General features: G+C 40.7%; 2 protein-coding genes across 5 annotated transcripts; both read right to left on the bottom strand.

Annotated features, from left to right (window-relative positions):
- Positions 1-13,168: 13,168 nt before the first annotated feature.
- On the bottom strand, positions 13,169-37,211 carry LOC131251629 (vacuolar protein sorting-associated protein 52 A-like). 4 transcript variants are annotated; one of them, XM_058252467.1, is made up of 10 exons: positions 35,910-36,188; positions 30,242-30,357; positions 30,078-30,136; positions 28,818-28,918; positions 17,704-17,754; positions 15,061-15,240; positions 14,705-14,839; positions 14,506-14,580; positions 13,818-13,875; positions 13,169-13,717 (listed from the first exon to the last, which is right to left on the bottom strand). In XM_058252467.1, exons 1-10 carry the CDS (start codon positions 36,042-36,044, stop codon positions 13,413-13,415), a joined length of 1,215 nt encoding a protein of 404 aa, XP_058108450.1. In that variant the 5' UTR covers positions 36,045-36,188; the 3' UTR covers positions 13,169-13,412. The 4 variants fall into 4 exon arrangements, 2 of the variants coding, with proteins under 2 accessions (XP_058108450.1, XP_058108451.1); XM_058252468.1 differs by lacking the exon at positions 15,061-15,240; XR_009174003.1 differs by lacking the exons at positions 13,169-13,717; positions 13,818-13,875; positions 14,506-14,580; ... (1 more) ...; positions 15,061-15,240; positions 17,704-17,754 and adding exons at positions 21,980-22,021; positions 29,599-29,664 and having other exon boundaries at positions 35,910-37,211.
- A 5,248-nt stretch (positions 37,212-42,459) lies between these two features.
- LOC131252168 (non-specific lipid transfer protein GPI-anchored 15-like) lies at positions 42,460-43,281 on the bottom strand. The gene is made up of 2 exons (XM_058253033.1): positions 42,871-43,281; positions 42,460-42,646 (listed from the first exon to the last, which is right to left on the bottom strand). Exons 1-2 carry the CDS (start codon positions 43,214-43,216, stop codon positions 42,630-42,632), a joined length of 363 nt encoding a protein of 120 aa, XP_058109016.1. The 5' UTR covers positions 43,217-43,281; the 3' UTR covers positions 42,460-42,629.
- Between the last annotated feature and the right edge of the window lie 28,808 nt (positions 43,282-72,089).

Below are 72,089 nucleotides of genomic sequence, written 5' to 3' on the forward strand. Positions count from 1 at the left end.
TAATCAAACTAAGCAATTGTTAAATCAAAGTATCCATTGTAACCAAAGTTAAAAATAGATCTAAAAATAAACAACTTAAGGCTTTAAACTAAATTCAAACTAACTTTAATTAAACAGTCACCATTCAAATACTAAGCATGAATCAAACAATCTAAAACATTATAATTAACTATAAGCTTCACCTCTTAGCCTTAGCTAAGAGATTAACTACACATAGATAACTCTAAAATAAAAGAAAAAAATAGAAAACTACTAGAATCTAAAAGAAAATTGAGGCGAAACGGCATTGTCAGCACTCCACCTGAATATTCTCTCTCTCTCTCTCTCTCTCTCTCTCTCTCTCTCTCTCTCTCTCTCAAAACCCCAGAAGATACCTATGAATGTCTAAAACAACTCCTTATATAGCTATGAGGCTTGCACTTTCGCATCAATTTTGAAAATTCGCAAAACTTACGCACCTGCAATGAAAGTCTTCGATAGGATCGAGAGCTATCAAAGATTGTTCATGAGATCGAAGGGCACTTGATGGTATCGAAGAATGCATCTAAACTGTTCAACAATTAACTTTTAAATTCTTAGAGTTTCTCGATGGGATCGAAGAAACAGTCCAACAAGCAATTTGAAAAATCTAGAATTTCTCGACATTAAACTTGATTGCATCGAGTCCTATCGATAGCCTATCGATGGAATCGAAATCCTATCGATGGGATCGAATATACTAATTTTTCTTCAATCTTCTTTTATGCATTAAATCTTCAATTTTCCCACTCCAATCCTTTGTTTACTTGAATATTTGAGTCGTTAAATCTTTATCTTTAATGCTCTAATTCTCCAATTCATTATTACGTTTGAGCTTGATCTCTTTTTTAGTTTAAAATCATCTCTTTAAGCACGGATTCAGCTTAGAGTTCAAAATCTCTCTGTAAAGATGAAAACACACTTAATTAAGCCATTTTAACATTAAGATGCAAGGAAAAAAAGGATGCAATATAGGGGATAAATATGCAATATTTAGGCGTTAATAATAGTTTATTTTAAAAGAATTTAATCAATTTTGTAAGAACGACAATATCATGAGGCATCACATAGTTAGAGATACAATAAAGCATAATGGTGTGGTGGAGCGTATAAATCAGACTCTTCTGGAAGCATGCTAAGTAATGTGTGTTAGACAAGAAGCTATGGGCTGAGGTCGTTAGCATAACTTGCTATTTAGTGAATCGTTCATCGTCTATGTCGATTGATTGTAACATTTCAAAACAAGTATGAAGTGGTCAAGAAGTTGATTACTCGAGACTGCAGATATTTGGTTATGATGTTTACTCTTATATACCATCAATTAAAATAGATAAGTTAGACTAAATGGTTAAAAAGTGTACTTTTGTTGACTATAGTGATAAAGTGAAAGGGTACAAACTATACGATCAAGATTCACAAAAAATTGTGAAATTATGTGGATTGTCTACCACGGCACACGAAAGCTTGACAAAACTTAAAATTATAGCTAAATCCTAGAGGAGATGGAGGTGAATAGGATCACTTAAAAAAATTTTAATTAAAAATTAATTACCTAATTAAATTAATTTATCAATTTAAACTAATAAGGCAATTAACATTTAGGCTTTCAAACTAAAATAAGTGTCTAATCATATAAAATATAAAAGATACAATACTAGAAGCCAATAGTTTATAGGGAGATAATGATCTTATATATAATTACAAGTTAAGTGCTTAGCATGTAATTGAATTCAATGATTTATATAATATACTCAATTAAACACATAATTAAAAATAGATTGTAAATATCATCAATAGCACATATAAAAATATATAATGATTCAATTGATTAAGCACATTTTATTGAATGTACCGAAATTTCACTATGGAATATTTGTTAGGTTTTATATCTTGGTTAATTCCTGACATTAATTTTTTCTAATATTTTAAAGTTTCAAAATTGTTCACTACTTTGTAATAAATATTTTATTTTCAATGAGATTTTGTCGGCTGTTCCTGGTCCGGATCCTAATGGCTACTCGCGCGAGTATGCTATGAGTTTTGGCCAAATGGCCCAGTGACGTCATCAATGGCGTAGAGCTGACAACGTTCGACGAGATGGACCGTGTGAACGAAGGAAGTAAGGAAGGAAGCGAGGATCGATGGAGCACGCAACGAATCCAACGGCCTCGAGTTGCGTGTAGAAAGATGGTGGTCGCGAGCCACGAGGACTCGAACGGTGGTGCTTTATTCTGCTCCACTTACACTCTGAAATGGAAAGACATGAAAGTAGAAACGAGGGAATAAAGAAAAGGAAAAGCTATTCAGACTCCGAATGGTAAACAGATGATTGTGTGGATTAGGAATAGGACGTCGTCCTTTGTCTTTTGTCCACCGTCCGATCTTCCCGACACAATCATCCCAAATCATCTCCGAAGGATCCATCCTCCCCCACTTTCTTCTTTTCAGGATTCTTTTCTACCTTTGGTGGGCCCCACACGTGCATTGTGACGTGTACCTTCTCTTTGACTCGTGGGTCCCACCACAGTATTTGGGGGACTGCGCGAGCATAGCTTGTGTGGTCACGCGGATGGCCTGGCTTGCTCTAATTTCCATGCATCAGATCCACTCCGTCCATCAGGTGTCCCGTCAGAGTTTCCATACATATTCTAAAATTCAGACAAACCCAAGACTGATATGGACCACAACATAAGGAAACGGTGTACAATTACTCTTAAAACTCTAAATTCACGTGCTGTGGCCCATATGAGTCTTGAAATATCCTGATTTTCTGCAATTCCATTCATCCTAGCGTCAATACTCGGATAAATGGATTGGATGGTATATAAACATGATGGTGGACCCCACATGTAATTTGGACGATTATAATAATCAGACTGCCGCAAGCTTGAATCGGCCTGATTTTTGGGCGTCTGTCCAAACGAAGGGTGGCAAACCTGATGGACAGGGTGGCTCTGATCGTTCTGTCCATGTCACTGAAAGTAATGCCCCTCATATGTACGAAATGTCATGCAGGTGCTTGTAATGAAATTACGTGCCCCCGCCGGGGATTTGATACTCTGGCTGAGTGTGATGGTTGATATGTAGGCACTTAGAATTTACTTCGAAATTGAATACGTGGCATTAAGTCAAATTAAGCTATTTAAAATTATGGGTCCACTTCATAAGTATGCAGGACTAAAAGTTACGATTTTATGATAGCCTGACTGTTGAATTGGTGGACATTTGTTGAACGGTTAAAATTCAAAATTATCCAACGGTCCTGTTTCAACAAATAAGTGGGCACCAATCAGAGTATAGTCTACCTGATATTTGAATCTGATTTATTTTTTGGACGCATGCTTTAAAATGATCTGGCGAAATGGATGGACGGCGTGTGATATAGAATGCATAAATCAAGGTGGGCCCCACGGTAACTGCAACCAATCTGCAACCCATTTTGGGACTGTGACTCAGCAGCGACGGTGAGTTCCATGGGTTAGTTTTTTAAATTTGTGTTAATGGATGCCACATCTGCAGTTTCTGAGTGACTGACTATCAAGGGTCGCAATCTGCGAGAGTATCAAATAACTCCCCTTACAGCGTGTGGGCGGTTTGAGTTCGTTTCGCATGTGCCGCAACTCTCCCGCACGTTTCACCCACTGGGGCCTACGTGCCGAGATGGTCTGATGATCGGAGCCATCCATGTCATGGATGCTACTCTCTTGGAGGCACGATGAGAAACTTATACTGAAAGGGTGGTTCTGATCATCCTTATGTTTAGGTGGATATAAAAAATATTGAAAAGAGCACTTTCAACGGTCCACATTCCAGCTCCACAGATCAAAGGTCATGATCATTCTCGAAGCTTGATTATTGCAACATAATTTATTAAAGCTAGCATCGAGAAGATTGGACGGTTCCAATCACTTAACTATCTCCGCATGTGAGTCCCACGTGGCGAATGGCACACTCAACTCAACCAGCTTTTCATTTCTCACAAGTAGGGGCCACTCTTTAATAATCGAAACCATTGTCCTGTTACATCCCAACGTGGATGGTCCCTGAACTAAATCTCCCACTCAGATTGGAAGATCCTAGATATCCAATCTTAGATTTTCTTTTGATGAATGTGGACTGTTGATGTATCTCAATTTCTTAGATATCCAATCTTAGATTTTCTTTTGATGAATGTGGACTGTTGATGTATCTCAATTTTTAAGCCTATGTTTGTGGGCCACAGATTGAGACACTGGAAGGCAACAAACTAATGGTCCGGATTAGAGAAACATGAGCCGAGGTTGTGAGAATTGAAAACCCACATCTACTGTTGAGAGCCATGGAATCATGTGATTCACGTTACAGTGGGGCCCACTTGTAACAAACGCTGCTAAATCGAAAAACCTCTAATGCAAAGTAACTTTTGTACTAACCAAGGTTTAAAAAGGGTTGTTATAACCTAATAAGAGACATGGCATTGCCTTTTTACAATGGTAAATAGCCTTTTTAAAAATTTAAAAGTTGCCATTTTGTGAGAGATCCGAGCTTATCACACACGTGTGAGAGATCTAAGCCATTCAATAAGTAGGGTGCATCATGAACAGGTCATGGGACGCGGATTGACTGTGATACCCTGTCACAGGAAGTTACAGCTGTCAGCAGCTTAAGTGGGGCCCACCGTGATGTTTGTAAGAAATCCAGTCCATTCATCCGTTTTTTCAGAACATGTTAAGATGTTTTCCCAAAAATGAGACGGATCCAAAACTCAAGTTGGCCACATGACAGGAAATAATGAGGATTATTGAATGTCCACCGTTGAAAGAAACATGCGGGCAGACAAAAGTTTTGGATCATGATAATATTTTTGTGTTTTCAGTTCATCCCAGTGGGAATGACCTTATGAACAGTTCGGATGGCATGTAAACATTATGGTGGACCCGGGGAGGTTTCAACGGTAGGCATTTCTCCGCCCACTTTTTCTTGTGGTACAGCCCACTCGAGTTTTGGATCTGTCTCATTTTTGGGCTCATGTCCTATCATGATCTGAAAAGATGGATGGACGGGGTGGATTTCTCACAAATATCACGGTCGGCCCACCTAATTTCTCACCGTTGTTTTTGCCACGCCCACCACTAGGGCCCACCGTAATGTTTATTTGCCATCGAACCCGTTGACAAGGTCACACGGGCCTGAATGAAGGGAAAAAAAAATAAAAAATAAAAAATAAACATCAGCTTTATCCAAAACTTTTGTGGCCCGCAAGAAGTTTTTAATGGTCAATCACCACTATTTCAAATCGAGTGGACCACATTAGATTTGATCTGCTTCATTTCTTGGCTAACGCACATAAATGATCGGTCAAAACGGATTAAACACGTAGTTATACAATACATACATCAAGGTAGGCCCTACCGCCAGAGCCAAAAAATAATGTTTGACAAGCTTCGTGAATATATATATATATATATATATATATATATATTATTGAACGAAAATCAATCATGCAGGTGGGGCTCAGATGACAAATTAATGTGCTCCCATGTTCTCTGTCATGTAACATATTCATGCCACTCTCTACTCGATGAAAATTCGGTTGATGAATGGCCCATATCTTGCATGCAGAAAGACATCTAGAAGCTATCTTGATCATCTTTCTGCCTCCATTTTTGCTGCGCTTTCTCCTGAATTTCCCACTACGTAATCCTTTTATTAAGTGAGACAGCTCTGTGTCAGAATCTATGGAGCCTATTCATCAGGGGTATATTGTGTATCTATCTTGTAATTTTGTCCGTTGATCTCTGCAATGAGCTCGCTGACGGTGCACCCCCGTATCAGAGAGCATTTTTGTAATTTTACATAAAGTTTTATATAAACCCTAGTTAGTTGTGTTAGAAAGACATTATTGTATTGACAACTTCTTCTTTTTTCATTTTTTATTTCTTTTATTTCTTTTTTTTTTTATTTCTTTTTTTTTTTTTGCCTTTGAGTACAATGAATTGGTGTGAATTCGTGTACATATTGAAAAAGAACAATGTAAATCTCTATACTGTTGTCGCATATTTATTTATCTGCTTTTTCTTGAATTCAATATTGTTGTGGTGTAATTAATAATGGATCTTTATTCTAACATTGTGTTTTTTCATTTTCTTATCAGTCACAAAGATGATTGACTAGATGAGCAGCGAGTTTGGAGTCGGGATCCTCTGTTATCAGGTCAACAGAGAATTTTTTTATTTTTTCACTGAGTGGTGACGTGGACCAATGAGAATTAGGGTATCAGGAATTCTCTGTTGACCTGATAACAGAGGATCCGGACTCACGAGTTTGTTGCGAGAGTTGCAGTTGGGTTGAAGACAAGCATAACTCAAGTCCAACCAGATTGGGTTTGACTTGGGCTTGATCTCGAGGCTTGTGAGTTGATTATGCTCTAAAATTTCAGGTTTAATAACTGATTGGCATGTGGGCCTAACTTGCTAGAGCCTGATGCATTCAAGCCATTCAACAATCCAAACAGGGCATATATGGACACCATGACAGGCTGATCGAATATTGGGCACATTTAAGGATCCAAATTAAAGATCAAGCCCATCCAAGTCTCTCTCTCTAGAGATGGGCATCAAGTCGAGTCAGACCGAGTTAGGGCTGGCCCGGTTCGTTCCGATTTTGAAGTAGGCCCGACCCTAATTCGACCCAACTCAGTACCGAGTCCAGCATGCCTGAACCGATCCGAGTCCAGGTCTGGCCTGGACTAATCTGGACCGAGTCCCACCCGGTCACAAGTGCCGAGTCGGGTCGAGTCGGTACCAAATCGGGTCAATTGCAACGGGTATCCACGGGCTGAAATCACAACTCAAAACCTAGATTCACTTGCCAGAATTGCCGCCTCTCCATTAGCTACATGGCATCTCAGATCTGAAACTTCAAATCTGAGTTATTTTAAAAAATATATATGTATGAGTCAAGTTTTAGATCAAGTCGAGTTACTGGGAGAGTCGAACTCAACTCGATTTAAGTTCGGATTGGACAAAGTCAACTTGATTCGGATCGACTCACCCACTCGGTTCAGATCGTCTCTCTCTCTCTCTCTACCGTGTATCCAAGGGCCTAAAAGGGCAAAGAGAAGGTCCAAAAGGATGTAGGTGAGTGTAATAAGAAAAGATATGGCTCCTTTGAACCTACATCAAGAGGGGCAATTTGACACCTAAACAACATTTTGAGCCAAACCCAAGTTCGGGCAATGCATTTGGACGCACTTATGCAAACCCCATCATCCACTCGGCAGAATTGACGCTAGAAAGCTAACTCGGCAAAAACCAATTGGTTTTGTTTTTTGTTAATTAGTCAACAGTTGCAAAGACCCCTTTTTTACTAAGTGCATCGAAAAGGGCCATTGATGACATGTGGTTTAAACAAGGATATAGTCTTTTGATGTAATGGAGTTACAGAACATGATTCAAGCAGCCAACCCAAATTAGTTGGGATAAGGTTTAGATGATGATGATGATATCCAACAGTCTAGTTTGAAGATCAGGCCCATCCAAGAGTCTCATTCTTCTGATAGTTTAGACTAGTAGGCTGTTGGGATTATCCCATGGTCCATTGAGCAGACTAGTTCTAAAACTCGGGAAGTTTGGAAGAAAAAATTGGCGGTTGAGTATGTTAGCGTGGATTTGGGCTTTGTGGCTAGAAAGAAATGATCGCTGTTTTAAAAACTGCAAAGCGAAAGCTTCAAAGGTGTTCGATAGGGCTAAATGTTTTGCTATAAATGGGCAGTAGCTTTGAATGTTTCTGATCTTTTCCCGTTCATGTAACATAATGAGGCCTGGTGCTGTATATTAATTGGTGTTTCTTCTCTTCTTCTTCTTCTTCTTTTTAATTATAAATTTTGGCTTTGGCCTTTTATTAATGATACTGTCAATGTTAAAAAATAAAAAGAAAAAAAATCTGAGGGCCTCCCTTCAAGTCCTTTTAGGTCCTTCAACCCTTGCTGAAGTACCCTTCCTTACTGGGGCAGTCTCCGATTTTTACTTGTATGTTTAATGGCGGACAAATCCAATGGCTTGCTCCCTGCCATCACCTAGTACACATTTTCCCTAGAATGTTGTAGGAACTGAGGTTTCATTTTCAGTGGCATTTTCATAGTAATTTGAAGATGCAAGCTACTGTTCTAGGGACATGCAGGAGCATATAACAACCAGCCACGACCATGGTTGTAATTGTAGTTTCATCGTGGCTTTGTTGTCCTTTTTTTTTATTTTTTTGGTTAATTGTACTGACAGTATAACTATACAGCATTTGGGAATTATTGACTGTTGATAATAGGGCTATTTCTTGCTTATATTCAGCCATGGTGCCTGAATACTGGCTCACCGAGGGTGGACAAAGTGCAACTGGGGCCTTGCTGGATCATATTATTGAGAACCATATCGCTTCTCCTCATCTTGCTAATCGTGCTGCTTCTCAGCGTAAGTTATTTTCTTGATCTTGATTATTTTTACGGAGCTTTACTAAGTGCTCATGCATGTGCAATAACGCTGTGTACATGCACATGTCCCATTATGGAATGATAGGTCCAAGATTGAATCCATCCATCAGAAAGAACAACCATATTGATGCCCTAACCCAGGAATCAGGTTGATCTACTGGTCAGGTATCGATTCCCTCGTTTCAACCAGTGAAAGATACTTTGTTTCAAAACTGAGGTCTTGGTATCGATTCCCTAGCGGGGGTGGCTAACAGTGAAGTGTGAACTGACAGTGGGTGTACTAACAAGCTTAAAAATAAAAATAAAAATAAAAAGGTTGATCCACTGGTCGGGTGGGCAACAGTTTCCAAAACAAATGTATGGCTCTGAAAACTTGGCTGATTCTAACCCAACCACCTGTTTCTAATATTGGATCATCCCACATGTTGAGTGGAACAGATTTATTTTTAGCAAAACATTTACAAGTCATACTAAACTGATTGATGAATGGGATCTCGTGCATATGTGCCATGCTGGCACATGTATAGTGTGTACATGAGCCTCGTTGCACACACGTGTGTGCTTAGCAGAGCTCATTGTTAGGATATGCATCTCACATCAACTTGATTACATCTTTTTCTATTTGAAAATCTGCCAGGTATTCCTTTTGTTTCTGCCTTAGCTGAAGATTTACATGTTCTTCCCGACTTCCACGGAAACAGGTACAAAGTCAGATACATGAGGAGGATGAGATGATGCATGCAATGGATTACTTTCTTACTTTCTTATGGATGATTTCTGTGGACTTGCTTCCTTTATACACAGCCTGTCTTTTTTATTATTTACCTAAGTTTAAAGGCTCTAAACTGACAAGATGAATTGACCAATTTCTCAAATTGAATCGACCAAATACTAGGAAAAAAAAAGAAGGCAAGTTGACAAGTTTCTACAAAATAGTTTTAGTTAAACCCTTTATTTTTATAAAAGCTAAAAGTCTCTATCTAGATACCTACATGCATATATGCATGTTGTGTGACTTGTCCGTGTTTGGGGAATCGTATATTGATAATAGACGGAGATTAATCGTTTTAGAAATGGTAGACAATCTTCGAAAGAGACGGATGATTTTGACTAATGTATGCTTGACGAAGAGTCAGTAGATCAATCTTTTTCTGCATTGTCCTTTTGCAAGAGAAATATGGGAAATTTTTTTCAAAGAATTCGGTATTGCTTGGGTAATATTAGGAAGTTTGAAAAAAAAATTGGGCTTGGCGTGGGGTGGCATTGGGAGGAAAGGGAAGGAAATATGGAAGATATCCTTGTTGGCAGGAATCTGGATGGAATGGGCGGAGAGAAACAATTAAGTGCTTTCAGAATAGGAGTAGGCGGGCAGCGGATGTAATCAAAAGGGCTAAAACATTTGTATTGGAATGGGTGATATTAGCTTTTAAAACAATAGGCTAGCTTTTATGGTTTTTTTAAATCTTTATTTTTATTTTTTGCCCTCTTTCTGTAAATTGTATTCTTTTGGCCTTGACCTGTTGATAGTAATGATCATCACCTTCCAAAAAAAAAAAAACCCTCTTTAGAAACGGGCAGGAGAGATGAATGTCTACTTAAAAGTAGGTTCTAAGCTAGAGGTGAGCACTTGTTTAATATGTAGAGAATGGAGCAACCACTTCACAAGAAAATTGTTTGTAGCTATTTTTAGGTTCTCTAGAACTTGTTTTGTAGCTATTTTTTAGTGGTTGGTTCATAAATCACAACTGATTCACATCCTCGTTGGGAAACACATCTCATCACCCCAAAAGAATTGATGGCCTGTTTGCCTCATGATTTTGAATATCCATATCGTATCAGCCACTATAGGCATATTGAATCTGTGGCTGTATTTTCCAATGCCCATGCCGATTCACCCACCCATATTAGTTGCATGGTTATATGCATACCAACATCCATTTTCTTGAATTTTGTTACCACTCTCTTGTTTTTCTCCCTTCTCTTCATTTTCAAGTTCTCAAGCTTAGAGGAAACTTAGAAACATATTTTTAGATCTATATGCCTATTTGGAGATCAAAAACACAAGATTTGAGGATGAATTTGTGGAATCAAAGTGAAGTGGACCGTTTTGAGGAAATCAGAAAATTTGTTAAACCAACACTTTCTTTTTCCATATTTGCTTTTTGCAGTAGTGTGCCCGGCCTAATCTACCAAATCATATTTGCTTTTTGTTCGATTAGGGCCTATTTGGTTGTTTTTTTTCTTTTTTCTGAATTTTCATGTTTTAAATCATTTTTCCTGATCTTTGACCATGAGAATTGTGCTATTGGATTCAGTTGGGATTACATACATGCATGTATGATAACTACTTATAATAGTATGGTTATTCATCCATCCATCCAAAGACCCCAAAGTGAAGTGTTACCATGACGCCAAATACCGCGTCTTCCGGCAACTCTACGAGCAGCAGCTCTCACACCGTTCGATCATGGCCCAGGCATTGCAATAGAAAGGTATAACAACATGATGCTCAAGATGCGTGCTTCTAATGTAGAGAAAATCATGGAGACTCGAATCATTTGGAAGTGGTGGCCGGTTACTGTTTAAAATGTAAATAGTGTGATTTCTTGGAATGAATCAAGGTGCAAATTCATAGATGAATAAAACTGCCATCTGCACAAAAGGTTTTGAATAAATGGGAAAAAAAAAAAACTAATGAATGGCGAAACGTTATCTAGATTCTACAGGTGTCTTTTTTCTCTCTTGTTTTTTTATTTTTTTGGCCTCACAATCATCTCACTAATCTCCTGTTAATGAATGGCAAAATGATATCAGGATTCATTTTCTTAGCTGTCTAAGATCCTGTTCCATCCATTGTGGAGGCTATTAGATCAGTGGTCCGAATCACCATACCATGGATCCTCAACATGTATGGGGTCCTGCCCATAAGTCAAACTGTTAACTTTGGGAAGGCGTAAGACTATGGTTCCGCTCAAGATTTCCATATTTACATCAGTTTTTACCCACAGATGTTGTTTTGGAGTCGTTTAAAAAATGTTTATATATATATTTGATGGGTTGATTTCATGATGAATCGTGAGATAAAAAAGATGGTTCTTATCAATTATTTGATAATCATTAGTCCTAGTCTTAGTATTTTTATTAATGTTGGTCCCAGTATCTATATTGGCCTAGGCATCAATATCGATATTCTTTCTAAGAAAAAAAATGATATTTCTCCACTCCAAATATTTTCTATCAGGATTTTCCCTGTATCAATGATAGACGCTTCCCCTGGATAATAATTAATAGCTATACCCCTGGGTACATAAAATGATTTGGGTTTAGGCCTATTGTAATTATATGGAATCTCATATTCTACTCTAACTAGGTGGCATATCAGCTGTGCTGGCTAGGGTTGGAAATTGGTTGGATAGAACTGTGGGTTAACTTGCTCGATGCCCTTCATGGGGTGGTTAGAAATGTGGTCCATTGAAATAAATGGCCCAGGCTCAGGTTGAACCCAGATAATTTTTTTTGGTTGATTCAAATTCAAGGAAATTTTGTGCATTTATTCTGGGAATATTAATGGTACATAGAAAGATATCCATGTATATTCTTTCAATGAAAGATTTCATAAAATATTGCCATTTACGTATTAATCAGGCACTTCTTTTTTATATCTGTCAAATATGTTTCTATGATTCTGATCTTTTATCATCACAACCTGCCTCGTTAAGAACCCGTATAGCTTAACAATGGGTCAGACAGATGACCCGTCCTGACCTGGCCAACCTGTAGAAGGCGACAAGTATTGATACATTCACATGATGCATGTATCTATTAATTGTGCAGGGCTGGCATATCTTTAGCCCATATTCCACTCTTAATACTTTTGTGCAGCCTTGCTTTGTTGGGTCAGGTCTGTTGAGCTCGACTCTATTACAATTAATTGGACTGGGTATGAGCTGAGGCCTGATGAATTCTTGGACTGTTAAATAGGTCTGGTTTGGGCAGACCCTGACCTGACCTGAAGCCAACCCATTGTCACCTTAGTGCCGGCCTAGCCCGGCATCGCCCAATGAATTTTTTGATGGTGGGTCCAGTTACCACCTTGAAGCAGCAAATCCTGCCAGAGTTCTTAATCCTTCTTCCTCAACGGTGGGTCCAGTTACCACCTTGTAGCAGCCTGCAGTTCTTCTTCCACTACCCATCCATAGGTGGTCATTCAGGTCCATATTCCCAATCACAGCACACATTTGCCACATGTACTACAAACTGCAGTTCATTATGAGTGATACAATACTCCAGCAGCTTATGATACTTGATATGGAGGCACTCAAAAATTGACCACATGGCATACATTAACTAAAACTGAACTGACCAAATTCTGGGGCCCATTGTCAGTGTTCCAAAATCAGATTGATTCCACAATAGTAACCTCTGATTCATAGATGCATGTGTTGAAAAAGGACCATTGGATATATTTCAATTTAACCATCCAATAAGTCTCATAATCAAATAAGCTTAACTGGGACATGAATTGAACAGTTTAATTAAGTATTTCAGGTGTCGCTATTCATGCCTCGGTGGTAGACTCACAAGAGTTTCAACACGAGGTCATGGGTTCAAGTACCCTTTGTGGTGAAATCCCATTGTGGCGTGAGTGTGTGGGTTCGTGTGGGGTGTGAGTGTGCTCTGCCAGAGTTTCAAAGTTTTTCTCATTCATTATATCTTTTCCATGGAAATAAGCTCACCTATAATTATATTATAAAAGAAATTGCAGATTCTAAATCAGGCATCACTGGCAAAACTATGACAACTATCTATTGCACAATGACCGTATATGATAAAAAAAAACATGAAACAAAAACCATGGCAGTCTTATCAAAAGCCTCGTTTTCCAGACCAGAGCTCTGGTTTGTGGGTCCCCCATCAATGACCCCAAGTACTAAAATGTCCTCGGGTACTTTCTGATCTCATACATTATCGACGATATGGAAACCAGGTCCTTGTTCAGCGCATTGCCGCCTACAATTCTCTTTATGCAATCCATCAGCCTGGTGTAATAAAGCAGCAGCTGCGTCAGTGCGGCTCTTAAAATCTCCATGCCACACAAGAAGTTGCTGAAAGAAGTAATGACATCTTTGTGCATTAGCTCTATCGCTGCTTTCCATCGGCTTGCGAAATCTTTGACCAGCGGTTCGACATCAGCAACGGTGATGTGCTTCTCTAAGCTAGAACTCGGGTCTTCGGCTGATACAAACATCATGTAAATAAGCTTCTCTCTATGGTTTTATATATATATATATTGAATGTGCAGGATTTAGCTGTAAGGTTTTGTTTCGATGCTTACAGGCACGGGTCTTTACAAATTTGATAAGATCATTGAAATGCTCCAGCAGCAATTCTTCCTGAAAGGAAAATGGATCAAAAAGTTATGGACAAAGATCTGAATTGCAGAGGGAAAAAAGTGAAAATCACTTGCATCACAGAGAACTAGCTGATGAACAACGAGCCAATTAATATGAAAACGACGACACTCAGTACAATCTTAGTCTCCTGATTAATGCAATTTTTATTTTTATTTTCTTTTTTCTGTTGCATGCGAGTGGTTGAGAATTTTGTTTCTCAACCATCAATTTGAGCGCCACCAATTGGATGGTGAGGAAAAGATGCACACCATCACAATGGTGAGGCACGCCAGATGGTTCCGATCATGCATCCGTGTGTGCCTGTTTATAGACCACCCGAGCAACAAATATTCATCTTAATTAAGACAAAATAAAGCCACAAGTCTGAAACACAAGTGGGCCCCACATGTACAGTTTATTGGGCCAAGCAAATGCTCAATCGAAAATTGTTATCCTCCTAATATATAACAGTCACGAGCCAGCTGATTCCATCTCAATCACTACCAAATCTTACTCCATCTTCCCACAGAAGAAGCATATCTTGCTTGAAAGTGATCGGGCATTTGCCAAAAGCTGGCAATCCTCAAATGACAATGCTTCTCAGCAGAAACAATATACAAAAATACATACCAAAAAAATAGCGGTGCTGGTCTTCAGCAGATCTTCGAAATACATCCGTGCCTTCCCAGCTTCTGTACCTACTTCCTAGGAAATGAAATTTCACTAAAACAATTATAGAAGTGCACAGATGCTAGCAACATACATGACCAAAATTTAAATGAATTCATGAGAGAAAACAATGAGCACTCACAAAACATCTGATTCTCACCTTTAACACAGCAATAGTCATATCATAATTGTTTATGAGGAACACTGTTTGCAGCTTTGGCTTGGTGAATGTTTTGGCAAGCTTAATAAGCAACTCATCAACGGCCATTCGAAGTCGATCCAGATTCAATTCAAGCTACAAATATCAGTCAAGCAAAACTAACTGATTTCAGATGCTGCAATACCGTTGACTTAAAGATATCAAGGGATGGAATACCAGCTATAATTGAGAAAATAAATTCAACAAGTGTTTGAAAATTAAAATTACCATCCCAAGGTATGTAAATTGTAATGACTAAGCCAATCTCAAGAGATAACAGGGACTTGGTCTGATTTGAATAATAGAATCCGGCTTACCTGACCATCTCCATATTCAACATTGAGTTGAATAAGTGAGGCTGTGAACTCGGCATAACGTCTCATAATGTAATGTGGATGAACATCGTCCTCCCATAATGTCTTTACATTGGCATTATGCAAGCTGTTGAGGTGCATCTCAAAGACCATTTTGAAATGAGGCCACAGCGCAATATTGACCTACTAACATGTATAGCTCATTAGTTCAGATGTACCTTAAGACAGATTAGTTCCACTGATTAAGGTGAAAGAGAATTAAATCCAGTCCCTAAGTACAAATGGATAACTGTGATAGGAACTAAGACAGAGAAACCAAGGGACAGGAAGAGGTAAGAAATAGCAAGTTCAGAACACCACCAAGTATTTTATGTGTTAACATACTTCATTTATCTTCTTTTTTTTTTCTTTTTTTCTTTTTTTTCTTCTTTTCCATTTTTAGCTAAAGAAATCACTTCATGCTGTCCTATATGCATTGATTTTCAAGGTGGACCAATATTCAGAAATCCTTTAAGGGGGTGTTTGGTTTTCCAATTGCAACAGTAAATGGCTAGAAATGGGTAACGATTACTTACTCCTATAATTATGTGGCGACATCACCTACATTTGACTGCAATGATGAATTTACTGCCATTGTTTGTTTCACCCAAAAATCTCAGTAAAAATGGTAGTTTATAATGTAAAAATGTAATGGTTATAATTTCCTTTACAAGTTTCCTTTACAAGTGTATTTGACTTTTGATTTACGAGCCTTAATTTTTGTTAACACAAACACCTTGAAATGAAAATGATGGCTCATTTACTTTGCATTACACAGGAAATTGGAAAACTAAACAGGCCCTAAGGGTAGAATTGCGAATTTCCGCTTTCGGTAGCAGATGGTGCGCTCCTCCCAAATCCGGTGCTTTTACAAAATATTAACGCTTCTTTCAGCCAGTGTTTAAAATTTGGACTGGACATCGGCCTGCTTTAGTGGGCAGTCTGTCCAACTGGGTCGAACTGTGACAACATGATGGTGTCAATTAGAAAAACATTAAGAAAATTTTAATAAGACAATAATCATAACATGGAGAAGTTTCTGGGTGTGGTAGATTGATCTTGATCAAGTTTTCCCTCTCAAATCTGCCTATCTACTTCTTGTCTCTATTTCATTGCCCGAAGTCTGTAATCTTTAGGATTGACAAACTTCGAAGGATTTTTTTGTGGCAAGCAGGATACACAGCTAGGAAATTCCCGCTTCTAAATTCGAGGGAGGTTTGCACTCCTTATAATGGAGGAGCAGATATTAGAAACCTCGAGGAAGTTAACAAAGCTCTCTTTAGAAAATGGATGTGGAGATATGGAACTGAAACAGAGAGCCATTGGCATCAGATAATTGCTGCAAACTATGGCTTATCTCCCCAAGGGTAGTGGATAAAGTCTCTCCTCTTTATCGAGCATCCTTTATCTGTAAAGGGATAGCCAAGGTGGCCCTGACTGTTTTTGACAGGATTTCCTTCTCTCGTGGCAATGGGCTGAGAATTCGATTTTGGTTGGATCTGTGGTGCGGCTCCCCTACCCTGGCAGAATCTTTCCCAGCCCTTTTTGCTGTCAGTTCGAACCCAAATATTCTGGTGGGTAACTGTTTCATTGAGGCTGAAGGTGGAGTGTGGCTCCCCCCTTTCATAGAAAACTGTCTGATACGGAATTCCAGGAATTTATTCTTCTTCTTTCTCACCTGCAGAAAATTGCTCCCTCCTCTGGTCTGGACGGCTCCCTTCGCTGGTTGCCAACAGGCTCAGGCTCTTTCCCGTCCGATCACTTTATAGATCCCTCTCAGCTTCCGTGGTCTCCTCCTTTTGTAGCCACATGGGTTCTCTATGGTCTTACGGAGTGCCTCCAAAGGTTGCCACTTTTGGGTGGATGGTGGGCCGGAACAGAATTTTGATGATTGATAATTTGAGAAAAAGAGGATTGCCTCTTCCAAATGTCTATCTTCTCTGTCTCAGGGCAGGGGAAACAGCGGATCATCTTTTTATTCACTGCCCTTTCTCGATATCTAGTGGAGTGTCCTTCATTTAGCTGAAGTGTCGTGGGCCATGCTGAATTTTGTGGATCGACTCTATTCTAATTGGGATGCGGATCCAGGAGGAGCTCTAGGAAAACGTAAAATGGAGGATCCTTCTTCTCGTTGTTTTGGGCGGAAGGGAACAATCGCTGCTTCAGGACCCTCAGTATATCAGCGGCTGGAGTGTTTTCTAGTGTGTTAGTTCCATTTAGGGACCGGGCTCCATAGTTTAAGTTTGTTCGGGGTTTCTTGCCAGTCTTGGGACTAGTTCTTGTATTTCTTTTTCCTTTTTCTCTTTTTTCCTTCTTCTATTTGCTCTTTTGTAGCTTTTCTTTTTTGTTTAATAAAATTCTCACATTTCAAAAAAAAAAAAAAAAAAAAAACATGGGAGTAGTTTCTAATGCAGACAATGTACCCATGCAGACAACCAAGGGGCACACATGTACCTCAATCCAAGATGCCTGCATCATAGCCCAAATTTTGATGGGGCATGGCTCCAAATCAGATAATTGGATGAAGGTACATAGTCAAGAAAGGAGAAAATAACCAGCTAATTATTGGTAAACCATGATGCTAATTTGATTTGAAAAGATGCATACCTTATCCAAGTACGAATCCAAGCATGGAATCCTCCGTCGAGACATAATTAACTGAAGAAGAAAATCATGAGTTAATTGCTTGAACTGGGAAAATCATAGTGTAAAAAGTAGTTGATTGAAAAAAAAAAAAAAAGGTCTTACTATATCAATTAACAATCCAATCTAGAAGTGATTTATTATTATTATTAATCCAATCTAGAAGTGATTCATAACACTCCTTTATGAGTCACCACTTGTGTCACACCCCAAACCTGGAAATCGGGCTTACAAAATTCCTGATTGCCGAATCCGGTGCCGACAGCTTCCGTAGTACCCCATTCTCGACTCTCAGCGTCCATACGCCAGATTCCGATCATGAGATCCTACAAGGAGGATTTTCAGTATGAATTTCTTTTTGTAATGGAGCATAACTATAAGCATAACCAAGTCACAAAAACGACATCACCACATATCCACTATATCAAAAACTTCAAGTACAATGCTAAAATAGAAATACAATATAAAGATATCAAAGAAAACTCCAAAAGCTCCACCGCACGGTCCTACTTCAGATCGGTTGCATCCTAACATCACCTGCACGTATCTATCATGCATAAGCTCATATAAAGCTTAGAGGGTGGTGAAAGTGTGTGCGCAAGATAAGTGTCAAGCACACAAATACAACGCCGTAATCATACAATAATGGAAATACTGGCAAGATCATGAATCATACGATATTAGAGTAAGCAGAAATATACTGGTAAGTCCATGAGTCAAATAATATCAGAGTACGCAATGCAGATCATAATGATCCAAATATCATATATTGCGGATGCAATGCAATATGCAGATCCTGCCAAGTCTGTCTAAGCCATATAAGTGCAGAAACGTAGCAATCCAAAATGTCATATGCCGTGGATAAAATGCAATATGCAATGCGAATGAAATGACTAAGCTGGAATGAAGTCGGAATGATAGTACGTAATATCGCAGGCTATGGGGTCCATCACAAGGGAATTCTATCCAAAGTAGTCTCATACCTAAATTTGGATAGTCAAACACAATGTGGTAAACTCCGGATCTCAAGTTAGTCGTGCGCCCCAACTGAAATCGTGACCATTACAAAGATACACATAACAAATAGTTGCGCACCACCAGCCCAAGTGGATAGTGAATGGATAAATGAATGAGTATGCAATTCCTTCTCAGTAGCCTGCCAGCACAGTAGCATGCCAACCACTGGTAGCTCGCCCAGTGTGGTAGCTCGCCCAGGCCTCAGCCCCGCCCACATCAGCGTCTGATCTGTGCAGATTGACACACTTCTTGCTTGTGGTGGACTTGCAAAAAACCCGCTGTATATTCAAGAGCAGGCTGATATTGTTGGTAACCTCCATCTCTTTCTACTTCCTATAACTCTTATCTCCATCTTTATGTATGCATGTATGGAGAACTGATCGCCTTTGAACAGTACTGCATGAAGGCATCCATGTGGTCTGCTTCAGGTGAGCCTCACCTTCATGTGTTTCTCACATTTGATCCAACCATCAGATGCGTCACCCAAATTTAGGCCTGGGGCCCAAAAAGCTGCCCAATCCATGATTCAGGAAGGCAGCACGATAGGAAACAGTTCGTAATGGGACCTCCAGCCTTTATATTTCATGGGGCCCATCGTAGTGTATGCGACATCGACTTTGACCATCAGATGCATCCCACCATTTTAGGCCTAGGGCCCAAAAATCAGCCCCATTCATGATCAGATGGGCCACACCAAGGGAAACAGCTGGAAGAACGGACGTTGCCCTGTTCACTGTTTCCCTATGGTGTGGCCCTCCTGAATTATGGATCAAGCTTATTTTTGGGCCCTAGGCCGAAATATGGGACACATCTGATGGTCAGCTCGCATGTGAGAAACACATCATGGTGGGCCCCACCACAAGTAGACCGCATGAATGTCTTTTGTGGTACTGCTTGCAGATGATCAGTTTTCTGTCTGTATGTATGTGTATGCATGCATGTATGCGCATGTTTGAGGTCTGAATTATGATTTACAGGTTGCTCTATAATCCTCCCGAGAGAAAGTGAGTCTGTTCTCTTGGGTGCTGCCATTCTTGGTGCCGTTGCTGCCAAGAAGTATTCCGGCCTCCGGGATGGTATGAAAGCACTCAACGCAGCTGGCCAGGTATACAATTGATTCACACCAGATTAACATTTACACTATCAATTCTTTAGCCGTTTATACACACCCATGGCAACGATTTTTTCCAATTGAAATGTATTGTCAATGGTTCCGGAAATCAGTGATTAATATGTATTTCGACAGGTTATTCATCCATCCAAAGACCCCAAAGTGAAGTGTTACCATGACGCCAAATACCGTGTCTTCCGGCAACTCTACGAGCAGCAGCTCTCACACCGGTCGATCATGACTGAGGCATTGCAATAGAAAGGTATAACAACATGATGAGCATGATGCTCAAGATGCGTGCTTCTAATATAGAGAAAATCATGGAGACTCGAATCATTTGGAAGTGGTGGCCGGTTACTGTTTAAAATGTAAATGGTGTGATTTCTTGGAATGAATCAAGGTGCAAATTCATAGATGAATAAAACTGCCATCTGCACAAAAGGTTTTGAATAAATGGAAAAAAAAAAAAAAAAAAAACTAATGAATGGCGAAACGTTATCTAGATTCTTTCTCTCTTGTTTTTGTTTTTTGTTTTTTTTTTTGGCCCCACAATCATCTCACTAATCTCCTGTTTATGAATGGCAAAACAATATCAGGATTCATTTTCTTAGCTGTCTATGTAAGATCCTGTTCCATCCATTGTGGAGGCCATTAGATCAGTGGTCTGAATCACCATACCATGGGTCCTCAACGTATATGGGGTCCTGCCCATAAGTCAAACTGTTAACTTTGGGAAGGCGTAAAACTATGGTTCCACTCAAGATTTCCATCTTTACATCAGTTTTTGCCCACAGATGTTGCTTTGGAGTCGTTTAATATATATATATATATATATATATATATATATATATTTGATGGGTTGATTTCATGATGAATCGTAAGATAACAAAGATTGTTCTTATCAATTATTTGATAATCATTAGTCCTAGTCTTAGTATTTTTATTAATGTTGGTCCCAGTATCTATATTGGCATAGGCATCAATATCGATATTCTTTCTAAGAAAAAAAATGATAATTCTCCATTCCAAATACTGGATAATAATTAATAGCTATACCCCTGGGTACATAAAATGATTTGGGTTTAGGCCTATTGTAATTATATGGAATCTCATATTCTACTCTAACTAGGTGGCATGTCAGCTGTGCTGGCTAGGGATGGAAATGGGTTGGATAGAACTGTGGGTTAACTTGCTCGATGCCCTTCATGGGGTGGTTAGAAATGTGTTCCATTGAAATAAATGGCCCAGGCTCAGGTTGAACCCTTACTAGATAAATTTTGTTGTTGATTTTCAAGGAAATTTTGTGCATTTATTCTGGGAATATTAATGGTACATAGAAAGATATCCATGTATATTCTTTCAATGAAAGATTTCATAAAATATTGCCATTTACGTATTAATCAGGCACTTCTTTTTTATATCTGTCAAATATGTTTCTATGATTCTGATCTTTTATCATCACAACCTGCCTCGTTAAGAACCCGTATAGCTTAACAATGGGTCAGACAGATGACCCGTCCTGACCTGGCCAACCTGTAGAAGGCGACAAGTATTGATACATTCACATGATGCATGTATCTATTAATTGTGCAGGGCTGGCATATCTTTAGCCCATATTCCACTCTTAATACTTTTGTGCAGCCTTGCTTTGTTGGGTCAGGTCTGTTGAGCTCGACTCTATTACAATTAATTGGATTGGGAATGAGCAGAAGCCTGCTGAATATTAAGTGGGCTCAGCCTGGCCACAGTGGAGAGGTCCATGGGTCCAGTTCAGTACGGAATTCTTGGACTGTTAAATAGGTCTGGTTTGGGCAGACCCTGACCTGACCTGAAGCCAACCCATTGTCACCTTAGTGCCGGCCTAGCCCGGCATCGCCCAATGAATTTTTTGATGGTGGGTCCAGTTACCACCTTGTAGCAGCAAATCCTGCCAGAGTTCTTAATCCTTCTTCCTCAATGGTGGGTCCAGTTACCACCTTGTAGCAGCCTGGAGTTCTTCCACTACCCATCCATAGGTGGCCATTCAGGTCCATATTCCCAATCACAGTACACATTTGCCACATGTACTACAAACTGCAGTTCATTATGAGTGATACAATACTCCAGCAGCTTGTACGAATCCAAGCATGGAATCCTCCGTCGAGACATAATTAACTGAAGAAGAAAATCACGAGTTAATTGCTTGAACTGGGAAAATCATAGTGTAAAAAGTAGTTGATTGAAAAAAAAAAAAAAAAGGTCTTACTATATCAATTAACAATCCAATCTAGAAGTGATTTATTATTATTATTAATCCAATCTAGAAGTGATTCATAACACTCCTTTATGAGTCACCACTTGTGTCACACCCCAAACCTGGAAATCGGGCTCACAAAATTCCTGATTGCCGAATCCGGTGCCGACAGCTTCCGTAGTACCCCATTCTCGACTCTCAGCGTCCATACGCCAGATTCCGATCATGAGATCCTACAAGGAAGATTTTCAGTATGAATTTCTTTTTGTAATGGAGCATAACTATAAGCATAACCAAGTCACAAAAACGACATCACCACATATCCACTATATCAAAAACTTCAAGTACAATGCTGAAATAGAAATACAATATAAAGATATCAAAGAAAACTCCAAAAGCTCCACCGCACGGTCCTACTTCAGATCGGTTGCATCCTAACATCACCTGCACGTATCTATCATGCATAAGCTCATATAAAGCTTAGAGGGTGGTGAAAGTGTGTGCGCAAGATAAGTGTCAAGCACACAAATACAACGCCGTAATCATACAATAATGGAAATACTGGCAAGATCATGAATCATACGATATTAGAGTAAGCAGAAATATACTGGTAAGTCCATGAGTCAAATAATATCAGAGTACGCAATGCAGATCATAATGATCCAAATATCATATACTGCGGATGCAATGCAATATGCAGATCCTGCCAAGTCTGTCTAAGCCATATAAGTGCAGAAACGTAGCAATCCAAAATGTCATATGCCGTGGATAAAATGCAATATGCAATGCGAATGAAATGACTAAGCTGGAATGAAGTCGGAATGATAGTACGTAATATCGCAGGCTATGGGGTCCATCACAAGGGAATTCTATCCAAACTAGTCTCATACCTAAATTTGGATAGTCAAACACAATGTGGTAAACTCCGGATCTCAAGTTAGTCGTGCGCCCCAACTGAAATCGTGACCATTACAAAGATACACATAACAAATAGTTGCGCACCACCAGCCCGAGTGGATAGTGAATGGATGAATGAATGAGTATGCAACTCCTGCTCAGTAACCTGCTAGCACAGTAGCCTGCCAATCATTGGTAGCTCGTCTAGTGTGGTAGCTCGCCTAGGCCTCAGCCCCGCCTACATCAGCGTCTGCCCACATGTGCAAAAGTAACGGGGTGTCATAATATCATATCAGTCCTCATATCAAGTCCACATATCAGTACGGTTCCTCCCTGGGGAATCACTAGGGTCTATTATACTCCACACTGACTGCCGCCTCCCTAGTCGCACAGCCCAGCGAGTGGAAGAGACCACACTATCCACCTGACCAGTAGTCTTCCAATACCCACCCGGCTCGTCGATAGCGGACCCATTTGTGAGCTGGTCAAACTCAGCCTAGCTTACAGCCCCCTCACTCGGGCGGATAAGGCCACACCCCCTCCCAACCGACTACGACACAGTAGGAGACGCGGCCTACTGGTATTCGGCACTCAGGCGCTCAGGTTTCACTCAGTCTAGACGTTGGGGCGTCTCCTGGCCTCGGAGGTTCTGGGACTTCCACCCGAAGACATCCTAAGTGCCCACAGTGCTAAAACCAAGTATTTTCAGTGTCCCATATGGCCATCCACGATGTGCCTGTGGAGGTCATAGCCTTGATGTCGCTAGGGCATATAATGATTATGTCACACATATGCGAGATGCATGAATCATACTGTCCAGTCATGCAACAATCCTGCACGTACTACGCGCTCCTATGGGTAACTCCTATTAGTGAGTCCCATAAATAATCTACCCAATGGCATATGCTATGATCAGTCACTACTCATATCAAGCATACATATGATGCGTATGGGCATGAATCATGAAATTATACTAAGCATGTTATAAAGTGTTGAACCATCCTCACAACGGAGATGGGCTTAGACGGCCTACGCACAACAAGTATGGGCCTATCAATGGGCCCTCGGGAGAGTTATAATGCGGACATTTAACCAACATTATTCTTACAATGTGGACGTCAAACCATCATTGCTCCCGAGGCATAGCCTGCCATAAAGGTCATCACATAAACCACGGTGGAATCATATTACAATGGGCCTTATGTACATCCCAATGGGCCACGACCCATGGGCCTCCAAACATCAAATGGGCCTCAACGGACGGGCCACAAATACATCAAATGGGCCTCAACGGACGGGCCACAAATACATCAAGATGGGCCTCAACGGATGGGCCACAAATACATCACATGGGCCCTCATATGGCAAGTGGGCCATATCACATGGGCCGCACCAATGAGCCTCATGTATATCAAATGGGCCGCACCAATGGGCCTCATACATATCAAGGTGGTCTCAACAACGGGCCTCATACATCACATCCAGGTGGGCCTCAACAACGGGCCTTATATATATCAAGTGGGCTGCATCAATGGGCCGCACTAATAAGCCTCATAGATGGGCTACAAATATATCAAGGTGGGCCTTTCAGATGGGCCACAAGTATATCAAAGTGGGCCTAACGGATGGGCCATAACTACATCAAGATGGGCCTAATCATATGGGCCTCATATATATACCAAGGTGAGCCTCAATGGACAGCCATAAATAAATCAAGATGGGCCTCATACATCTCCAAAAAAATCATATTGGAGGATCATTTGGACCATACCACAAATAGCAATGGAGATAATAATTTTCATGGTTAAATGAATCACAAGGCCCACTATAAAGTTTATTTTCCAACCAATCTAATCATAAAGTCATAAAGACCTAGATTAAGAGGGAAAAAACAAATATCATGTGGGTCCAAACCCTGTAGCCCAAGGGTTTTAATGGTAGACATTCAAACCCACTATTTCCTATAATGTGGTCCACCTGATCAACTGCTGGATGGTGTGGCCCACCGTGATGTATTTTGAGATCCAACCTATTCATAAACTAACATAGTGATAGATGAAGTGGAAACAAATATCAACTTAATAGGAAACTACTATGGCCCTTAGAAATTTTGAACGGTGTACGTCACTGTCCACTATTTCAATTGTGGGGAGGGGTCCACTTGAACTTTAGATCTAACTCATTCTTTCCTCATGCCATAAAATGATCTCTCAAAATGGTTGGAAGGTATAGATACAACGCATTGTATCATAGTAAGCCCCACCGTCCAAACAGTGGACGGTGTGGATAAAACACATACATCATTAGGTGGGTCCCACCATCCAATGCTGTGGACGGTGCGAACAAAACACATACACCATGGTAGGTTCCACCGTCCACTACCGTGGACGGTGCGAATAAAACACATACATCATTGTGGGTCCCACGTGGGGCCCACCATAACGTTGATATGCCATCCAATTTGTTGGTAAGGTCACACGGACCTGAATATAGAGGAAAAACAAATTTCATAATGATCCAAAACTTCTGTCAACCCAAAAAGGGGTTTCAATGGCAGCCGTTCAATCACACTGTGTCCTGCCATGTGGGCCACCTGAGTCCCACACGGGGCTGATTTTTGGTTGGGGCCCACTGCCCTAAGGGGCCTACCACATGCACAGTGTGGATGTTCTACCACATCACGGTGGGGCCCACGGTTGGGACCAGTGGTCCCTGGCTCAGACGCAGCAGCGTCTTGCTGCAGCATCAGCAGCAGCAGACACTGCCTATATATATATATATTTTTTCTTTTCTTTGAAAAATTGAATTTCTGAGGTTTTTCATACGTGGGGCCTGCATCAGGTAAATCCAACCTAGCCATTGCATTCCATGGCTCAAAACAGACCAAACAAGCCCAATATTCAATATGTTTCGGGGTGTAGAAAGATCAGAGTGCATTTTAACCGTGAAAACCACTGTTTTCTAAGTTATGGCCCGCCAAATAGTCGGATTGACTTCATTTTTTGGCTCAACGCCTAAAATGAGCTTGGGAATGGAATGGACGGCGTGGATTAAACTTATACATCAATGTGGGGCCTGCATGAGTGGCCCACCCAAATACCTTATATAAATAAATATATGTTATTATATTTCATTTGTTTGGCTAGCCGGTCAGCACCACACGGTTAGTGCACCCTTCACTGACGTCCAGCGTCCAGGGACACTGGACGGTTTTAGATACAACAGATTTTAAGGTGGGCCCCACCTTCAAACATGCTGTCCAAGTGGGCCACCATATGCATGGATGGTGTGGATAAGACATACACCAAGGTGGGGGTCTATCCGAGTGGACCACACAGCCACATCATCATATAAAAAAAAATTGAAAAAAGACAGGGAGAGAGAGAGAAAGAGAGAGAGTGGGACACGTGTGATGGAGGGACCCCGTCACTATGGGCCCTCCTTTGCATTCAATTATACATCAAGCGGGTCCCATTACACATGGGCCCACCAAATCAAGAATCAACGGTAGAGATTACTTCTCCACCAAAATTGAAGGTCTAGATGACCCTATCAAAACTAGAAAGTAAACATCATGATGAGATCCATGGAGAATGACCCAATCATAGAATGATCATGAGAATCAAGGTGGGCCATCGGCCACATCTAGGGTCCAAAGTGAGATCTATACCATCAATCGGTATGCATCACTTGGCCCATCATCAAAAGAATGAAATCTAAGCCTATAGAAGCACCCACCGTTCAATCTTCTTGGTCCGATGGAACGCCGATCTCCTTGTGCCTCTCTTTGATGGAGGATGATGAGAAAAGAATGGCTAGGATGATAGATCTTGGGATGGAAAGTGGGCCACACACATGCACTTTTCTCTCACTTGGGATGCTTGGACGTCCACCACTTTTTGCTCAATGTGAAGAGAAAGAGAGAGAGAATGGGTGGTTGTAAGGAGAGAGAGATGGGTGATGGATTTGAGGTGAGTGATGGATGTGAGGTGAGTGATGGGTGAGGTGAGAGACTTGTTGACTTTTAGGGTAGATTGCTTGACTTGTGGAGAAAGAAAGCATGGGTTGCTCTTGTACTTGACATGAGGTGATTGACTGATTGATTGATGGGATATGTTGTAGAGATTCTCTTTGGATCGCAAATGCACGACGTTTTCTTCGAAATAAATGCCGGTCCATATCTCCTGGCCAGGGTATCGGATCGGTATGCAAGACGCGGCGTTGAAACCGAGGTGACGGTGCGGTCGCAATGGTACAAGTCTCGGATTAAGCTGGCTCAAATCTACGAAATACGACTTAGGGTCGCGCGCAAACGTCGATTATAGGTCGCAGGTTGCCGGAATTCGACCGGGAGGACCGCGAAAGCCTACAGAACGGTACGGGCTAGGATACAGGTCTTACAACTTGTAGGTTCATCAGTTTCTATCACAAGCAGTGTTGAATAGAATTCTAACAATTTTGAGGAATCGACACCACCAAGCAATTGAAACAATGTGAATAGTATTGGAAGGAAGCACTTCTAGCATTACAATTAGATCAAGTATCTTCTAGATCATGGCATCTCAGCTACATACAAATTTAAAGTTTTTTTTTATAAAAAAATAAAAATAAATAAATAAATAAATAAATAAGAGCAAAAGAACTCTGATAACCATAGAGCTTTGGGTTTGTTCATTCATAATCGAATTCCAATTTATAAATTCATGATGAAGTATTCTTAGCCCAGGCTCCCTACAACTGAAAGGCATTTGGTAAGCAATGAGATGTGTTGGCAATAAAAGGGATTGATAAGAACCATGAGGAATTGACAGATTCCCAAGGGATGACATGGATATACTTTTATCGCTATCCCTAGTACAGCAATTGGGAAGAAACTAGTGAAGCCGACGCTTGGGCCCTTATGAGAAGGTTGGAGGATTTTCTGCAGTAGTTTCTCTGCTGCACTGGTTGTAGAAGGAGAGACTTGGGCATCAAATGACGGTATCAAGTTGTGGAATGTCTTTAGTATTTGATGAATTCAGGAACATCACCTATTCAATAAACATGTCATTGGCCATGTGGGAGGAGACAAACGATGTATCTGACTCTTTGGATAAAGAGGGTGTTGGCCACTTGACTTTGAATGCTGGTGATTCTTTCCCTATCCTATGATTTTATCATTTTTAAATCAGTCCAGAATTTCTGGCAAAACCCTATTGTTGTTTCTGATAGAATGCAACAGCCTTGAATCTTCAAAGACTTCATCGATCAGAATTTCCAGCAAAAACTACAAGAAGATCTCCAGCACACTACAGCCACAGGACCACCCCTCGCAAATCACATATAGTCGGTGATTAAAGGGTTAAGACTCTCAAACCAAGAGAGATTATATGAAAAGAAAAAGAAGAGAAGAGAGGAGATTAGAAGATAAGGAGAAGAGATCAAGAGAGAAGAAAACCTAGGGACCTTCTTGCTCCAATACCATGTCAGAGGAAAGAATTTGGGAAGAAAAGAAACTCTGAGAGACTTGGTTGTCCAGCCCTCTCTCTCTATATATATTAAGTGAATGGGGAAATTACATAAACTACCCTTAGAGAAAAGGATTTTTTAAAAAAAAGAACAAAAAAAAAAAAAGATAATTAATAAAAGGGAAATAAGAGGCTCGCAGCCCAAGTTGGGCCCAAGTAAAGCAAATGGTGAATGGCCCAAAGGGGATATGGCCCAATTACGTCAACAAATTTAATGAAATCATCATTAGCTCTTCAAAAAATAAAAGAGAGAGAGAGAGAGAGAGAGAGAGAGCAAAGAACCACCCATAACACATGAAGCATGTTCCATTACCTGATGTTGGTGTATTATGCGGATCATAAGCATTGAACCTATTGCATCGTAAAAATTTGGAAGAATTGAATTGAAATGTTCAACAATAACCGCAAATGGTCCTGAAACAAACAAACAGGAGTTCAGCATTGATTTTCTTGTTCGCCAACATTTCCCTAGTAACAGTGATGTCACAATAACCCCTTTAGCCATAACTTCTTTTCCTAACTTGTTAATGGATTTTCCAAAAGCAATGAAGAACTAAATAGTGAAAGATAGGCATCTCTTACAAAGATTCACAACGAGCAATTTAATCTTAAGAAAAAATATCATAATTGTCAACACAGTACTAATTTCTGAGTAAGACTTGTCATACTATTTCAATCATGATATCAAAAAATGGTTACATTATGGCTGTTTCAAAACAAAAGAGTTTGAATGGATTCAATGAACTGAAACGGAATGAACCATTTTGAGAAATATTGGAAGGGATAAATCATCACCTTTTTCCCTCTCTTTTTTTCTTGTATTTATATGTAACAAGCCCTAATCCACTAAATCATGCTTGATTTGTTTGTTTGATCAGGGCAAATTTGGTTAGCTTTCAAAAGGTCAAGCTAACATTGAATGACAGACATCATTCTTACCAAAGAATGGCCAATCACAACATCAAAGACATGCTCAGTACAAATAATAATAATAATAATAATAATATTTGGGACCCTCGCATTTTCCAACTCTGGCCCGTATTGTATCAGCCAGCAAGTCGGCCAATACACTGGTTGATGCTGTTATGTAATACCTCAATTCTATAACACAGCTTTGTTGTCCGGAGGTAACTACAACCCACCCCACCTTGAAAGAAATGCTGAAAACAAATGAATATTATCATGTCAAACATCTAGCAACCTACTGTTAAAGCCTGCAATTTAAGTGGCCTGCATCATCAAGCATATGTCTATGTATGCTGCTTTCTGAGCTTCAAGAAATAAAATAGAAATAATACAAGGTAGAAAACAATTTCATCAATAGATAGTGACAGATGACAGCTCAAATGGTAAAAAATAAAAGAAACACATTAAGAAGAGCTCCACTGATTCTAGTGACAAGAAGTGATCTATTCTCACTGAATGTGACTAACATACGAGGAGAAAATGGTGAACAAATAGGAGTGACTAAGAACTCTAAAGAAGAAGGCAACTTTAAAGAAACAAAATCCAAGCTACTGAAGAGAAAGAAACACTTGCACAGATAGAAACAAGCATATGCCTCACAATTTACCTGCAAATATTTCGTAGAAAATAGATTCTTCCCCAAAGAAATCATCACAGAAAAGATATCTGTACCACAAAGGAGAGATCATTATCTGTAGTCAAACTAGGGAAATAACTAATGGCATTTGGCATATAAAAAAATAGTAGAAGACAAAGAAAACTATTGAGTACTCTGAAGTAGCAGTATCCATTAGAAGCTTATGCAAGCTCCCAAAGAGAACTTCATAAGGGTACTTCAGAGAGCTAGCCTCAGCTATATGTGGAATCAATGCAGGTTGTTCAATTTCCTGAGAACAGTAAAAGAGTTTAAATCAAGCCTCTAAACCCGGTCCTTCATGGAAAGAATAGAAGGAAAAAGTTTTTCTGATTTTGCAAACTCAACCAAAAGGTTAACTTATTATAAAAGAAAAAGGAAAAGAAATAACTCCATTTACATGCCTACATGTTTCCCCCACTTTGTTGGTAGTCTCAATAACCTAAATTACATCTCTCATGATTTTGGCATGGATATCTTTGTTATACCATGCATGCTCGCACCAGTGTTCAAAATATCGGTATCGTGTTACGTATCGTACCCTTGGGATACGGATACGTATCAGTTATCGCATGGGATATATCAGTTGTATCGCGTAATGTATCGCTGTTGTTGGAAACATGGGGAAATTGGTCGAATTTTTCAATGAAACTTCAGTGATTGTTAAAAGAGACATCAACACACATTTATAAATCAAAACATTACAAAAAATAAGTGCACGTAATAGGTTTTCTTTGCATGGGGTCCTAATCCATGCATTGTCTAACTGAATCTCGAAATTCCGCAACTCGGCCCATCTCCTCCAAATCTCGAAATTGATGCTCCCAATCCATGATTTTTCATGCAAAACATGAAAAACCATGGATTTGCAACAATTTGACACTGATTTAACATGATTTATAGAAAAAAAAAAAAAAAAGGATGGAAAATCGAAAATGCTCACCAGATCGAACATGTGAGATATATCGCACTACTCATGAGTTTTGAATCGCACAAGTGGGATACAAGATATATCGTGGGATATATCGGCCGATATCGTCGATATTTAAAACACTGGCTTGCACATAACATGTCCAGCAGAAATACATTCCTTTTCTTACTGCTAAAACATGCTTTATTCATCACGCATGCAAACGCATACAGGAAGAACTTATACAACAAAAGTACAATGCATATGGCAGTAATACTTCCCCAGTTTCAATAATAATTAACTTACATGTATAGTATATATCACATATTCCATATCTATCCATCAAGACTAGACATGGTATTCAATTTTTTGGACTTGGTATTCAGAATCTAAACAACAAATAGATCGAATACACTTCTATTTTATACTTGCAAATTTTAGAAGTTAAATTTAGGAACATGGTTGTGTTAAACGTTGGGCAGGATCCAACCACCTAGCAAGTCACCTGAGTAAATCAGCTGATTCAACTATTGCCTCGGCAAATTTTTTCATGAATTGAACAAAAACAAAAAGATGAGTTTTCACTCTCCCACGTGATTTTCTAACTGTTTCTTCAAAATAGGCATGAGGAGTGACAGGTCAGATGGGTGACTGAAAGAATTTAAACATGTAAAGAGCGCGTATGTGTGCATCAAATTTATTTGTACTCATGTGGTGCACCATTGTCCAAGGGTTGTGTATGTTAAGTGAGCTTTATGAGGCATGAGATCTTACTAGTCCCCTCTTTCTTTTCCTTCTCTCCATTCTCTTTTCCTTTCTTCTTTTTCCCACTACCATGGACTTAAACAAAACACTCCTTTCAATCCCCCATCTCCGCAAGGGGCCTCTTTATTCCTCCAAAGGTTTTAAGGGAGAAACAGGGAAATACTGTACTTTTCAACATTTTTCTTCATCCTTTTTTTTTTTGAAGCTTAAAAGAAATCAAGAAAAGAAATACTCCCAATGCTCAAAAACATCTTCTCTTCATGTCTTTTGAGTTTTTATGTTTACTTAAAAAGATATCTAGTGACTAGTGCCTCGTGAACGTGGTATTTAGTAACCCATCTTGTTCTTTTCTTTCCATCTTTTTCCTATATATATATATATATATATATATATATATATAGAAAGCACATAGTAACCCATTTTATTGCTCCACCTTGTTTCTCAGCTTTAAACAATCAGTATACTGCCTTGTTCAGATGCATCTTTGATGCAGGACATGAAAATTAAATATGATATGCGAGATTTCAGGCTTAAGATCACGTTAGTTCAGAAACAATTACACAAATTCCATATCCCACATGAAAGTCCAAACATTCAATTAAGGGAAATCTATGCGGGTCCAAGCCTACACATGATAGGGCTGGACCAATAAAAATTATGAACCAAACGATACTCAAAGATAAGAAATAATCATCCACACATGCATAGTAATCAGTCCCTAATCCAAGGGATTCACCAATTTCAAATCAAGGAACCCTAGCGTAAGAAAAGGGGCATAAAATTGGAGATTTGAGTAATTTAGGGTTAGGTTTATGGATTTTGGGTGAAAGCGGAGTGAAAGAAAGGAGAGAAACGAGCCAAAGAAGTACCGCACGCATGGACAACAACAATGGCCTAGACGCACATGCGTGTGATCTCGGCCGCACTTGTGTGGGGCCCACTATTCAAAAAAAGGCTACCTTGGCCCTGATTGGCCAGGGATGGATTCCAAAACCCCCAAATCTCAGCTCGATCCGATGTACGGTTTGTGCGTGGTGCTCCGTCGAAGTTTCAGCCCTCCCGTAGGGCCAGATTCTGAAATTCTGCTGTGGGGAGGAGAATTGCTGCAATAGATGATTGATTCAAAGTGTAAATGATGGAGTGAGATGAGAAGAAGAGATGGTAGAATATGGATAATAGAGATTGCGATGGATGGGGGCGAATCGGGATAGATGTGACTTCGCACCACAGTAGTTAACCCTTCGATGAAGGGAGGGTTTCGCACCCAATTAGGCTTTACAACTCAGAGAGTAGGAAAACGCAGAATTTTTATTAATCTTCAATCAATGAAAAAAGCTACAAGGGGTGCCTATTTATAAGAAAACTCTATACTCCAAAAACTCGCACCATGTGCACAACCTATTACTTGGCGATGAAGTAAACTAAAATAAAAACTAAACAGAGAAATCTAAAGCGTTCACAATGTTCTAAATAATAACAATAAGCAAAACCTAAAATATGAAATCAATCCGACGAGTGGGCCACGATCATGAGATCCCATGATGGGTTTTTCTTAACTATCAGGCCCTCCCTTTTGAACCAAAACTTCGTCTTCTAGCTAGGAAGCTCTCCCTGGACGTCGTCATCGAGCCAGATAGATGGCAAGGCCCTGCTTCTGCATACGTACGTGCGTGTGAAGATTTCGCCACTGGCGAAATAAAACTCCTGAACCGCTCCAGGATGTCAGGATCAAGTCTCTGAAGCTCCTCCTCAGTGAACCACATGCTGTCTGAAGCTGGGTGTGACTTCCATTTAACCAGGTACTTCTGAAACCCACCGTCCAACGTTGAAACTATTGGATGGTCCAGGATATCCTTTATTTCCTTTTTGGGTGTGTGAAAGTTAGGTATGGGAGGTAGAGGCTGGGAAAATGGGTCGAAAGGATAAGTATGGAAGGTAAAGGCTGGGAAGATGAGTCAGGATGAGTAGATATAGGAGGTAGAGGCTGAAAAAATGGGTTGGGAAGGGTAGGTATGAGACATAGAGGCTGGAAAAATGGGTCGGGACGGGTAGGTATGGGAGGTAGAGGCTGGAAAAATGGGTCGAGACGGGTAGGTATGAGAAGTAGAGGCTGGAAAAATGGGTCGAGAAGGGTAGGTATGGAAGGTATAGGCTGGGAAGAAAGGTCAGGAAGAGTGGGTATAGGAGGTAGAGACTAGGAAAATAGGTTGGGAAGGAGCCATGGTTCAAGGGATAAATATGGGGAATGAGGATGGGTAAGCGAAGGGCCAGACAAAGTATTAGTGGTCCCCTGAAAAGTAACTAGATCCTCCACGTTGAATGTGGAACTAATTCCTATAGAAGGTGGAAGATCTACCTCATACGCATTGAAACCGTTTCGTTTTATAATTTTGAAGGGTCCAGCGCTACGTGCGTATAACTTACAAACGGCCCCCGGAGGGTACCATTCGATCCAGATGCGGACGAGTAATCTCCACAAGAGCAGCTTCCATCCCTAAAGCAATGAAAGCGATTTGCGTCTCTCAACACGATCTCGCGGCCTACAGCCTTAGATATGTACTTGATCGAATTGTGGCAATCACCACAAATGCGGAGGTTCTTTATTATTCGAATCCTCATTGGAGGTGGCGTACTTATCAGCGCGTAAGCAATTGCCAGCTTCTCGCTGTGATAGTAAAGGGCCTGCTCTTTTTACTCCTCTACATCGAGCACCACGAAATCGGTATCAGCCACGTATCCCATATCTCCAATGCTTCTCATCAGATCTTCCACCTTATCATATATAGCGGCCACTTCTGGGTGGGAGCTATCACCCGCTACGAACAGATGGACCCTGTTCTTCACTTCAATCCAGCTATAACCTGGGTCCTTCTTCACATTCTTCAATCTCATCGTCTTCCTAGCATCTGCTGCATCACCCCATTGGCTGGTTGAGGCGTAGATGTTCGACATGAGAACATAAGCGGCTGAATCAGATGGCTCCAAATCCAAAAGCCGGGCCGCCACCCGCTTTGCCACCTCTGTGTCCCCTTTAACTGTACAAGCACCAAGCAACGTTCTACACATCGACGCGGAAGGATCAAAAGGCATTGATTCGACGAGCTTTTCTGCTTCTTTCACAAGCCCCGCGCGACCAAGAACATTAACTAGGCATGAATAATGCTCTATTCTCGGCTCAATGCCATAGTCCTTACTCATCGAATTGAAGTACATGTGAGCTTCAGATACTAAGCCACCGGCATGACTACAGGCTGAAAGAACTCCAATAAAAGTAATCCAATCAGGTCGAATGCCCCAACACTTCATCTTTCTAAAGAGATCGAGGGCTTCGTCACCGTTGCCATGTTGAGCAAAACCCACAAGCATTGCATTCCAAGATGCAACATTCTTCGTGCCCATCTTCTTGAACACGCGGTACGAGTCCTTGATGCACCCGCATTTCGCATACATGTCAATGATCGAAGTCCCCACAAAGGTGTCTAATGCACAGTCCGACTTAATGGCGTTTGCATGGATTTGCCTCCCCTGCTCAAACACAGCCAAGCACGAGCATGCTTTGATGAGTGTAGCGAATGTGAATTCGTCGGGAAGGACCCCCAAGCGCCTCATTCGTTGGTAGAGCTGCAGAGCATGGTCATCATCTCCATTCTCCACACATCCCGAGATCACGGCCGTCCAAGCGACCTCATCGGGCTCAGGTATGTCATCGAAAACAAGAATCGCATCACTCATGTCTCCACAATTAATGTACATGTCCATGATCCCACTACTAACGCATAAATCCGAATCGAACCCAAGCTTTATTGCATGCGCATGGATTTGCTTCCCTTGTTCAATAGCAACCAAGCAACTACAGGCCTTAATGGCTGTTGCTAACGTGAACTGGTTCAATCTCTCCCCATGCTTCCAGATCAAAGAGATAAGATTCAATGCCCTAACATTGTCATTGTTCATTACATACCCCGCAATCATAGCATTCCAAGAACCCAAATCAAATCCATTTAGGTTGCAAAAAATGACTTCTGCTTCTTCCATCTCGCCATTCTTAGCATAAGCATCAATGAGCGACGTCAAAACAAAGACGTCTATGAAATGACCAGTTTTCACTGCAAGAACATGAGCTTGTTTACCCAAAATGGAGCCTCTGGCAAGAGCTGAAGAGGCCCGAAGAATGCTTGCCAGTGTAAACTGATCCGGGATTGCACCGTCGCGCAAAAGACCCAAGAAAAGGGCAACGGATTCTTCCACCAAACCACTTTGCACATAACCTGATATCATTGAATTCCATGAAATCAGATCCAATTCTTCCATCTCGTCAAACACCTTCCTTGCATAATCCAAACAGCCGGTCTTCACATACATGTTGATGAGATTATTCATGACAGCAACATCCAAACTTAACCCGGTTTTTACAACCACACTATGGATCTGCTCCCCAGCTTTCAAATCACTAGCACCTGCAATTGCACTGAGAACAATCACAAACGTCACTTTGTCATATCCTACATTGAATCTCATAATCTCCATAAAGCATTCGATCACAGCCTCATTATCGCCGCCTTGTAAAAACCCGGTCATGGCTTTATTCCAGCCAATTATGTCCGAGTTCTCTTCAAACAAACATGCCTTAATCGCATACGCCCGAACCTGCTCGACATTCTCCTTCTCAGAAACCCTGCTAAGGATGGACTGAACACTAACATCATCCGGGCCCAGCCCACACCGGTGCAATGCTGAGAACAGAGAAACAGCTTCATTCTCGAGACCCAATTGTGAGTACGCCTTAATCATTATGTTCCACAACACAACATCTCTCTCAGACATTTCATCAAACAGGTAGCGAGCGTCCTCAATCCGTCCGAATTTCGAGTATATATTGACAAGAGCAGCCGAGACGAAGACGTCACAATCCAAACCAATCTTCACAGCATAAGAATGGACAGTTTCTGACGTATCGAGTAAACCCGAGTGCAAGCATATCTTAAGGACTGGAGCTAACGTGAGCCGGCTGGGGGAGACTGCGGATCTGCGCAGAAGGCGGAAAAGGAGAAGGCCTTGCTGGGCTGTGTCGGGGGAGAGAGCATAGCCTGCGAGGATCGAGTTCCATGTAACGAGATCTCGGTCGGGAATTTTGTCGAACAGGTGGCGTGCGGAGGTTAGAGACCCGCATTTGCAATACATGTTGATGAGGTTGTTGGTGAGGAAGCGGTCGTGAGAGAGGCCGGATGCTATAATGCGAGCGTGTGTGCATTGTCCGAGGCGGAGGGATTTGGACGAGATGGCGGTGCGTAGGATGGCGAACCATGGTGGTGTTGGGGCGGAGAGAGATGATGGCGTTTCTGGGAAGGTAAAGGAAGAGAAGTGAGAGCGGAGGAGAGATGAACGGCTGAGATTGGCTTGGAATAGCATTGCCGGGATTCACGGTGTTTTTTGCTTCTCCCGCAAGGAAATTGGATTGCGTACTGAGTTACTCAGTACGCTCTTATCGTACCGAGTAAACTCAGTTGGGCCCACCTTGAAAGTATGTGATCTATCCACACCGTCTATTATTTTTTCCATCTAATTTAATAGGTTGAGCCAAAAATCGAATCATATCCAAAGATCAAGTGGACCATACCACAGGAAACAGTGGGGATAATGATATCCACCGTTGAAACCTTGCTAGGCCCAACAATGATGTTTATTTGTCATCCAACCTGTTCATAAGATCATACAGACATGGATGAAGGGAAAAAATAAATATAAACTTGATCCAAAATTTCTGTGGCCCTCAAGAAATTTTCAACGGTAGAGATTCAATTCAACTTTTCCTGTGGTGTGGTCCATTTGAACATTGTATATGTTTCATTTTTGGAAGGAATCCCTAAAATCATCTGGTAAAATGGATGGACCGAGCGGATAAAATACATATATCATGGTGTACCACACAGAGTTTACTCAGTACGCTAAAAGAAGTGACTTACTCAGGAAATCGGATTGCGTACTGAGTTACTCAGTAAGCTTTTATCGTACTGAGTAAACTCAGTTAGGTCCACTGTGAATTCATGTAGTTTATCCACACTGTCCATCCATTTTTACTACTAATTTTAGGGGTTGATCCCAAAATTGAAGTAAATCCAAAGCTCAAGTGGACCATTACACACGAAACAGTGTGGAATAATGATTTCCACAGTTGAAACCTTCCAAGGGTCTAAAGTAATTTTTATTTGTTATCCAACCTGTTCATAAGATCACAAAGACATAGGATGAAGAGAAACCATAAACATCAGCTTGATCCAAAACTTCTTTGGCCTCTAAAAAATTTTCAATGGCAGAGGTTCAATCGAACTGTTTCCTGTGGTGTGGTCCACATGAGATTTTAATTTGCTTCATTTTTGGGATTAAGCCCTAAAATCATCTGTTAACATGGATTAACGGAGTGGATAAAATAAATAAATAAAATTGGACCCCACACAGTTTACTCAGTACGCTAAGGGTACTGAGTTACTCAGTGCGCAATCCGCTTCCGTTACTCAGTACTCAATCCGCTTCCCTCAGCAAGCAGCCATTGTGGCACTTTGGTGCATCATCCACCCATCTATTTCGGTTTATATCAGATCAACGGTTTGGATTACAAAACTATTGGCCCATTTGTATAGATTGGCAAACAATATTCAGATTCAAATGCATGGTCAGGATCTCACATTATTTGTTCTGCCGCTGTGTGGCTTTATGTAGTGTTCAAGACACCGAAGGATTCGAACCATTCATCTGTTACCTGCTTATTTAGATGGCCTATATTCAACGTGGTGCGCTCATATGGGGCGCAGCTTTGATTGATCCCTTACCGTGGGCCCCACCGTTGTATCTGCCTTACAACGACACTGTCCATCCATTTTGACAGCTCATTTTAGGGCATGATCCAAAAAAAAATGAAGTAGATCCACCAAAGAATCTTAGGTGGACCACAGACAGGAAATGGTAGTGATTGAATATCAACCATTAAAAACTTGTTGGGGTTTACTGGAATGTTTATTTACCATCCAACCTATTTGGTAATGTCACAAAGCCCTGTATTAAGGGACTGCATAAATATCAGCTTGATCCAAAACTTCCCTGGCCCGTAAAAAGGATTTAATGGTTAATCATCAATTTTTTTTCCTATGGTGTGGTCCACATGAGATTTTGACATGCTTCAATTTTGAGATCGTGTGCTAAAATAAGTTGTTAGAACGGATGTATAGTGTGGATGTAAGGCATATACATCACAATGGGCCCCACATTCTAGGATCCACTGAAGTTGTCCCCATTCATATGATGCTTGTTGTAGGTCATGTCAATTGCACATCCGATCCGTCCCGTTAGATGGGCCCTCTGGCCATAAAGCATGGACAAGAACAGGTGGTGTGATGATGTGTTGAGAAGGGGATTGGCTGGTGTACCTCACATCAGCTATATAGCTGCTGTAGGTACGTGTCGTGCGAGCACTGACGCTCCTGGAGCTCCAACTTGTACGAACGGTTCAAAAGAGAGTTACATGGCCGCACAGTGATGTACTTATTATATCTACACTGTTCATCTATTTTTAGAGTTCATTTTAGAGTATTACCCAATAAATGAATCATATTGAAAAATCATTTGGACCATACCATAAATAACAGTAGAGATAATGATTTTCACCGTTAAACAATTTGTAGGGCCACCATAATGGTTATTTTACATCCTATCCATTCATAAGGTCACAAATACCTGAATTAAGAGGAAAAATAAATTTCATATTGATCCAAAACTTCTGTAACCCTAAAAAGGATTTCAATGGTAGACGTTCAATCCTCCACTGGTTTTTGCAGTGTGGTCCACTTGATAGTTAAATCTGTCTATTCGCAAGGTCATAGAGACATAGATAAAAGCAAAACATAATATCAACTTGATCAAAAATAATTGTATCCATGAAGAAATTTCAGCAAAGTGTTTAATTCACACTCCTTTGTGTGGTCTACTTAATCTTTTGATACGCTAAAATTCTGGGTTCGTGCCTTAAAATAAGCTATTAGAATAAGATACATAATTTGTGATAGGGCTCACAAAGTTTCCTCAATATGCTATGGTGTATTGAATTACTCTATTAGATGGTCAATAAACATGACAATAGGTTTTAGCAGTGAATCTTATTAATTATCTTCACCATTTCATGCGATACTGCGTATTTAAGCTAACAATGAATTGAAATAGACAACACAGATATAAAACACATATATAATAAAAACTCTAGTGGGACACATAAGGGTAATGTCGGAAGCACCACTTAATACATGTATGAGAAAAACAATCTGAATAAAAACCCTTGTGGGACACACCTAAAAGAACAATTGGGAGGGTATGCTCAACTGCCAGAGCAAATCTAGCTTTAAGCAATTTCTCTAGCCATAAATTTCTATAAAGACTTCTAAATTTTGAATTTTTCTTGAGATATTGCGGGGAAGATCACAAAAATAATTTTTCATTTTAAATTGGTAAATAAATTTAAAATCTAAATGTATATTTATATTATAAATTCCTACAAGTTTTTACCATTTTTCGTGATAATAATGTGATTAAAGTGTGATATATTAAAATCTTCCAATATTTTTAGAATCTCATAATACAGCGGTGATATCAATCTATTTGGATCTTTCCCTTGTCACAAGCAAAGATTTCCTGCATCGGGCTATGTCATCATTGTGTAACATGGAGTGATGTGACCTATTTACATTGCAACAAGCAGAAAATCTTTGTGTGTGGCAAGCAAAGGATCCAAATTCTTATCTTTCATTATATTATTGCAAGATTTCAAATTATCGGCTATTTTTGTCACACTACGCCAACTAATAAAACTCAGGTGTCTATGCCATATCTATTCCGTTTATTGGATGGGCCACACTAAAGTGAATGGACATAACAAAATTCATGGCAATCGATAGCCTAGGTGGGCCAGACCATGTGAATTCAAAGGTTTTAGGTATGATTTAACATTGCCCTTATGGTGTGGCCCACCTAAGTTTTGCATCAGCCTGATTTTTGGTTTCTAAGGAGAGCATGAGAGGAGAAACATAATGGACGGGGTGGATCAGATGCATAATTGATGTGGGCCCCACATAATCCTGGTACCACCACCAAATGAGCCTCTTACTTGTTTGGGCTTTTGAATGTGCTTGAAGCTAGTTAGTCGGGATTGCACTAAGGGCTGTACATCAAGCTGAGTCGAGTCGAGGTGGGTCAAGCTTGGCTTGACTCGTCCACACTCTTCTTGACCTCGAATTTACCATCGGAGCTCGGATTGTTTGCCAAACCTTTCGAATCAAGCTATAGGTGAGTTAGTGGATCGAGGTGAGGTGAGCTTACCTTGAATCGAGTCGAGTCTACTCCCAATCTTACCCAACCCACACCTGACTCAACCCAACAACCCAACCTAACCGGCACCCTACCCAACTGACCCAACTCGCACCCAATCAACTCCTAAATCAAATATTTAATTAATAATTATATATATATATATATATATATATATATATATATATAAAATATTAGATGGAGCCATATAGGTACCTTGTTATTGGTGCAGAGAGAGAGAGAGAGAGAGAGAGAGAGAGAGAGGGGAGTTCGGGCGCAGCGGGTTCAGTAAGGATAGGAAAGAGTAAAAAGGAGACAACTGGGTAGGGTAGGGTTTAAGTTTTATATATATTATAGTTGAGCCGATCTCGAACTTTAATCTGAGCCGAGTTCGAGTCTAGTCGAGTCAAGATCTACTATTATCAAACTTGGCTCGATTTTAAAATGAGTTGAGTCATATGAAGTTTGGCTTGCCTCGAGTTGTCGTTCAAGCCGAGATAGATCAAGCCAAGCCGAGCGAGCTTCTCAAGCTAGCTTGGTTCATGTACAACCCTAATTGCACTAGACCAAGCTTGCGTAAGACCAAAGGCCCAACTCGAGACTAGCCTAACAAGCCCAAACCCTAAAAATTCGGTTGGGCCCAAACCCTACCCAGCCAAAAACTGATCAAAATCCCAATTTTCCACAGTAAATGTATCTTGATACAGTCCTTAATCAGGTGGGTGACAGATGAAAACTAAGCTCTACATGCCATCCATATTGCCTAACAAGCCATATGTAGAATGCCAAGGTACACATGAGTTGGGCTGGACCCGACCATGTTGGGCAAATGACTTAAAAGCCCAAGCCCAGTAGGAAAATTAATCAGGCCATTCATGTCAGACTCAAGCCTGGCCCATCAGCCATGCTAATAGGTCCAAGCCCATTACGAAGCGGGCCGAGCCCATCGCCACTCATGATAGCTGATTTCTGAAGAGCTAGTTTACAGTGCTCCTGAAGAAAGGTTGTAGTGTATCATTCCAGTTTTATATTTATCCAAGTGCGGCTAGTGCAACCATGCTTCAATGATCCTCATGGGCCCCACTTTGATCGTTCAAACACCAGATTTCCTCAGACAGGAAGAATCCTAACACGGATAGGTAATCAATAAACCAATGGTCTAGATCATTCAAACTAGGTGATTTTTTTTTTGTGTGGACCATCTACATTGAGGCCCATAGTATCAATGGTTTGGACAATTGAACCATGGGCCCCACTTGAATAACTTCACGCCGGAGTATACCTTGCTCCCATGGGGACTCTAAGTACCAAATACCAACTTCAAAAACAACCTTAAAAACAACACACTTCTACCATAACACATTATTAAGATTGTCATTGTTACAAGTGGTTAATCTCTCATATCACACTACCATGTAACAACTTTTATTGAAGGCATGTTATCTTCTCAAAACATCAGATCTAACCATCCATTCCTTCCATGGCCCACTTTCTTCATATCCTCATGGAAGCGTGTAACCTACAAAAGGGAGAAACCAAAGCAATTAGAACAGTGTGATTTAGTGTAAGTGGGCCACAATTGAATTTCTTCCATATGACCTTGATCAGATGATCAGTTGGGCCTGAGGCCCACCATCCGGTAGAATCATGGGCGCCATATCTATATATCCAACCATCTGATCAAGATCCGACGGTTTGCAACGCCCACTCATCGACTTATGATGAATGTAAGTGTGATCTTACTTCCACATTTCTTCCCGACGGGCCGATTCTTGATGTTGCACCGCTTCGGGACGGTGATCGCCGTCGCGGGGTTGATCCCCACTTGTTTCACTAGGGGTGATAAGAAAACAGCACACAGGCACTGTGGTGAGTTTCCAAGCAATGCTGTTATCTTTGAGCAGCAAGCAGGTGGGACCTGGACCGTCAGATTCCGGGCCGCGCCGGCACATGGGATCAGGCTAGCAGCCGCCATGTTGATCGGCGTGTTGCCACACTCGCCGGCGGCACGTGCAACTTGAACATAAGCATGTGAAGCTAGCAAGAAGAAGATCAAAGTAAGGAGAGGAGTGTTCATGTGGTGGGCCATCTCCTTGTGAAAATCTAAGGTGGGGGGCAATGGCTAACACATGATCTTGCATTGGACATGGAGTGTATATATAGTAGTATGGTGTATATGACATTGGTGGGGTTGTAAGACTAAGTGAGAATAATGATGCATGTTTTAGTGCGGTTGTCCGGTCAGTGTCTGATTTTTTTATTTTAATTTTTAATTTTTGTGCTCTAATATAATGAGAACTGAAGGCGTGCAGGTGTATGCATGATAACCATTCATGCAACCCTATCTTTCTACCAGCATAAAGCTTTTGTAGGCCATCGGTAGCGTGGAAATGGTAGGTCCCACTTTGAATATCACCCTTCACCAAAATCAGACTGGGTCTGTAATCCATTAAACCACACTGTTGGACAAAAAACACTATGAATCAGCATAGGTGTGGTCCATTTTATGAATGGATTATTCTGATTTTCAAGATGGGTGATATTGATGGTGGGGCTGATCGTTTGTATGGTAGGGATTTACTGAAAAAGGTGTCATATCATCTAGCTTCAAAATCAGGGAAAAACACTCATCAGGTGGGCCACGCTTTGGAAATCAATGTACTGCCATTGATCTGACCTAACGATTAGATGTTGACACCTGATATGTGGATCGACCTGCTTTTCGTGATACGTGATACTCGTGATGGGTCCCACTTTCTGCACAATGTCGTGATGTCCGGCTCAAATGACACGTCAGCGGATGGTGGGGGCGTATATGATCATTCCTCACAATGCTAGTCCCAAGATTAGGGCAGTTTGTACAAGTGGGGTCCACAGTTCGGCAGTCATTTATTAATATGTTTGAGATCAGAACCATTCATCAGGTTATTTCTACCTTAGATGGGCCATGACCCAAAAATCGTACGGATCCATTGAAGGATTTTGTGGGAAATAAAATTTAATGCTATAAAAAGCCATCCACAGTTCTTTGATGGTGGAAAAAAAAAAACCCTACAATCCGAGGGTTAAAATAGTCCAATTGGTCTGAATTTTGGAACACTGTCCATTAAAGGTACGGCCTTCCAGATGAACGGATCAGATCACATATAGGTTTTCTATGTATGCAAGTGAAGGAAAAGGTTGTGAGACACTGCCTTGATGCTCTTGAAACGACGGGCATTATATGATATTAAAATCCCACCGTTGATCTTTCAACCACGAGGATGGAATGATGGATAAAGCAGCAATCGATTTCGGGGGATTTTCCAAATCTCTTTCTTCCCCTTTATTCGCCGACTGCTTTTTGACTCTCACGGAAGAGTTCACATGTAGCGAGAAGGTTTGTGTTTATGTCCATCTCAATGGACGGAAAAGCTACTGTCCATCGAGCCACATATGGACCATATGTCATGTGTACACATCATCCGACCTACTAGGAAGGTTGGACTCACCTCAGAGATTGTTGAAGGCAAAAAATTAGGTTGATCAATTCATCAGGTGAGCCATAACTTTTAATCCGTAGGAAACAATGGACGGCCAATGGATTGACTCTTCAAGCGCGAGTGGCCTACCTCATGAATGATCAGCCAGATTTTTTTACCTAATAATTTCATGGTGGGGGAAACCTTTTCAACGGATCGGATGTTATATTCGTATGACACGATGGCGGCAACCGTGATGCGGAAGTTCTTCCAGGGGTAGGATGTGGCCTGCATCATCCTGTGGCCATGATTGGGAAATCTCTACCGTTGATATGAAGGATTCTTCGATAGATGAGTCATCCATGAAAAAATATAAAAGCAAAGCAAGATTGGATGGGAGGAATCACTTAATCTGTGAAACGTCTGGGGCACTCTCCATCCAGAAAAGGCCCATTGCATCAGCGGTCTGGATCACTACAAGATGGGCCCCACTTGTACAAAACAGATACACCAGGCCCTCATAATTCCTCCCATGTGATTATATATTTTAGTTGCTTGAATAGCTTACGGCGCATGATAAAGAGGTACGTCTGGGTCATGTTAAGGAAGACCGCCGTGATTCACGGCAACAATCAAGCAAGGGACAAACCGGCCTTCATTTAGGGCGTGTTTGGTTTTCTGGTGAACTGGTAAACACCGTGTAAAAAAGTAATAATTATTTCCCCCATACATTTACAACATACTTATTTGTCTGCTTGGCTTTTGACACGGAAAATAAGAATATTACAAAATATTTGTGGGTCCCACTGCGATGCATTTCGCTTATCCACACCGTTAATCCATTATTTCAGTTGAATTCATAGCATGAGTAAAAAATTGAGCATATCTAATACTCAAGTGGACCACGTCATACAAAAAAGGAAATCGAATACTCACCGTTGAAAACTTTATGAGGCCACTGTTTCTTTTGGCGTGGGCCACTTGAGTGTTGGATCTGCTTCATTTTTTGTCTCATGCTCCAAAATGTTGTAATAAAACAGATGGACGGAATGGATATATTATATGCATTACCTTGCAATTCAAAAATTAAAATTATCTCTTTTAAACCAATTTCCAAGGGACAAATTCCTATGAATTTTCAAACACTTTGAAATCGTAATAATTACTATGTACTTTCTATTTCCCATTGCTCTGAAAAAACAAACAAGCCCTAGGGATTCACCAGCCACGTAATAATCAAAATTGATACCGTTCTCCTACACTCCATTCAATATGTTTATCAATTTCATTCAATGCTTTATCTCACCAATACATATATAAATAGCACTATATAGATCCTAACAAAATACACAGAAATGAAAACACATTTCTCTTATATCTCTCCTTCTCTCTCTTGATTTTTCTCTATGTTTTTTGTCATAGTATCAGAGCGAAGAACACGTCCTGAGGGTTAACTTATTTCTTAAATATATTTTGCATCTCTATTTTGATTGTCACAAAATAGAGATTGCGTTTTTTTTTGTTTATGTTTCATGCCACCATGAACAGAGATTATATTTTGCTCATACTTCACCCAATGTGACTGGACTAGGCAAGACTTGCGGGCCGTAGGTGTAAGTTGAGCTTTGATTTGACCCAAAAAAAAATGGCTCAATTTTATTTTTCTTTTCTACATGGCTGAAAAAGTAGAAAAATATGATGCTCCTACCCATCATCTACACCTCCATCCTGGTATGGTATTGGTATCCCACCTGCTCAGTGAAGACAATTATGCCTCATGGAGTCGAGCGATGCTTCTCGCTCTTGAAGCCAAAACAAACTTGGCTTCATCGACGGTACCGTTCATCCACCAGCCTCTAATTCCTCCTCTGAGGCTCAATAGTGGAAGTAATGCAATGTCATGGTGATATCCTGGCTACTCAATTCTATTTCTAAAGAAATTTCTAACAATATGATATATTGCAAATCTGCTCATGCCATCTGGGATGATTTGAAAGATCGGTATTCCCAAGTCAATGGCCCGCACCTTTATAAACTTAAACAAGATATTAGTAATCTTGTTCAAGGTTCTTTATCCATCACAGCATATTTTGCAAAATTGAAAGGCTTATGGGATGAGTTGTCGGAAATCCAATCCCGGCCTACTTGCACTTGTAGTGCCCGCAAAGAAAATTTGGCACATCGAGAACCGACAATGTCCTGACATTTCTTATGGGGCTCAACGAATCTTATTTGCAACTCGTGGACAGATACTATTGATGGATCCAGTTCTGAATGTCAACCGTACTTATGCCCTTGTCATGCAAGAAGAACGCCATCGCAGCGTTTCGTCTCCACCACCCATTGAAGGCCTTGCTTTGGCTACCACCACCTATCCACCATGGAAAGATGGTCGAACCGGTTCGCCTAAGAAGTCTCTCAAGTACACCCACTGTAGGAAAGACGGTCACACTGTAGATCGTTGTTATCGCATCCATGGATATCCACCAGGCCCTCGAAATACAAAGTGGGGGACGGGTCCCAAACACAGTGCTTCTCAGGCCTCTAGTTCCACTATCCCTTCCACTGGCAGCCTACCTTTTACTCCCGAGCAATGCCAACAACTTCTGGCGATTCTAATCAACAATACTTCTCAGCCCCAATCCATGGCTCACCATGTAGGTAGCACTGAGTCTTCCCTGGCAGGTAAAATTTCCACTGATCTCTTGTGGATTCTTGATAGTGGAGCCACAGACCATATGGTCTGCACAACCACTGCCTTAACCCATTCTACTCTAGTATATGGTCGCACTGTTCAATTACCAGATGGGTCTTATGCCACTGTCACACACATTGGTTCTGTCGTCTTTTCCCTCAACCTCATCTTAAAAAATATTCTTTGTGTCCCCACCTTTCATTTTAATTTGATATATGTGCGTCAATTATGTAATATTATCCATTGCCTTCTTACTTTTTCTGCTGACTTTTGTTTTATTAAGGACCTACGCTCGATGAAGATGATTGGGCTGGAAACTGAGCGGGATGGTTTGTACTACTTCACCAACACCCGAATTGCTCCTTATCAAGTAGCACACACTTCTCCTCAACTATGGCATCGTCGCCTTGGTCATCCTTCTAATAAAAATTTGTTATCTCTTTCTTATAATGTTTCTGAAATTCATACTACAAATTTAGAACCATGCTTTGTTTGTCCACTAGCTAAATAGACTTGTCTTCCCTTTTCCACTAGTTCCATATCTTCTCCTGCTCCTTTCCATCTCTTACATGTTGACATTTGGGGAGGATATCGGGTACCCTCTATCCATGGTGCCCAATATGTTCTTACCATAGTGGATGATTTCACTCGGTGTACTTGGCTTTATTTAATGTGTCATAAATCTGAAGCACGTTCTTTTTTTTGCAATCTTTCATTCAATACATTGAAAATCAGTTCTCCACCGCAGTAAAAATCATTCGCAGTGACAATGGTCCTGAATTTGACACGATGGCGGCAACCATGATGCGGAAGTTCTTCCAGGGGTAGGATGTGGCATGCATCATCCTGTGGCCATGATTGGGAAATCTCTACCGTTAATATGAAGGATTCTTCGATAGATGAGTCATCCATTTAAAATATAAAAGCAAAGCAAGATTGGATGGGAGGAATCACGTAATCTGTGAAACGTCTGGGGCACTCTCCATCCAGAAAAGGCCCATTGCATCAGCGGTCTGGATCACTACAAGATGGGCCCCACTTGTACAAAACAAATACACCAGGCCCTCATAATGCCTCCCATGTGATTATATATTTTAGTTGCTTGAAGAGCTTACGACGCATGATAATTTGGGACCTCTTAAGGAAGACCGCCATGATTCACGGCAACAATCAAGCAAGGGACAAACCGGCATTCATTTAGGGATTCGCGAGCCACAAAATAATCAAAATTGATATCGTTCTCCTACGCTCCATTCGATATATTTATCAATCTTATTCAATGTTGTCTCACCAATACATATATAAATAGCACTGTATAGATCCTAACAAAATACACAAAAATGAAAACACATTTCTCTTATATTTCTCCTTCTCTCTCTTGATTTTTCTCTTTGTTTTTGTCATGGTATTAGAGCGAAGAACACGTCCTGAGGGTTAACTTATTTGTTAAATATATTTTACATCTTTGTTTTGGATCTTGGTGGTAGTAGCAAATATTCAAATGAGAACTTTGAAGGCCGAAGAGGGAAAAAATTCCATTTGAACGGCACTTGCACATGGGTTAGTCGATCCTAAGACACGGGGGAAGCCTGTCAAAGAGCGTGCACCACACGAACTTCGAAAGGGAATCAAGCCCCGAAGTTAATGAATTTTGAAAGGGTTAACTTATTTATTAAATATATTTTGCATCTCTGTTTTTTAGTTCACGGAAGGTTCTGATCAAGTTGATATCTGCGCTTTCCTTTCATCCAGGTTTGTGTGACCATATGAAGAAGTTAGATAGCAAATAAACCTTAAGGTGGACATTAGGAAGGTTTCAACATTAGTTGTTCAATCCCCACTACTTTCTGTGGTGTGATCCATTTGAGCTTTGGATGCACCCCATTTTTGGGCATGTCCTCTATAGTGATTTGGACAAATTGATGGACGGTGTGGATATAACACATAAATCATGGTGGGACAAGAGAAGTTCCACACGTTAAAAATTGTGATATGTAGCACTCAATATATTGGGGAGAGAAAATCGATGTGTTTTGGGAGTTGGGGTCATTGGCGAAGACATGGACCAATAGGAAGCTACAACATTAAATTTTCGTTCCTTTGATATAACAATTCTCACTCTTTGCAGGACTTTCGTGGACTCCCAGATCCACCGAGGTGGGTAGGATCCTTAATTGTGGTGCTACCTTGATGTGTGTACCTTACATCCACGCCATCCATTCGTATTGAAAACTTATTTTAGTATATGATTCAAAAAATGAAGTAGATTTAAATCTTTGATGGACTATAATACAAAAAATAGTCGTGATTGAATCCCCACCATTAAAAACTGCATTGGGTCCAGGAATGTTTATTTTCCATCCAACCTTTTGATAAGGTCATAAGGACCTTGATGAAGAGACCACATAAATATAATCTTGATCCAAAACTTTCGTGGCCCACAAGATGTTTTTAATGTTAAGTTACAATTGTTTCCTGTACTATGGTCCACCTAAGATTTGGATCTACTTCATTTTTTGGATAATGCTCTAACATGAGTTTTAAGTACAGATGGACGACATGGATGTAAGGTACACACATTAAGGTGGACCCCACAATCAAGGATCCCATCCACCTCGATGTGCTCTCTTGGTAAAAGAGAGTGTTGACTTTGCTTAGAGGGTAGTTTTATCAATTTTAAAATATAGATTTTAACCTGTATAAAACAATAACGCCATTAGACATTAGACTAATAGTGCAAAGTATAAACTTGTTAATTTAAATATTGTAAAATCGGGCGATTATTAGTTGATGGCGCCAAATGGGGGTGTTATATGGAAAAAACCTCAATAAGAAATCAAGGGTGGGAACTGCATAATGGATGGTTTAGATCAATGATCATATTAATTTTTTATATGATCAACATCGACATCCATTTTCCTAGGCATTGAATGGACAATCAAGATCATCAAAAGGAATTGATTCAGGGATGAGAAATCAAGGGTGAGACCTACATAATAGATTGTTTAGGATGATAATCAAACCATTTGAGATGTGATTAATATGTCCATTTCCTTGACCATTGATTTTCTGGTAGTGATGGGATTATTAATGGTAGGGCCATATGAATTGAATGGTCTAAATCAATGGTTGGATCGCTTGTCCACGATTCATATGGATATGTATTTCACTAACCATTGAATGCATGGTTAGGATCTTCCAATCAAAGTGATTTTTACACTATTGGTGATTAAGGGTGAGAACCACATGATTAATGATCTAAATCAGATATTAGACACTATTATAACCGATATGTGTTATTCTTTTCCATTGCTATTGTTAATCACACATGCTACTTTTTTCTAACGTAGGCAACATCAATTCACCCATTTATTTGACTGCATTATGTAAAATTTATATTTGAGAGTTGTAGTTCATCAAGTGTAAGAACACTGCACTATAAATTCAGGCTTTAATGTGTTCATATATTGTAACGCCCTGGAAATTGGGGGTCGCGCATACACTCGACTCCCGAGTTCCCGGGTGTCACTTATAACCGATTTTCCTTAATATGCATTTAATCGAGTTTAAATGCACAGCCTGGAGTTCCTGGAACATGAAGCACAACCGCACCTGTCGACTAAAATGAAAGAGAACTAGCATATATATATACACACATAAATACATGACTAAGAAAAATATAAAGGGTCGCACATGGTGTTACCCAACAAAATCACAAAAGAATAATATGTCAAAAAAAAAGAGAATAAAGCTGAGCCCTCTGTGCAGCGATCCAACGACCCATCTACTGATCCGATGGGGTCCTGCTCATCGACTGGAAGTAAGGGAACTCGTCCTCCTCCTCGAGGTTCACATTGCCAGGCTCCATGAAATCTGTATCACCTGCATCTATGAACGGGTCTGGTTGGTATTTTAAAACACCGTCCCAGAGTGGGAGTGAGTGATCAACTCAGTAGGTGCTATTAGCCTTAAGTTGCAACAAGCATCAATTATAATAAGAATTTAATGAAAAGCAGTCAATCATAAACATCTATCTAGTCTTGTTAATGTACATGGATGCAAGATGATATGATGTATGCCCTCACCACAACGCTCCCTCGTGCGACAACATCTAACAATCGCCAATGCCAACACTCCCTCAGTGCAACCTCGACTGCCGAGTCGCCAACCTAGCTAATGCCATGCAATGATGATGTTAACCGTTTTCTTAGTTAAGTCCATTCATCCAGCAGATTTGAGAATCTGATACACCCCACATATCAAATGCCCTGAACTAGTTACGAGGCCAAGACCCCCCAATGTGTGAGGCCGAGACCCCGCGATCCTTGACCCGGTCGGGTTTCCCCCATCCCCGACTTCAAGCACATGGGGGGTGCTGAATGTGGGGTCGCTCGCTGTCACTATGGGGAGGCGCATCACCCCAGTGTAGGCCGACAGCTCGGACACCGTGTCCCATTCCACCATGCCCGGCTCATGAGACTGTGGATCAATATTCCATCCGGTATCGATGGGCTACAATGGTGGTAGGGTGTTCCAGTTTCCATACATATGTAAGCAAACAAAGTTAACAACCAGGTGGGTCAGCCAGTGGACTAAACCGCACGAGCCCAGGCAAGTATGTGGCGGAACGACATCGGGTACAAGCGACCCATGTAGCCTAACTACTGCCGCCCACACGTACTCGCCCAAACCCATGGGTTTAGCCTCAAGGTGGTCCTACCAACGGAACCACCTTCGCTCTCCTCATGTTTTTGACCAACCCAAGGGTAGGAATAGTGACTCATAGCATGCCAACTACCAATGTAACATCAAGCATATTCAACACCATATTCTCATGTTGCTCCACATACAATTCAAAATTTTCTAACAAGCAACTATTAATATCATGAATAAAGTGTAGGTGTGTGGTGTGGGTTAGTGAGAAAGTTAACACTTCCTCCATGTTGAGAAATCATATGTACAAGAGCAATAAATCATACACAAGATGAAGCAACACATATGAGAAGAAGAAATCAACCATACATGAGCATGTAATCATCCATACACTAGATTATGAAAGAGGCAAGATTAATATCAAAGAGAAATAAACATACAATTCATACAATTCCAACAATATGTCATTCCTAGGTTTTTCTAGATTCTTCCATATAACACACCAAGCAAACAAAATCATTAAACTCTAACTATAATTGGTGCTAGGCCACCTAAGGATAATAGTCCGCACCTATGGATCGTTGAGATCTTGGAAAATGACCTAGGAATGAGGGCTTTTGGGGTTGAACGACCGGAATCCCTAAAGCAAGCATTTGCATGTTAGAATCCATGTCAATCTCTTCTTAATACATGGATTTCAAGAAAAGGGGTGAGGGGTTTTACCTACATGACCAACGGACGATTCTTATGGTTGTAGTGGAGGGTTTTCTTGGAGAAGAGGTGGAGAGTTGCAAGGTTGAGCTCCCTTGGGCCCCACCATCAACAACACCCTCCTTCACTCTCTTCTTCCTCTCTCTTTCTCCTCCTTTCTCCTCTTTCTCTTCTCCTTTTTCTCTCTTCTCTCTTTCCTTCTCTAGGGCAAAATCGTATGGGGAGAGAGAGTGCCCAAATGAGACCCTTTTATAATGCCAGATTTGGTGGAAATGGCCCCAAGTGTTAGGTTTTTACTATACTAAACCTATGAGAGGGTCTTTCTAAGCTCTAGGGCCCACTATGGGGTGCACAAGTCAATATACACCGTAGGATAGTTAGCCCTAATGATGATCTACGTATAGATATGATCGGCCCGCCATTTGGATGCGCCGATCGACAGATATGATGAGAAGTCTGTTCAACGGTCACCGATAGTCGATCGGGACCGCGGCTATACAGATACGAGTAGGAAAATATCCTTACTCCACGGGTAAAGTTTGGTCGCAAACCGATGGTTCGAAATCCTCAACTTTGCATAAGAGTGGACGACTCAATTCACTTAAGTTCCAACTCCTTTAGGGTATTTGCACTCCTCATGCACTCGTCCTTCAGCTCAAGTTGACTGGTTCTGGACCGTAACCAGTGTTCGCATTGTCGACGAAATGTCGATAATATCGCCGATAATATCGGTGTCGCTAGTCTAGCGACATCGAAACCCCCATTTTTCGTTTCTCTCTGGATTATCGGCGAAATATCGGCGATATCTTCGATAATCTTTGATTTTTTCCGATAAAATAGGTAAAAATGGAAAATTAAACCTTTGATTTCGGTAATACCTGGTTTATGGTTGATCGGAACTCGGAAGCAAAGAATTTCATGGGCAGCAATCGACAGCGCTCGTCTCGTGTGACTCGTAGACACATAATTTCGGTGAAAAATCAGAGATTTTGGCGAAAAATCAGAGATTTAGGGAGATTGCTTGAAACCTCGTCGAAAATCGCCCCTCTTCGCTGGAAAACCTTCTTCGCAGACGAAACCCTTTTTTTTTCTTTTTCTTTTTACTTTTATGCTTCAGTGGAAGCAAACAGGCGCACGGTGCGCTTCAGCGTACTGAGTAAACTTTCTGGGCCCACCGTGAATTTATGTGATTTATCCACGCCGTCCATTCATTTTTCTAGTTTATTTTAGGGGTAAATCCCAAAATTAAAGCATATCTACAGCTCCAGTGGACCACACCACAAGAAACAATAAGAATAATGATTATCACCGTTGAAACCTTCTTAGGCCCCACAGTGATGTTTATTTGTCATCAAACCTTTTTTTAAATATAAAAAGGCATGGATGAAGGGTTAAAATAAATATCAGCTTGATTCAAAATTTCTGTGGCCACCAAGAAGTTTTTAATGATATGCGTTCAATTCACAAAGTTTCTTGTGGTGTGGTCCATTGAAGATTTGAATTTGGTTTATTTTTTATATCACACACTAAAATAAGCCTTCATATATAATGGGCGGTGCAGATGTAAGGTACATAGTTCATAATGGGCCCCACAGTTAGGGTTCCATCAGAAGTGGATGGGCTACTGTACCTCACACCAGCTATATAGCTGCTGTAGGTACGTGTCGTGCGAAGTCCAGCACTGACGCTCCTCGAGCTCCGAGTTGTACGAACGGTTCAAAGGAGATCAAAGTTACGTTGGCCCCACAGTGATGTATTTAATATATCTACATCGTTAATATGTTTTTAGAGTTCATTTTAGAGCATTATCCAAAAAATGAATCATATCCAAAGATTATATGGACTGCACCATAGATAGCAGCAGAGATAATGATTTTTACCGTTAAACAATTTGTAGGGCCCACTATAACGTTTAGTTTGCATCCAATCTGTTCGTAAAAATACAAACATCTGAATGAAGTGGAAAAACAATTTTCATACTGATCCAAAACTTTTGTGACCTCAAAAAGAATTTCAATGGTAGATGTTCAATCCCCCACTCGTTTTTGCAGTGTGGTCCACTTCATAGTTATTTGTCTTATTTTTCGTCTAAAGGCTTAAGGCGAGCTCTTCAAATGGATTAACGGTTTGGATATAGCACACACCTCATGATCAGACCCATATCACTTGCTGATGTCAATAGCTGGTACGAGGTGCACCTGCCAATTCGCTTCGGACTGCGCCGGAACGAAGTGAATTGCACACTGAGTAAAATATAGGCCCATAGTAATTGTGTATTTGATCCAACTCAGTCCATCCATTTTATTAGATGATTTTAAGGCACAAGCAAAAAAATGAAGCATATCCAAAGCTTAGGTGGACCACACCAAACTGTGTGAATTGAATGTTTACCATTGAAAAATTATCGGGGGCCACAAAATTTTTGTATCAACATGATATTTTCATTTTTTTATTCAACCATGTCCCTGTGATCTTATGAACAGTTTGGATGACAAATAAACATCACTGGGCCCTATGAAGATTTCAATGGTGGAAATTATTATTACCACTGTTTCATATGGTGTGGTCAACTTGAAACTTAAGATAAATTTATTTTGGTTATTATTAGAGTAATTTCTTATGAAAATGTATACTTTTTTGGGCCCCATTAAATGAAAATTTATTATTTAATGCATTTTTTTACAAATTTTTAATTTTTAAATATACAAATATGTGTATTTAGGCATGTCTTGAAGTTTCATGAAAAAATTTCACTGTTATCATATTTTTCTCCGAATTTTCGGTTATCGGCGATATTATCGACGATAACGATATTATATCTTTATCCCTGGCCAGCGAAACTTGTAACGATACCTACAACTCAAACACTGACCATACCCAGGTCCGATTCCCGCGATGGACGTCAAGCCCAATGAGACGGACATTATTCTATAGTTTTGGAACTAGTGGTCCACCAACGAGCGGTCTAGAGCTTGTTTGGATAACCGGGGCAGTTTCGGTGGCCCTCTGACCATGAAACTTATAGGATAGGTGCTCCATGGCCCGATGAAGGGTCATGCAAAATTTTGGGATGCCAGATATGGGGTTCGGTCGCACGGGTCTGATTCGCGATCAACGGTCACCATGCCACGATCGGGACCCAGATTTTGTGGGCGGGTGTAGAAAAATACATTACACCCTCATCGTAAATTATGAAGAAATCTGACGGCTGAAATGTCTTACATTTCAGTTTTATTTACACGTGCCAGATTCTAATTTTGGCATTGGTGGGGTGCATCTGGCAAGTGTCAGATTCCACTTCTGGGTGTCCACTGGGTCCGTGGTCCGCGATGGTCCCCAAGCCCAGTGAGATCTATGATCCCTTGAATTTTTATAATTTTCTGACCTTCCCATGTCGCGGTATAGCCCGCACGGGTTGTCGCTAAGTGTAAACGGCCATCTGGCTTGGAGGCCCGCACCAGGTTCTATCAAGGCTCGTCTGGTCTATTCAATTGAGTTAATCTTGGTCTAATTTATTTGTGATACCTCACTATGAGTAGCTTAAATGAACAGTCCTGTGGCAAATCCTACGTGGACGCCCCAGGACACTGTTCTGGTTGGGTGGGACGTTACACTACACCTGATGTTCAAGTGATTGAGCAGATTCATTGGCTTTCTACGGCTGATTAATCGGACTAGTGCAGTTCTTTATTGGTACACCCTTGTATAAACTAACATTGAGTGTTAATGGTCATTAAGGGATATTATAAGTTAATTAATAAAAAAAAATTTCAAGGATTTTTGAAAATCTAAAACAGTGAAAATCCAGGATGTTACATATATGGGCATTTTGAAGTCATGCTGAAAAATATTTATTATGTCAAATGTACACTATCGATTTAATTTAGTCACTTCTTAAATATACAAAGCAAAGGATATTGGAACAATAATTAATTTTAAAATATCATGAGACAATAATTAAAAATTAACTCTAGATCTAACTAATGATAATTAATTAGATAAAATAACAAAATAATGCAAATACATCACATCTTTTTCTTAACATTTAATCTCATCATAATCATACACATGCTAAGAAAATTAGTTATAACTTATACGATGTTAATTAGAAATGTATGATTTCGGGTTTGTTGAAAATCTAATTTAATAAAATCGGTATTAGAATTTTATTATTTTGAGTTTCTTAGGATGAAAATCTAATTTAATAGAATCGGTATTAGAATTTTATTATTTTGGATTTTCTAGAAATTAGCTTAATCAAATTTCTTAGAGGCTAATTTCACAGCGTTTCAAAATTATTATTTATTTCAAAAGTGGGCTCTAAGATAAGTGATGAAAACAATAATTAAAATTTAATTATATTTAAATAACTAAAAAGTAAGAAAAAAATATGTCTAAAAGAAATGATCATAATTTAAAGTCACTTAACCAAATGACTCTTCACATGATCTCCATTACGGTCTTTTGAAGTCTAAAATGATGATCCACATATGATTCTTTAGTAATCTGGACAGCTGAATGGTTTGATTGCAAATCATATGAAAATCAAAGGTTGGAAAGAATTTTGTTCGAACATTGCGCTGCACCACTAACCCAACCCAATGACACCTGCTTTCATTAGAGGTGCAACTTGGCTGCCCTCCACTATTCAACCCTAGCCCAACTCCATCCATCATACCCTCAACCCTATCAATGGATAATGAATGTTAGATTAGTATGTGTAGTCTGTAGATACCCTACCTGTAACATCCTGGATTTTCACTGTTTTGAATTTTTAAAAAAATCTTTAAATTTTTTTTATTAATTAACTTATAATATCACTTAATGACCATTAGCACTCAATGATATTTTAAACACGGGTGGAACCAGTAAAGAACCACACAAGTCCGTTTAATCAATCGTATGAAGCCAACGAATCCGCCCGATCACCTGAACATCAAGTTTAACCCCATGATTCACTCACGGGGGGCCCAAATCTAACCGACCCATCGCTAATAAATCAAGACAATCATAACTAAATTAAAGATCCAACCGAAGCCGAGTCAGACAAGGTCCGGATCTTGGCTAATAGACCAAAGGAACCCCATTACTCTTTTAGCCTAAAACCGACGGTTTAGAGTGATCATGACCAAATCTCCACTTTCACTTGTTATAAATAGGCCACCTTATAAATATAGTTAATCCAAACCCTGATCATTGCCCATGAGAAATCTCAATACCTAATTTATTTCAGAAATACCCTGATTTTCCGAACAAGCTCTAGACCGCTCGTTGGTGAGTCATTAGTTCCAAAATTATAGAGTAATTTTCATCTTACTGGGCTCGACGTCCATCGCGGGAGTCGGACCTGGATAGTGTCCAGAACCGCTCAACTTGAGCCGAAGGATAACTTAAGAGTAATAGCACCCACTGAGTTAATCACTCACTCCCACTCTGGGACGGTGTTTTAAAACACCAACCAGACCCTTTTCTAGATGCAAGTGAGGCGGAGCTCGATGAGCCGAGCGAGGTGAGCAAAGATAGGGAAGAGGAGCTTCTTTGCTTCCAGACTTTCGACGGATCCGTTTAGTTGAGCTCGGGCCAACGCAGGGTATGGACCAGGGCCCTAGTCGCTTTGGGTCGTGTATGGGTGGGATTAGTTCCCTATTTAGATGACTTTGGATTCATTGTCTAAATATTTTTATAGTTAGTAACATTTGATACTGCTTATGACGTACTTCTGCTTCATGCCTTGATAAATCCATTCATTGCCTATGAAATCATCCAAATGTAATTAAAATATGAAGCCCATTAGGGCACCCATGACACCCGAAAATTTGGGAGCCGAGTTCTTACATGACCCCTGAAAACTTGGGATGTTACACTACCCTAGTAAATGGTGCACCTTATCTTAGATCATGTGAAATGAGCTGTGAGTTTGCATCATCTTTTGGAACGCATCCCAACCAACACTCGAAGCTCAATCTATAAGAAGGCCCATGAGCCCAAATGAACCGATAAGATTCATATACAAATTTAGTGTGTAAGCCCTTACCCAAGTAACCTCGTTGCCCTCCACACCATTTACAATGGATAATGGCTCATCGATGATTTACAACAGGCTTCAGTGGAAATAAGGCCACTCCAACAAGCTCATGCAATGAATAGGACCCTCAAAGTCATCGTGATAAAAAAATACAAAAATTGTTGTAAGACCCGTATCCTAGTCCGTACTATTCCATCGACTCCCGCGATCCTTCCTGTCGAATTCCGGCAACCTGCGACGTATAATCGATGTTTGCGCGCGACCGTAAGTCGAATCCCGTAGATTTGAGTCGGCTTAATCCAAGACTTGTACCATTGCGACGGCACCGTCGCCGCGGTTCCAACGCCGCGACTCACGCACCGATGCGATACCCTGGCTGGAAGATGTGGGTCGGCATTTATTTCGAAGAAAACATCGCGCGTTGCAATCCCAAGAGAATCTCTACATCATGTCCCATCAATCAATCCATCACTTCATGTCAAGTACACATCACCTTTCACCCCATCCCCAAGCAACCACCAAGTCAACTCTCTCTCACCCTCTCTCTTACACACCCATACATGTCAAGTACACCATCACCTCACCCATCACTCACATTCATCACTCTCTCTCCTTACAACTCTCTCTCTCTCTCTCTCTCATTTCTCAACACAACTCCCAAGCTAGCAAGAGGTGCACACGTCCAAGCCTTTCCATGGAGAGAAAAATGTGATTTGTGTGGCCCACCTTTCCATCCCAAAAATCCATCATCCTAGCCCTTCATTTCTCATCCTCTCCATCAAAGTGAAGCACAAGGAGATTGGCGTTCCATCGGACCGAGAAGATTGAACGGTGGGTGCTCATTAGGCTAGATTTTTTATGTTTTGATGATGGACCAAGTGAGGCCTACCGATTGATGGTATGGATCTCACTTTGGACCCTAGGTGTGACCAATGGTCCACCTTAATGCTCATGATCATTCCATGATGGGGCCATTCTCCATGGACCCCATCATGATGTTTATTTTCCTTGCATGAAAAGAGGTTATCTAGACCGTCCATTTTGGGTGGAGAAGGGATTTCCACCGTTGATCCTTGATTTAGTAGGCCCACATGTATTGGGACCCGCTTGATGTATGATTTCATGCAAGGGAGGGCTCATAGTGGCGAAGCCCTCCATCACACGCGTCCCACTCTATTTCTCTCTCTCCCTCTCTCTCTCTCTCTCTCTCTCTTTTCCTTTTGTGTGATGGTATAGTTGAGTGGCCCACTTGGATGGATCCCACTTGATGTATGTATTTCCCATGCTATCCAACCCTTTCTTTTGGTGGCCCACGTCCATAGGTGGGGCCCACCACAAATGTATGTACTATGCCGAAACTGTCCAGCGTCCAAGGATGTTGGACGTTGAAAGGAAAACATAAATATTAGCCTTGGTTCAAGGCTATTTGGGTGGGCCACTTGTGTAGGCCCCACCTTGATGTAAGTATTCAATCCACTCTGTCCATTCCCTTCCACGGCTCATTTTAGGCGTTGAGCCGAAAAATGATGTTAATCCGATTTTTCTGGTGGGCCATAGCATAGAAAATATTGATTTTTACCGTTAAAAATCGACTAGGACCCACCTTGAGCTAAAACATACTGGATATTGGACTCCTTTGGACGGTATCGGGCCATGGAATCCAGTGGCTGGGGTGGATTCAGCTTAAGCGGGCCCCATGTATGGAAAACCGTGATAAAACACGATTTCAAAAAAAAAAACAACATGCAGCAGCTGACGCTGCTGCTGTCAGAGGCGCAGGCAGCGCCTGCTGCTGCTAGGGGGCGGGTGGAAGAGCAGGGACCCACGGTCCCAGCCGTGGGCCCCACCATGATGTATATTTGTCATCCAACCCGTGCATATGGTGGGCCACTTCCTGAAGTGGGCCCCCTCCAAAGCTCAGACCCATCTGATGCTCAGGTGGCCCACATCACAGGAAACAGTGGGGTTGAACTGTCTGCCATTGAAACCCATTTTTGGGTCCACAGAAGTTTTGGATCAAGATGAAATTTGTTTTCCCTCTTCATTTGGGTCCATGTGACCTTATCAACGGACTGGATGGCATATAAACATTATGGTGGGCCCCACGTGGGACCCACTTACAAGTGGATTGGCTGGCGCACGCACACAGCAGCGTAATAGCTGCTGTGTTGACGTCCCCTGGCCTCCCAGGCCATGTGGGCCCCATGCACAAGGTATGTGCTATATCTATGCCATCCATCTTGATGGGACCCACCATGATGCATATGTTGCATCCAAACCGTCTATCCATTTTGAAAGATCATTTTATGGCATGAGTTAAAGAATGAGACAGATCTAGGAACTAGTGGACCACATAGCAATTAGTAGTGGGGATTGAGTCCCTGCCATTGAAATCCTTTGTTGTCACGAAAGTTTGGATTATTAGGAAATGTGTTTTCCTCTTAATCTAGGTCTGTGTGACCTTATGACCAGATTGGAAAGAAAATAAATGTTAGGGTGAGCTTTGGAAACTTTAATGGTGGAAAAATCACTATATTTGGGTGTGGCCCATTTGGTATGCATGGGGCCCAATTGGTGTGGTCCATTTGAGATAAATAAAGCCCATGTGATTAGGCACATTTTGATGTATTCTAAGGCCCATGGGTTATAGCCCATTGCAATGTACATAAGGCCCGTTGGTGAGGCCCATTAATGAGACCCAATTGATGAATGTAAGGCCCATGTGATACGGCCCATTTGATGTATCTAAGGCCCATGGGTCGAGGCCCAACAGGTTGTCCTTAGGGTTCATTGCAATGTTTGATTTATCTATGGTTTGTGGTAGGCCATGCCTTGGGAGCAATGTTAGTTTGACGTCCACATTGTAAGAATAATGTTGGTTTAATGTCCGCATTATAAATCTCCCTAGGCCTATTGATAGGCCCATTGTAAGTATTGTTGTGCGTAAGCCATCTAGGCCCACCTTCGTTGTGAGGGGAGTTCATCACCTTATAACATGCTTAGTGTAACTCCATGATTCATGCCCATACGCATCATATGTATGCTTGATATGAGGAATGTTTAATCATAGCATAAGCTGTTGGGCTGAGACATTTACGGGACTCCTTATGAGACGGAGTGCCCCACATGATCGCGTGGTACATGCAGGATTGCTGCATGACTGACGGTGTGACTCATGCATTTCGTATTGTGTGTCGTGATCACTGCACGCCCTAGCGACATCAGGGCCGTGGCTCCACAGACACATCGTGGATGGCCGTATCGGATACCAAAAATGCTTGGTTCTAGCACTGTGGGCACTTAGAATGTCCTTAGGTGAAAGTCGCAGAACTTTTTTGGTACCAGGAGATGCTCCAACGTCTAAACTGAGTGGATACAGGAGTGCCCAAGTGCCGAATACCAGTAGGTCTCGTCTCCCACTATGTCGTGGTCGATTGGAAGGGGGTGTGGCCTTATCCGCCCAAGTGAGTGAGCTATAAACTAGGCTGAGTTTGACCGGCTCGCAAATGAGTCCGCTATCGATGAGCCGGGTAGGTATTAGTAGACTACTAGTTAAGCGGATAGTGTGGTCTTTTCCACTTGCTTAACTGTGCAGCTAGGGAGGAGGTAGTCAGTGTGAGGTGTATTAGACCCTAGTGATATCAAGAGAGGAACTATACTGATATATGTACTTGATGAGGACTGATATACTTGCTTTGCATCTCGCATATGACATTTGACTACATAGGCCTCGCATCGCATGGCCTTGGTATGGCCGATAGCATTCATGCCTTGCATCACATCGTTTTGTTATAGCTGATTGCATTCGTGGACTTACCCGTATATTTTTGCATTACTCTGATATTATACACTTGATGCTTGCCTTGCGCACACACTTACACCACCCTCTAAGCTTTTGTAAGCTTATGCATGACTGTTGCGTGTAGGTGTCGTTGGACAGCAACAGCGTTGAGGCAGGAGCGTGCATCTGATCATTTTGGAGCTTTTTGATCACCTTATATTTCCCTTTCCGCATTATACTTAAAAGTTTTTGATATAGTGGATATATGGTGATGTTGTTTTGTGACTTGGTTATGCTTGTGGTTATGCTCCATCAAAAAAAATTTATACTAAAAATCCTCCTTATAGGATCCCAGTATCAGAATTTGGCATGCGAGTATCGAAATCCAAGAATGGGACACTACGGAGGCTGTCGGTGCCGGATTCGACGATCGAAAATTTTGTGAGCCCATTTTCTGAGTTTGGGGCGTGACAGAAGTTGGTATCAGAGCATAACTTGGGAATACCTGAGATCATATCGCATATCTGCTATGAACTTAGAATGAATAGGTTCCGAGTCTAAATAACTTAGCGATTTTCGACTTAGACCCTTAATGTTTATGCCTTTGAGAATTCTCAAGGTTGATAGGCCCTTGCTCCTTCATGTAGGACGTGATGGCTAGAAGGTCGACCCGAGCAAATCCCGCTCCACCACCTGCGACTCCCGCTCTACCGCTTGCGATTCCCGCTCCATCATTTGATATTCCTGCTTTCCAGCTTATGGATGCCACTCCTTTACCTGAGACCGGTGCGGATCCGACCATATTTGTGAGTGCCACCCAGGTGCAGCAGATGCTTCAGGCGATGACCGTTATTCTTCAGTGGCAGAGCAGGCATCCCACTGTGACACCAGCCGAGGCTGAGCAGGAGCGTGTGAGCATCCTTCTCAAGGACTTCCGATAGTACGATCCTTCGCGTTTCCGGGGTGAGCTTGACCCTACTACAGCAGAGATATGGCGCTCCGAGGTGGAGAAGATATTTGACAGCATGAGATGTACGACCCAACAGTGAGTCCCATTAGCTGTATTCCTTCTCCAGGGAGAGGCTCAGCATTGGTGGGCATCTATCACCTGATCGGTAGCGGCTGATTTTGAGTGGACCTGGGAGGACTTTGTAGACCAGTTTGACCAGAAGTTCTTTCCCGAGCATGTGCGACAGCAGCGCGCACTAGAGTTTGAGACTCTGGTCTAGGGGGATATGACTGTGTCCCAGTATGAGGCTCGTTTCGTCACACTATCGAGATTCGCGACGTATCTTGTTGATGATGAGGGGAGGAAGGCCCGCCGTTTTGAGAACGGTTTGCGTCCTACCCTCAGGAGTCGTGTGATCGGACACATGCTTTCGACATTTGAGTAGATCATGGAGAGGACACAGATTTATGAGTCAGTTGAACAGTTACATCTTGATATTTTGTAAATTTTGGAACAACACTTATATATATTCAACCTGGAACAGATTCATACTCCGAATGGTGAAACACTTTCATGTTATAATACTAGTACCTTAGTCTTCTACTTACTTAATTTAATTGCACCTGGAGTATGATATGTTATTTTAGTATAATCTCACTCATGTTTAATGCACTAATATGGACAACATTTAAACATCATTATCTATGTTGCATAAGGGCTGCATCGGATCTCGAGAGTTGAGCTCTTGCTCGACCCTCTAAATTCGGAGCGTTACATATGGTGATCCACCCAAAAGCTGAAAGTAGGAGAGCTCCTCCTTGTCTGTACTCACCCCATTCAGCACGTCAAGCTCCATAACACCTGCATCTAACATAGGGTTTGGTTGGTATTTTAAAATACCGTCCTAGAGTGGGAGTAAGTAATCAACTCAGTGCATACCATTATCAATAAGTTATGCATATTATGCATATACAATCATTCATAGAATCCTAACCACTCTTATTAATGCATATACATGGTTTCATGATATGATGCATGCCCTTACTTCCGACACTCCCTCAAGCGAGAACGTCTAACGATCGCAATGCCCAACACTCCCTCAACACGACATCGACTGCCGAATCGTCAGTCATAACTAATGCAATGTGATGGTGAGATGTTAGCCAAGTATTTAATTAATTTCTTTCATCCAACAAGATTAGGAAAGTTGAAATACCTCCATTTAATCAATGACCTTATCTAGATCACTTGACCGAGGGTGGCCGTAGCGGATCTGAGCATGCGATCCATGATCTAAATTTAGGTATCATACATCTGTCTGATAAATCAATAATTTCAAAGGTAAGGCATAATACCTAAAGGTATGAGGATCAACTCGGTATGAGTCGTCACCCAAACACCGAGTATGATCACTCAGTTTCAAGGTACGGGCTTGTTACATAACCAAATCACCACAAGAAATGACTTGTCACCCAATTCCATTCATGTTCGAGTGGTTCGAACGATAATTTAGCATGAAATCATTGGCCGGGTATTTTGACGGGAGTCGTTCGAATAAGAACCTATCACATCTTATACTCACTGGTCATTACGGGGAGGCTCGTCATTGCAATGTAAGCTGACAGCATAGACACATTGTCTCATACCACTATGCCCCGCTCCCGAGTCTTAGTTGTTCATTAGATACTACAAGGAGGCTTGTCACCCCAGCGTAGGCCGATAACTCGGACACAGTGTCCCATACCACCATGCCCGGCTCATGAGTCTTGAGAATCGTATCATTAACAGTTAATGGTGGCCTCTTAAAAGTATGGGGTGCTTTAAATTCAGACAGGCATGTACATATATGGTTAACGAACATGGATGACCAGCTGGTGAGCCAATTTGTCCCCTCCGAACGAACTACGAATCGTACGGCATTGGGAGCAACGTCCCATGTAGTCCGACTACAACCGACTATCCGTAATTCGACTAATTGAGTCAAATTTTTTCGTGGACAGCCCTACTAAAGGGGCTGCCCATGTGGGTTTTGAAATTTGCTGGCCGATCTGGAAAGGAGGCAGGGTATAAATGAATGATACTAAAGTAGATGTCGGACTACTTCTAGTTGTGAGGTATTTAGGCATATATAACAGTAAATTGTAGACATGGAAATTATGATTCGTCAATGATTCTTAAATACATGAAAATTTTAAATAAACATGTAAATAAGTTAAATTTCAAAGAAACAATCATGCATATAATGAAAATCAGTAATTAATCATGTGCATAGGGGACATGCACCTAATTTTTCCTATTTATTTCAGAATTTGGGGTATGTATCCTAATTTTATGCTTATGAATATCAGGAATTAACGTAATGCAATGATCTTGGCAAATTGAGAGCCCGATTTCTCCCAAATCAAAAAACATTTGAAACAACACTCCAATTCCACAATTAATATACATGCAACTGACATGCAAGCAAATTATACACCCATAATCACTAATTTTGGCATAGATTTGATAAATGGCCACCTATAGCTAATGGTCTGCACCTAGGTATAGTTCGACGACGGCTTACAGAGCCGCTTTCAAGGTGCCGGTCCCGCGGGATGCTGTGTCGAAGTCCTGCGACGATAGAGTTTACATGTTAGATCACATGCAAGTGGTTTAGGACACCTAAAATTGGAACGTGCTAGACTGATTACCTTTCTATGGCTGGTGGGCCGCTCCTACGGCAACGGTGTCGTGGGCTTCGATGAGAGTTGAGGCAGGAGGGTGAATTCCTAAAAAATCTAGATCCTTAGAGCTCTCTCCCTCTCTACTCTCTCCCTACTTAACAGAAAAATTCGTATGGGAATGTGGGAGAGAGGTTTAAGGGCTTATATAGCCTAAAAATTGGTCTAGTTGGCCTTGGTGAGACTAGTTCTAATGTATATACCCACTATGGGTATATTTTTAGTCCCTTGGGCTGTCCCAGTGGCCCCCTAGCCCATCTCTGTCATGAAGTAGGTGCCCCATGATCGTAGGGGCCCAATTTGCGATCAACAATCACTGATGATCGATCGGTCCCATAATTATATGGATATGAGCAAGGAAATATCCCTGACTCATGACCCGAATTTGATTACAATTCAATGGTTGGAAAGCTTAACCTTCGCCGTTTTAGTGGCGGGGTCAACTCACTTAAGTTTCAAGTCCCGGATAGTCACGCCTTTCAAGCTCTATCTTCACGGTCTAAGTTATACATTTTGGGGCATCGTTTGGGCCCACCATCCATGATGGATGTCAGGTCCAGTGAGATGGACATTATTATATAATTTCGGAACTAGTGGCCCACTAACGAGCGATCAGGAGCTCGTTCGGGTAATCGGGGCATTTTTCGAATGAATTAGGTAGGGAGATTTCTTGGGTGCAGTTGTTAGGGTCTGGATTAACTAAGTTCTTAGTGTAATTTATTTGAAATTAGTAAAAATGATGATTCAGACATGATTACTTTAGATCGTTGGTTCTTAAGCTAAATGAGTGACCGGGTTGATTTGGTTTATAGATCAAGATCCAACCCATAGTTGACTCAACTTTAGGTATATTTTTATTTGGTTATGATTATCTTGATTAATCAGTGATGGGTCGGTTAGATTTAAACCTTAGATGAATAATTCATGAGGTTGGACTTGAGGTTTAAGTGATCAGACAGATTAGTTGGCTTCATACGGTTGGTTAATCGAATTTGTACAGTTCTTTATTGGTATCACCTACGTATAGGCTCACCTCGAGCATCAAGGGCCACTAAGTGACGATGTGGGATAGTTAATTTTTTTTAAAAGGATTTTTGACAATCCAAAATAGTAAAAATTCAGGATGTTACAATATACCCCCCTTAAAAGCAATTTCGTCTCCGAAATTGCCTAATGTAAATATGTAAAGATATTCTAATTTTGTATGCCTAAGTTTTGTTGATTTCACGTTCATATGTACGTAGGGTGAAACTAAACTTGTTAGTCTGGCTTATTGTAGTCTACCCCCCTTAAAAACTTTTCGCCCTAACAGTTTACTACAAATTTCCAAAAGCTTTGGATTCATGACAATGGTTCCCCTTTATCTAGAGTAAAAATATATGTTTTTTCAATACTCGGTCAACATGGAGAGACGGTTGTAGTGAGCTTAAACCCGATACGTCAATCATCTACCTGACTAGGGTAAAAGGCTAGTTGTATCCCTTCCTTGTCCTGGTAGATCCTGGTCTTCTGTTCGGTCAAAGCAGTGAGTCCATTGGTAGTTGCTTAGGATTGAGAATTGGGTCAAGCCACGAATGCTTCACATGTATATAGTTCCGTAATTCCATAATTCAATTATTCTAGATATTTGAGGGATATAAAAAATTATTACGAATTTCAAGTTTCACATTTATAAGATCGATCATCGAGTCTTTTTAAGGAGAGTCATTGTTTTATTTATGTTCAACTTGGTGGGTGATGAGTCTCCCACGGTGCTTATGATCAAACGACTATCCTAAAAAGGTTTCCAAGGGACTAGGGTTTCCTCTTGATGTTATCATTTCGATCTTATGGCCCGTGAGTTTTGAGTAAATCACGTTTTGGTTTCATTGGTTTTGAGAGAGAAGGAAGAATCGGAGGTTCTAAGATATTTTGGAGGTTTGAAGTACTAGTGACGCAGAAAAGGAAAGATGAAGAATATTGTCTTCTCAATGTTGTTTGAACCTTGAGTCCATAAGAGAATAAGAAAACTCAAAATATTTTACTGTAGTCCGCCTTTAATATGAGCTCACAGAGTATCAAACTATGAAACTCAATCCTACTCAAGGGTCCTAATTTAATTGCACTAAAAACAACTTAAATAAAAAAATATATAATCAAATTTAATCACAGGATGATTCCTAGTATAATTATAAATGATTCCTAAATACTTTGATATGAAAAGATATGACTAGTCTACTGGCAACTCGAAGTTGTAGAAATATTCAGTTTCAACCCTTCTGTTATTTGTAACATAGTTGTCACTTTTAGTTAATAAATTATTTTTATAATTTTTTCTAGTAATCTATTATTAATCTTACTTTTATTTCATAAAATTTCGTTTTATTTTAAGTTTCATAAAAATCATAAAAATTCTGCAAGTACTGGTTGTCCAAAACCAACGATTTTCTATATGATTCATAATGTTATTTTTTATTCCTTGTTATATTTTATATATTTTTAGTTAGTGAAATATTTTTAAAATTTTTACGATAGTTTATAATTAAGTTTAAAGTCATCCCACAAATTTCAATTCATTTGGACTTCTAAAAAAATTATTAAAATTCTAAGGGTAATAGCTGTCCAAAACTAATAATTTTTGGACAGTTGTCAAAACATCCTGAAACTAACTATATTTTATTTTTTATTTATTTTTATACGAAACTAGACTTATTAAGTTCAATCTGGATTTTGAATCACCTAAATCAGGGTTATATTAAAGGAGATATAAATTTTTAAATTTCGCCCAAAATCTAAATTTTTCTAAAAAAATCCGGCAGTGGCTCCGCCACCCTTTGTGGTGTCTGGCGGTAGCTCCGTCACTCTTTGTTGGAAAATGACGTATCTCAAACCAGAATGAGTTATTCGACGTGCCATATATGATTTTGGGGTAGGAGAATCCACTTTATCCAAAAAACTAGGTTATTTTATGATATTCCATCAGGTTAATGGTTTAAAATCCATTTTATTTACATTTTTACTATAGTAAGTTTTAGTTTAATTATAGCTCTTCATCCCTTGAGTTTTAGGAGTTGTGTCCAACATGAAAAGTTCTTAGAAAAATTAGAAGAATAAAGTGGTGGAATGTGAGAATTTGGTGGCCTTGAGGAAGATGGGTTTAGGGAATAAGGGACAAGGTAAGAGGATGGTATTTGGAAGGGAGTTTTTATAGTAAAAAGGACCTAAAGATGAAGGGAATGAAGGAAAGGAAGGCTTTAGGTGTTTGGAAATGGGGGATCTAAAAGAAGATGAGTTGTGGGTCTTGGGAAAAAGGTTTTGGATTGAAATGGGGTAGGGATAGAAGGTTTTTGGGGTTGTTGAGAAGGATAACTTGAGGAATTTAAAATTGGGTGCTTGCTCAGGGTGGAACTAGGTTAGAAAGAGAGGTTTGGGGTTTTATGTGTTAGAAGGGGAAGAAAAGGGAGGCACACTCAAGCTTGGTAATGGCACCGACCCATTCGAGCTTAAGGGGTCATTCATTTGATGGTCTAGGTAGACTAAAAGTCCTTCAATCTCAGGGTAGAGACGATTTAACCAGTCAGCATTGAAACGGACGTATGCCATATATTGGAGCGAGTTATCGGACGTACGACATATTAATTTAGGGTAGGGTGAGCTATCTCAGTCATCTGACTCTTCTATGTCGGTCAGGACGCTAAGAATTCTTTTGCATTCCCGACTAAGTGTGATTTGGATCATCCGTTAGTGCCCTAAGCCTTGTCCTTAGTGTTACCCCCACTGTTCCTTCTACCTTAAATCCTCTCTAAATCTAAATCCTAAACTAAGATCACGGTGTTCCAAATAGCTGGAGGGTTCGGTCCTAGGGTCCATATATATCACTAGGTTCGAACACTCCCACCTAAGTCAAGAATTTGCATTACGACAGGACCACTGCCCACGACCCAACTTAATCTCAAACCATGCTTTGATACCACTTGTAATGCCCCAGATTGGGAGGGGAGCGAGTAGGTACTCGGCTCCTGAATTCCCGGGTGCCACTTATGCCCTACTGGGTTTCAGAATTGGTGTAATTTGTTCATTTCATAAGCAATGGAGAAATTTAAGTAGACCATGCAGCATAAATCAAGACTAAAATAGTAAACACATGTGCAACTATCATGGAGTAAGCAAATCTGACAAAGCGATAATGTAAGTGAACATGAGGGACCGTGTCCCACAAATATATACATAATCTAGAAATATAAACCCTGCTCTGAACCCCATCACTAGTCCTAAGATGACCTATGGTGATCTGCCCAAAAGCTGAAAGTAGGAGAGCTCCTTCTCCTTGTCTATATTCACCTCATCCAGCGCGTCAAGCTCCATAACACCCGCATCTAAGATAGGATCTGGTTGGTGTTTTAAAATACCGTCCCAGAGTGGAAGTGAGTGATCAATTCAGTGGATACCATTATCAATAAGTTACGCATATTATTAAATACATGAACAAAGTTAGCGAAATACAATCATTCATAGAATCCTAACCACTCTTATTAATGCATATGCATGGTTTCATGATATGATGCATGCCCTTACTTCCAGCACTCCCTCAAGAGACAACGTCTAACGATTGTAATGCCTAACACTCCCTCAACGCGACCTCAATTGCCGAATCGTTAATCCTAACAAATGCAATGTGATTGTGAGATGTTGGTTGAGTATTTAATTAATTCCGTTTATCTAGCAAGATTAGGGAAGCTGAAACACCTCCATTTAATCAATGGCCTTATACAGATCACTTGGCTCAGGGCGGCCATAGTGGCTCTGAGCATGCGATCCATGATTCAAATTTAGGTATCATCCATTTGTCTCATAAATCAATAATTTCAAAGGTAAGGCATGATACCCAAAGGTATGAGGATTAACTTGGTATGGGTCGTCACCCAAACACCGAGTATGATCACTCAGTTTCAAGGTGCAGGTTTGTTACATAACCAAATCACCACAAGGAATGACTCGTTGCCCAATTTTAATCATGTTCGGATTGTTCGAACGGTAATCTGGCATTGAACCATTAGCCAGATAATTTGACGAGGGCCGTTCAAACAAGGACATATCACATCCTATGCTCGCTGGTAACTACGGGGAGGCTCATCACCCCAACATAGGCCGACAACATAAACACTGTTCCATACCACCATGCTCGGCTCTCGAGTCTTAGTTGCTCATTAGTCACTACGGGGAGGCTTGTCACCCCAGCGTAGGCCGACAGCTCGGACACGGTGTCCCATACCACCATGTCCATCTCATGAGTCTTGGAGATTGTATCATTAACAGTTAATAGAGGTCTCTTAAAGGTATGAGGTACTTCAGATTCAGGCAGGCGTGTACATAAATGGTTAACGAACATGAATGGCCAGCTGGTGAGCCAATTTGTCCCCTCTAGATGAACTACGAATCGTACGGCATTGGTAGCAACGTCTAACGTAGTCCAACTACAGCCGACTATCTGTAATTCGACTAATTGGGTCAAATTTACCTGTGGATAACCCTACCATAGGGGCTACCCATGTGGGTTTTGAAATTTGCTGGCCGATCCAGAAAGGGGGCAGAGTATAAATGAATGATACTAAAGTAGATGTCGGTCTACTTCTAGTTGTGAGGGATTTAGGCATACATACTAGTAAATTGTAGACATGAAAATCATGATTCATCAAGGATTCTTAAATACATGAAAATTTTAAATAAACATGTAAATAAGCTCAATTTCAAAGAAATAATCATGCATAGAATGAAAATCAGTAATTAATCATGTGTATAGGGGACATGTACCGAATTTTTCCTATTTGTTTCAGAATTTGGGGAATGTGTCCTAATTTTATGCTCATGAATATCATGAATTAAGGCAATGTAAGGATCTTAGGCGATTGAGAGCCCGATTTCCTCCAAATCAAAAAATATTCGAAACGACACTCAAATTTCACAATTAATATACATGCAACTGACATG

This window comes from Magnolia sinica, chromosome 7 (genome assembly GCF_029962835.1).
Source record: "Magnolia sinica isolate HGM2019 chromosome 7, MsV1, whole genome shotgun sequence".
Lineage (NCBI taxonomy): Eukaryota > Viridiplantae > Streptophyta > Magnoliopsida > Magnoliales > Magnoliaceae > Magnolia > Magnolia sinica.

Excerpts from the sequence above, each read along its gene's own strand:
- LOC131251629 (XM_058252467.1), bottom strand. The coding sequence starts at position 36,044 with ATGTGCAAAGTGGTTTGGTGGAAGAATCCGTTGCCCTTTTCTTGGGTC. Across the intron at positions 28,919-30,077 it reads TTTCTACGAAATATTTGCAG|GACCATTTGCGGTTATTGTT; the intron begins GTAAATTGTGAG and ends TGTTTGTTTCAG. Across the intron at positions 13,876-14,505 it reads CCAGCACCGCTATTTTTTTG|GAAGAATTGCTGCTGGAGCA; the intron begins GTATGTATTTTT and ends TTTTCCTTTCAG.
- LOC131252168 (XM_058253033.1), bottom strand. The coding sequence starts at position 43,216 with ATGGCCCACCACATGAACACTCCTCTCCTTACTTTGATCTTCTTCTTG.